Source organism: Mustela nivalis, assembly GCF_964662115.1.
Source record: "Mustela nivalis genome assembly, chromosome: 19".
In the NCBI taxonomy this organism is placed as follows: domain Eukaryota; kingdom Metazoa; phylum Chordata; class Mammalia; order Carnivora; family Mustelidae; genus Mustela; species Mustela nivalis.
This window is the reverse complement of record NC_139038.1, coordinates 6,933,349-7,000,653: the sequence shown is the minus strand read 5'-3', so window position 1 is coordinate 7,000,653 and position 67,305 is coordinate 6,933,349. Positions and strand designations below refer to the sequence as shown.

Genomic DNA, 67,305 nt, shown 5'->3' with positions numbered 1-67,305 from the left:
CAAGGAGGTTGCTGCCTGTGTTCTCATCTAGGATTTTGAGGATTTCCTGTCTCATATTTAGGTCTTTCATCCATTTTGATGAAGGTACCCTTCAGAATGGGAGAAGGTATTTGCAAATTACATATCTGATAAAGGGTTAGTATCCAAAATCTACAAAGAACATATTATGCTAACTGAAATAAGTCAATGAGAGAAAGACAAATACCATTATGATTTCACTCATATGTGGAATTTAAGAAACAAAATAGATGATCAGTGGGGGAAAGATAGAGGCAAACCACAAACTAGACTCTTAACTATAGAGAACAAATTGACAGTTGCTGGAGGGGAGGTGCGCAGGGATGGGTTAAATAAATGGGTGATAGGTATTAAGGGAGGGTACTTGTGATGAGCACTGGGGATTACATGTAAGTGATTCATCACTAAATTCTCCATCTGAAACTAATATTATAGTGTATGCTAACTAACCGGAATTTAAATAAGAATTTGAAAAAGAAAGAAACGTAATTAAAAGACTGGGAGTTTGCTGGGTATGGATTGTTTACTTTTTCCTTCTTCTTGAGTGTATTTAAATGGCTCTTTTTACCTCCTGGTCTGTGAGGAGTCCTTGAGCTCTTAAATGTTTAGAGACTTCATTTCCTGGATTTTAACTGGAGCCTGCAGTGTCTGTCCACCTATGTAAACACAGGGTGGGCAGTAGGAAACCACGCCTCACTTTTCCCTACCCCTGTAGGATCTAAAGCTCCACTAGGTTGCTACAACTCTTGTTCACCTTCTCCTAGTTTGCAGAATTTGTCTCTGAACAATTTACTAAGTAAAAGTCAAGGCTCTGACCAAGATATGTTATACCCTAAAAAAGGCCAAGAAATGTTATACCCTAAAAAAACCAAAATACAGGAGTAAGGATGGTTCATTCTCTCCATATCAACACAGTGACTCTATAGAATTCAGTTGAGACTTCTAGAAAGGGCTGGGACAAGAGAAGAGTGAGACATTCCACTTGACCACAAAATTGCCAAAAATCTCAGTAATTGGGGATGCAGCAATAGCAGTCCTAAGAGGGAAGTATATAGACATACAGACCTAGTTCAAGAATCAAGAAAAATCTCAAATAAACAACCTAAATTCATACTGAAAGGAGCTAGAAAAAGAACAACAAATGAAGCTTCAAGCCAGCAGAAGGAAGGAAACAATAAAGATTAGAGAAGGAATAAATGATATAGAAATGATAAAAGCCAATAGTACAATAGCCAATAGCCAATAGTTTCAGTGAAACCAGGAACTGGTTCTTTGAAAAAATTAATAATATTGATAAACCTCTAGACAGACAGAGATATCAAAAAGAAAAGAGAAAGGACCCAAATAAATAAAATCACAAATGAGAGAGAGGAAATAACAACCAATACCACAGCAACACAAGCAATTACAAGAGAGTATTATAAACATCTGGGCTCTTTCCATATGTGGCTATTGCAGACATTGCTGCTATAAACTTTGGGGCACAGGTGTCTCTTTGGATTACTATGTTTGTATTCTTTGGGTAAATACCTAGTAGTGCCATTGCTGAGTTGTAGGGTAGCTCTACTTTTTGAGGAAACTCCATCGTGTTCCTGATGTCCATCAACAGATGAATGGAGAAAGAAGATGTGGTATATATATACAATGGGATATTACTCAGCCATCGGAAAATGAAATCTCACCATTGGCAATGACATAGATGGAACTCGAGGGTATTATGCCAAGCAGAGTAAGTCAACCAGAGAAAGACAATTTTATGATTTCACTCATATGTGGAATTTAAGAAGCAAAACAGAGGATCATAGGGGAAGGGAGGGAAAAATAAAGTAAGACAAAATCAGAGAGGGAGATAAACCATAAGAGACTCTTAACTATAGGAAACAAATGAGGGTTTCTGGAGGGGAGGTTGGTGGGAGAATGGCATAGGCAGGTGATGGGCATTAAGGAGGGCATTTGACGTAATGAGCACTGGGTGTTATATGCAACTGATGAATCACTAAACTCTACCTCTGTAATGAACAATATGCTATATGTTAATTAATTGAATTTAAAAATGTTTAAAATATTTTATTTATTTATTTGATAGAGAGACACAGAGAGAGGGGGAACACAAGCTGGGGAAGTGGGAGAAGGAGAAGCAGGCTTCCCACTGGGCAGGGAGCCCGATGCGGTACTCAATCCCAGGACCCTGGGATCATGCTTCCCCTCTGCCTACTTCTTCCCCTGCTTATGCTCTCTCGCTGACAAATACATAAATAAAATCTTTAAAAAAAAGTGTAACATCCATTCGTGATAAACACCCTCAACAAGTAGATTTAGAGGGAACATATCTCAACATAATAAAGGCCACAACTACTATAGTCCATGGGGAAAGACTGAGCACTGAAAACTTTACCTCTGCAGTCAGGAATAAGACAGGGATGTCCACTCTCACCAATGTTATTTAACATAGTACTGGAAGTCCTAGCCACAGAAATCAGACAACACAATGAAATAAAAGGCATTCAACTCAGCAAGGAAGAAATCAAACTCTCACTATTTCAGATGATATGAAACTCTATACAGAAAATCCAAAAGACTCCACCAAAGAATGGCTAGAACTGATCAATGAATTCAGCAAAGTCATAGGACACAAAATCAACATCCAGAAATCTGATGCAGTTCTACATACCAATAATGAAGCAGCAGAGAGAGAAATTAAGATATCAATCCCATTTATAATCATACCCCAAATTATAAGATTTCTAAGAACACATCTAATTAAAGAGGTGAAAGACCTGTACTCTGAAAATTATAAAACAGAGATGAAAGAAATTGAAGAGGACACAAAGTAATGGAAAGACCTTCCATTCTCATGGATTGGAAAAATAAATATAGTTAAAAATGTCTCTCTGCCCAAAGCAACGTATACATTTAATGCAAACCCTATCAAAATACCAACTGCATTTTTCACAGAGGTGGAATAGGTAATCCTAAAATCCCAAAAGAACCTGAACAGCCAAAGCAACAGTATCAGTATGGTACTGGCACAAAGCATTATGGTACTGGCACAAAACAGACACATAGATGAATGGAAGGATTACAAAACCCGGAGAGGAACTTATTAACTCTACGGTCAATGAATCTTCAACAAAGTAGGAAAGAATACTGAATGGGAAAAAGACAGTCTCTTCCACAAATGCTGCTGGTTAAATGGAACAGCAACATGCAAAAGTATGAAACTGGACCACTTTCTTATACCATATACAAAAATAAATTTAAAACGGTTTAAAGACCTAAATGTGAGACCTGAAACCATAAAAGTCCTACTGGAGAACATAGGTAGTAACCTCTTTGACATCAGTGGTAACGACTTCTTTCTACATATGTCTCCTGAGGCAAGGGAAACAAAACCAAAACTAAGCTATTGGGACTTTCTCAAAATAAAAAGGTTTTACACAGCAAAAGAAACAAACAACAGAACCAAAAGGCAACTTATGGCATGGGAGAAAAAAGGTATAATGCTAACTGAAATAAGTCAGTCAGAGAAAGACAAATAGCATATGATTTCATTCACATGTTGAATTTAAGAAATAAAACAAACAAGCAAAGGGGGAAAAAAGAGGGAGTTAAAGCAAGAAAGAGACACTTTACTAAAGAGAATAAACTGATGGTTACTAGAGGATATGGGGGTGAGTGAGACAGGTTAAAAAGGTAATATAAGGAGTACACATGTGATGAGTCCCAGTTTTTGTATGGAAGTGTTGAATCACTACATTGCACAGCCAAAACCAAGATTACACTATATGTTAACTAGAGTTTATATAAAAACTTTAAAAAAATCACAGTAACTGGGGTGCCTGGGTGGCTCAGTGGGTTAAGCTTCTGCCTTCGGCTCAGGTCATGATCTCAGGGTCCTGGGATTGAGTTCCACATCGGGCTCTCAGCTCAGCAGGTAGTCTGCTCTGCCCCCCTACCCCACCCCACCTGCTGCTCTGCCACTTGTGATCTCTCTCTCTGTGTCAAATAAATAAATAAAATCTTTAAAAAAAAATAAAACCACAGTAATTACATAAACTATAAATGTTATTTGAACATATTATGTTAAAAATCAGTATTAATGCAAAGAAATCAATAAGGGGTAAAATATTAAAATTTTATATGAAGACATTTTAACTTACATAAATAAATTTATGTAAGCAATTCACTACAAAAATGAGAAGGAAAAAATAAGAAAACTAAAGGATGATTCCAGGAATTCGAATTCCAGAGGATCGAATTCCTCTGACCAACAGCAGTTTCTAAATAAAGAAGAGAACAAATGAAAGAAATAATACAAGAAAATTTCACAGGACTGAAAAGCAACAGTCTCCAGAGTGAAAGGCCCAATACACAGCGCTGTCCATACACAGCTCCTGGACACATGTAGTGAGTTACAGTTACTGGTAATAAACAGATGAAATCAGAAATGCAGTACCTCAGCCACAAGGGCCACATCTCAAGTGTACAATAGCCTCAGGTAGCTGGAGGCAACCACACTGGACAACACAGAGAACACTTCCATCAGTGCAGAAAGGACTGTTGGACAGCTCTGCCTGGAATAACAGATGACAGCAGGTCCACGAAGTACACCATCATGAATTTTCAGAACACCAGGGACAACAGGATCCCAAATGCTTATAGAAAGAGTGAGGAAAGCAAAACACAGATCACGTACAAGGAATCAGAAAACAAAAGGGCACTAATCTTCTCAATAGTGATACTAGAGAAAGTCTCTGTGTCATCCAGTTCACAGGGAAAATTCTAGCCCACCTAGAATTCTATGCTCAGACTAACCACCCAACAAGTATGAGGGTAGAACAGAGATGTCTTTGGACATGGACATTCTTTAAAAAAAATTTACTCTTCTGCATCATTCTTCTGAAAGCTACAAGGAGATGGCCTCTGCCAAAATGACTGAGGAAACCGAGAAAGACAATACCTCTGTATTTGCAAACAGGTAATTCAGTGCAGCAGAGATGTGACCAGAATGCAGATAACAGCCCTGCATAAGCTACAGGGACAAAGAGACTAGGCCAAAGCAAGGAGAGAGTCTCAGGAGGGCTTGACCACATGGAGAGAAGAATTAGCTTCTAGTATAAAATAAAATAAAATAAAATAAATAAAAAATAAATAAAATAACATAACATAACAAAATAAAACAAAATGATGGGAAATAGTAAACTCTAAAATTATAAAAAAGGACTCTTGATTCCAGGGAATATGAAAACTTGTCCAGAAATGGAAGCATAGAAATGTACATGGTTTGGGACGCCTGGGTGGCTCAGTTGGTTAAGCAGCTGCCTTCGGCTCAGGTCATGATCCCAGCGTCCTGGGATCGAGTCCCACATCAGGCTCCTTGCTTGGCAGGGAGCCTGCTTCTCCCTCTGCCTCTGCCTGCCACTCTGTCTGCCTGTGCTTGCTCTCGCTTCTCTCTCTATGACAAATAAATAAAATAAAAAATCTTAAAAAAAAAAGAAATGTACATGGTTCAAGGTGAATAATGAGTAATTAAGTCATTCACCAAATAGGAATCAAATTCCCACCTCTGCTTTGGGAGGGTGAGAAGTGGGTCTGAGGCAAGAGGATATTAGCACCTAAACTCTCAGCTTCCCAGCAATCAAGAAATAACGGTAGGAGCATGTCATTTCATGATACACCAGTAAACAGGAGAAGAAATTAGTGAACTGGTTGAAAGTGGGCTCTGAGAGGAAAATGGAAATGGAGATCAGGTGCAGCAAAATGTCACTAGTTTTCTTATAGCCCCTAAAGTACTGTTCAACCTTATAAAGCATACACATTTATGCTTTTGATTTTTAAAATAAAATAAATTTTTAGAAACCTCTGACCAGGTATCAGCTCCTCCCAACGCCCTTTGTGGACAAGAGGACCTTCTCTGTGTAAAGAAGCCAAGCTGATCTTCCACCATATTGAATCTGTCTATCCATGGGTGACTTTTCCCCATGAATGGGGCACATTTGGATCTGATCCAGAGTGGTGCCCAGGAAATGTTTGTGGATCTAAACAAAAACCAGAGCAAGAGCCTTCCTGCTGACCTTCCAGGCATGTTTGAGGTTCAGATGAACCTCCTCATAACAGGTGTTGGGAAAACCCTAGAGGACAAAACCATGAGTAGTACTGGTAGGGCAGAAACACTATTTTCAAATAGTGTTTCATAAACAACATCTGGATGTTTTTAATGAAGGCCTACTGTGTGCTCAGCAGTGTATTAGGCACTGAGAAGACACCAGTGGGGCCAAAATTGGCCTCAAAGATATCCCTATCCCTTTGGGGGCCCCGGGGGTCCATCTCAACAGTGGGACTAATGAGCTTTTCTGGAAGCAGCTTACCATATGAGTGGGGCCATATGTCAGAGGGCTCCACTGTTCCCACTCTCACCTTGAGCAAGTTGTTAGCTGCTCTATGCCTCAGTTTCTCCCAAGGCCTGTTAGGACGAAATGAGAAACCTATAAAATTAAAGTCTTTGACCTGAACATTGAGACCTTTGCAGCTTTCTGATTCTTCCATTTCATCTTTGTTCATCAGTCAACCGTGTTATGGTTCCAATTGCAGGAATGAGAGACACTGCTTTTGAAAACACACAGATGCTCAAAGAAAATGTAGCTTTTAAAATTTTCATCTTTGACATCATCATCCCCTTGAGACCCTTCCCGGGGTGAGATTGGGCAGGGAGAATTTCACTGAACCCTAAAACGACTTATTTCTTGGTCTGACTTGGGTAAGGAGCTTTTCTAAATTCAGTCTTTCTGATCTTATCTCCCCACACTGCCCCATTATACTTTCCCTGCTCCTCCCAGAAAGAGCTTAGGATGTTTGGAGCTATGACTTCAGGCTGTGATATTGTACCTTAGACCCTCTCTCTGCCCTGGGTTTTTAGAAGTTTTAGGCAGACTGCTCCCTGCCCTGGTTCTACAGAGGGTCCCTGATGGTCTATAGCCTGTGTCCATGGCTCTATAGGGACTGGGAGTTGCCCCTGCTGACCTGGGCCCTTCTCACTGGCCCCCAGAACCCATGTCAGTTAGAAACCCAGACTATTTTTGTGGTATTCTGAAGTATATACATAACACTCTGTTTTAATAAATCAGAGGTTCCTCCTTGAGTCCCATCAGAACATCAAGGGTCATTCAGTTTGGGAGGGCCATCTTTTGAATTTGTGGGTGACTGCATATCAAGTTTAGTTAAAGGTCGTCACTGTGTGCTTTGTTCAAGCCTCTATTTGTACTTTTTTATTAATAGAAGTGACCTCTGGGGAAAATATGGCTAAGGAATAAAACAATCAAGATGTCCTCTTTGTTTGAAGCTAGCCATAACAATCATAACAACATGCTTATTATGAGGAATCACTGGCAAGTGGGAGAAGATTTGTCTGGGAACATGGACAGCCCTAACTGTATCATCTATCCCGTCATAAGGGAAGTGGGGCAATCCATTATCACCACAAGTCCAAAGTTAACCCCATGGAATGGGGTTCACACTGGCTTTTAAGGAAAAATTTTGTCACTCTAGCCACAGAGAACTGGTCAAGGTGCTTGTTGACTTATACAGATGTTGGAGAGCCCATTCCATTTTCCAGCTCTTCAAAAGATCATATTTCCAGGGGTCTTGTTATTATCCCCACAGGATAACAAGCATGAAGAGTATCAATACATGTTCTACTATGGCAATGTTTCAGAACTTTACCTCAAGTTGTCTAGCTTAGGCAAACAACAAATAGTCAAAGACAATCAGAACTAGAATTTAACATCTGCAAAGGTGTGTTACTGAAACATTATTTTTCCCTAAATTCACCCCTATTTCCAGAGATAACCAAATCAAGACTAATTCATTTGCAAACAAGGCCAATTTTAACAAAGTTGACCTAATTATTTACATAAGCTCAGCAAGAATAGTGATTGATCACTAGATCTAAAATCTACTCTGCTGGAACTATTCATAAGGAATCTCAATTGAACTTTCAGTAGCCTCTCCAGGCCAGAATCCAAGGGAACACATGCCATCAGACATGCCTACAATACCTGTAGGTTTATGCAAATTCCTCTTCTGGAGGTCCCCAAATATCCTGAGTTCCCTGCACCTGCCAGGAACTGACATTCTTTACTCACCTGGCAAGGCTGCTGGGAACTCTGGAAGCAAGGTTTTAGAGGAACACTTCCAAGGGGTTTTGTTGACTCCATAAAGTCTGTCTTAGTTCCTTAAAGCTGTCTGGTTATATCCGAGCCTATGCATGTCTCTCGACTATGACCTTCCAGTCAAAGCTTTGCTAAATAACCAATGTTTCCAATGATGTCCCGTTACAAGAAGAACAGATTCTTAGTCAACTTACGCATACAACTACGATTGTCATAAAAGAAGGAGTACTCACTGAAAAATTGTGAATAGAGAGAAAAGTTAAATGCTTCCATTTCTTCACATATGAATACTTTATCACATTACTGTAAGGCACAGACATCTTAAGAGAAAGTTTCCTTAATCTTTAAGACAAACATTAGAGAACCAGCAATGTTTCAAACAAGAGTCACAAAACTATAACCCTCTTCTCCAGTTCATTTAGTTCCATGTTATTAATTTTTACTCCACTTGAATGGAGATTTTTAGTCAGTTCTGGAAATTCTTACCCATTTCAGTTTTCTGATCTTAAAGGTATCAAATACCTATATCTGTCAAAAGCCCATTAAGAAATTCCTTGAAGATGAAACATGTTTTGCAAGAGTATCAGAACAATAAGTGACCAAAAAACTCTGAACTGGACACTATTAATGATCTGAAAAGAGAGTTCATTATAATGTAGCTGATAATGAAATTCAGTTATTTCTGTGACACATATCACATACCACTTTAATAATAATAGTATAGAGTGATGAATTTATACCAGAACACAACATTCCAAATCAACAAGCCTAATTAGTCAAAAAGACTTCATTTACAATTTCAAATCTAGGGGGGATTTGTTAAAAACCTTAGAAAATTTTAAAGCATATGCCCAATAGGATTATCGATAATCAAAGACCAGAAAAAACAAAAACGGGTTTTTCAGGCAGACAGAGAAAACAGCTATGTTTACATTTTCTTATCAAGAGCAGACCAACAATCCAAGAAAACTTTAACAGAAAGAGAATTTCAAACTTATACAGTGTAATTTAAAATCCATTCATTTAATCTTCACCTGTCCTGACCACACGTAAAATTACCTTTCCAAAGATTCCCTTCACAAACCTTCTACAACTTTCTTATGTATTCAGATTTTGTACCAAGCCATTTCTTTTCAAACAACCAGCCTCATTTTGGGGCAAGACTACATTCTTTCTCCTTCAACAAAAATGTATTTCCACTCCTTATATCTTTCTTACAGATCTTTGACTTTATTCCTACATAGAGGTGCTTCCCTTACTTCCATCAGGCTTAGCTGTATTTAGCAGAATTTTAACTCTTAGAAACCTTAAGTCTCCAGGAAAACTCAGTAGTAACCAATCATGAATTGTTACACCAAAATTCTTTAGATGGCAAATTTATCAATCAATTAAACACAAAGCATGTTTACCAACAGATTCAAATACCCTTAGTTTATCTGCAGTAAGAAACAAAAACCACAAACCTATGTTGGGTAATCAATGTTTTAGAATTTTATCTCATTTGGAAAAGACTTAGAGGTCCAATGAACTCAATCCAGTTTGGCTGAACGCAAGCACAACTTCAAAGTTGCAGTTCACCAATGACCTTGAAAGCTATGGTACCAATGGCTCTTGAAAACTTTAAGACAGACAAAATTAATCATCATTTTAAGTCATCTTTTTACAAACAAATTACAACAGCGATAACACGAGGTTATTTTGATGTGGTTTTGGAAATAGGTGAGGTTCTGTGGGGTGAGGTCCAGAGCCCACGACCCAGAAAGAATTCTTGAGAGGCTGTGGTGCAAAATGGTGGTTTTACTAAAGCACGGGGACATGACCCATGGGCAGAAAGAGCTGCTGCCTTGGGTTTGTGAGAGGTGGCTAATTATATACTTGGGAGTTGGGGGAGGTAAGAAAAGGGGAGAGAGACTCCAAAAGGATTTTTGCTTGTTAAAGAAGACTTTAACAGGGCGCCTGGGTGGCTCAGTGGGTTAAGCCGCTGCCTTCGGCTCAGGTCATGATCTCAGGGTCCTGGGATCGAGTCCCGCATCGGGCTCTCTGCTCAGCAGGGAGCCTGCTTCCTCCTCTCTCTCTCTCTGCCTGCCTCTCTGCCTACTTGTGATCTCTGTCTGTCAAATAAATAAATAAAATCTTAAAAAAAAAAAAGAAGACTTTAACAAACTAGATACCAGGATACCAGAGGCCTTGCCGTTGTCAAGTTAAGGTTATTTTTCCTTCTAGGAGGCCTTAACAGTGAGATAGTTGGGAGCTTCCTAGAGGATCATTACCCTTTGCCCACTTCAAGTGTCCGTCAATGGGCTGCAGATTAAAAGGACATTTAATTCTATCTACAATCTCTTCTGGAAGCTAGGTCATTGATACAAATGCTTTGTTCTTGTAAATTACTAAGACTTTCCTAAACTGGGTGGGTGGGGGGCTCCTGTCTTGCAGGTATGGAATCTCTATAAATTAACTATTTGTTTTTCCTCTGGGGCAGCCAGGAGTGCCTGAGGAATGTCACATACACCCCCAGTGGGAGGGCAGGGCGGTGGGGTGTCAGCTTCTGCCCGTTCTCAGCTAGCCTTCTGCTCCCTCATCAATTTGACTTTGAGAAAACCTTGGTAGAATAAAAGTGGCAACCAGTTAAAATACCAAATTACTTCCACTTGGTTCACTTAAAAGTCAACCCTCGGGGCGCTTGAGTGGCTCAGCGGGTTAAGCCTCTGCCTTCGGCTCAGAACCTCACCTATATTCCAAAACCCCATCATGTGGAAGGGTCTTGATTTGGGAGTCTGCACCAAGGCCAGGCTCCATCTCACACCCTGAGATCTTGACCCGGACAGAAACCAAGAGTTGCACGCTCAAAGGACTGAGTCACTCGGGTGTCCCAAATTTCTTCCAGCTTTTTATAAATAGAGCCCAAGGGGAATCTCACAGTGAGAAAGACCCGCCCCGAGGGGGCATCCGGCCAAAGGGACTGAAAGCTCCGGCTGGGGCGGCGGGGGTGGGGGGAGTGGTGTCGGGATTTCACTCAGGGCGACCCGCTGGGGAAAAGGAGCGGGAGGACTCACCGCTCACAGCAGCGGGAATGGCGCAGCCCGCAGATGCACACCGCGGCCCGACGCACGGGGAGAGAGGATGAAGAGCCGAGGCTGAAGAAACCGCGGCGGCGAGTCGCCCGCGTCGGGGCAACACCCCTGCCCCGCCCCCCACCAAGCCACGCCCCGAAGCTCCCGGGTGCGGATTCGCGCGGCGCCAGCCAATCGCGCAGGAAGCTGGAAACACACCTCCCAGGGCTGGGTGAGGAAGCAGAGGGAAGGGGTCCTTCGCTCTCCCAAGTGCCGGCAGTCGGAGCGGGTCGCCCTCGGGCCTTCAGACTACAAGGGAGAGCAGCCCCAGCCGGAGACCTTCGGCTGTCTGAGACCTTCAGCTGTACTCGGGTTAGACTGTGGAAGGGCCGCCAAGAGGCGGGGATCGGGGGGGGGGGGAAGGACCTCCCCGAAGGGCAGACGGGGAAATCCCTCTCCCTTCTGGGCAGGGGCATTTGGGCTGCTTCTCCTTGGGGCTGGGGACCCTCAGCAAGGAGTCACCTCAGCGGTGGTTGTCAGTTCCCTGAGGAGTCCTGGAGTGGGTCCACCGAGGGAAAGTCCCCATAAATTCCTGGAGAATCTGGGGGGAGTCACGGGACTGATAAAGGGATCTTGTGTGGGGCTCCCCCCCCCCGCCAGGGGCCACTAAATGTGGTGTCTGAATGCAGCGTCTGTCCCAATCATGGGCGACCCCAAATGTGGGGCGACGATCTGGTGGAAGCCTGCGCACAGGCTGCGAGAGAATTCACCTGAGGCAGAAGGAAGGAGTCAATGAACAAGAACTTGATTGGATACACTGCAAGAGAGCAGAGGGCCGGGTAGCAAAGCAGAGGCCGTCTGCAAGGAGGCATTGCCTGGAGGTTGTTTTTAAAGGGGGAACGTGAGGAAGTAAGGCCACATATGGCATTTAACCCTTTTTTGGTAAGTGGGCCATCGGTCAGTTAGGGCATGTGGCTATATTGAGGTGGGTCCCCAATGGGCCTGTCTGTATTCAGGCAGGGGGACAGGGTGGGCCCTTTCAACATTCCATCCCGCAAACCTGTTTGCCTAAAAATGGCCTCTACAGTTTTGCTTCTATCAGGATAGAAGGGGAAGCTGGGAAGGCTGTTACAAACGGGAGTCCACTAGAGTAATCCAGGATTTAGAGGTGTGGAGTCTTCTCATTGCCTGAGCCCTTGTGAGGCAGAAGGGGTGGTGGGTTGTGGTGACAAGGAGAGCCCTTCTTCCTCCAGCTGGGATAGTAAGGTAGAGCAAGGTCCAAGTCCCTGTGAGGCCAAGTCCATCTCTTCCTGTTGGGTCTGTGTGGTGGGGCCTGGAGGTGCCCCTCCAACCCAGTGAGCCTCACATTATTCTCTTTCGACAAAGGCACTTCCAGAAGGGGGATGTTTATATTGTTCTTTGGAAATTCCTGAAGAAATCAGCCGAGACATCAATACCTTCATAGTTAAACCTCCATGAAAGATGTCTGCAATTATTTTCTCGAATGGCAGATTGAAGCTGCACTTGCCTAGGCTGGAGCTCAAATGTCCAAACCAACTTGGCCTCCTGAGGACCGAGCATAACAATGCTATGAAAGTAATAGCTGACATTGATTATGAGCTCGCTGCATGTTCCGTGTTTTGTGTCCTAAATGCCTCACACACATTAGCTGGTTCTATCATCAGGTCAGATAGGCATTGGCATTATCCCTATATTTTAACTGTCTGAGGCACCAAGTCCTGTGGAGTGAGGTATTAGGTGACTTGTTCAAGGTCGCATGTCTGTAGTGGAGGGTAGCCCAAGTCCTGTGGGCCCAGTTATGCCAGGGGAGCACCTTTTCCTCATTTATCCAAAGCCACTGACTGGTCTAGACTCCGCTCTGGACCGAGCTGGCATTCAAACTTTAGGATATCCAGCTTCCAAGCTCCCCATTTCTCAGTCACTGTGTGGTGCTGCGTCATTGTATTAAATTATGCAAGTTAGACTAAGACAAGGGATGGGGAGAGCTGTGTAGGCCCAAGGTGTTTTTGTAACCCACTTCTCCCAGAAATAATCACAAGCTTCCAGAAGAGTCTCTTTCAAGAATTATGTTCCTGATCCATCTCAGAGTAAATTGCTAACCTGATATTTCATAATCCCCTGTAATTCCTACAAAAACATTCTCCATCTCCACTGACACATTACTGCCATGTAATCATCAGAGCTGGTTTCTCTGTCATCCCCAGAATGTCCTTTATAGCAGAAGGACTCCGCTCGGACACTCATTTTACATGTCACCCCTCCCTAGTAACTTTACTTCAGTCTGGAACACTTCCTTAGTTTGTCTCTGGCTTTTATTAAAAAATAGAATTCTAGAAAGTCACTTATAAGCCAAGTTGAAGATCTAACTGAGTTTATTAAGTGATTCATGAATCAGCACCATCTAGCAAGTAGACAGAAGCTTCCAGGAGGTGTAGAAAAATGCAGGGTTTTATAGGAAGGATGGTGGGGCAAGAAGTGCACAGAGGGAAAAGAAAGGATTGTTTCTGGTCAATACACCTTCCTTCTGGGGAATGGACTTGCAGGGTTTCTATCCTGAAGATGACTCACTAGTGACCATCAGGAAATTTCAGATGGACTGTTAGAAGTTCATGTTTCTGGGATAGGTTGAAGCTCATTAGTCTTGGTTTGCTGTGAGGTGGAGCTGAGGGGGTGGGCAAGTGCCTCCAATCTGGGCTCGTTTTTTCTTTTCTTATCACTTTCAAGACCTTGATTTTATCGAAGATAACACACCCGTTACAGATTAAGAGTAGATATTCCTTTATTTGGTTTTGCCTGACTTTTTTTTAGGATTTCTTGCAGGTTTGCCTCCCTGGAAAGAATATGCCAGAGGTAGGTGATGTTGAGGTCTTCTTACCCTATCTCATTGGGTGATGGGCCATCACTTTTTCCTGTCCTGATTAGCTTCACTCCTTTGCCAAGTCTCTGCTCTGTGAGCTGCTCTTTCTTCAGTAACTCATGGGTGTTTGAGTAGTAGTACTATGAAACTGTGTGAGTATCCTTATTGATTGGAATATATCCCTGTATTTATCTACACCTGTGTATACTTGTGTATTTCTATTTTACTCAATGAGTCATATTCCTTCATATTGTCAGTTATGAAATTGTGCCTGATGTGTCAGTGAAGCCCTGCAGGCTGGCTCTGAGTCTCGTGGATGTGTCCCCATCACTGTGGAGCACAAGATGCTCCAGGCTCATTGTGTGCTCTTCCAGCCTGGAGTCAGCCATTTCTCTGAAAAGCCCTAGTTCCTTTGAGAGGAAAATGACACTTATAAGCCAAGATATGGTCACAAGTTATGCTCATTGCTCTGACAATGTCACTGTTTTTAAGAACTGTCTGTAGAGAGAGATAGAGAAAATGTTTTGGATTTTTTGTTGTTGGTGGTGGTTTTTTGTTTGTTTGTTTGTTTTACACACATAGAGACAAACACACACATTTCAATTGCTCTCTATCAATTCATCATCTATCTGTAGAAAAGCATGACTTTACATTGACAAACTTCCAGTCTCTGAATACACAGGCTTCATTTGGCTTTTTCACTTTTCAAATCAGTGACTCCCTTCTCCAACAGTGAGAAACTCCTGACACCATTTAGTGGTAATAGATTTACTTATTTGGTCAATCCCCCATTATGTAACTAATCAATCCATCCCTTAACACTCATGTATGCCCCCACCATGCTACTTGGGTCCTCCACACTATTGTTAGGCTCTGGGGGCTGTCAGCAGACCAACCCTCGTGTGGGCACCCTTCTCACCTAGCTTGGGCTGCCACACCCAAGGCTGCTGCTCCATGTCGACACCTTCCCCACCCTACTCAGTCTCCCACTTGTAGTCACTCTGACTCCCTTCTCTGGCCCTGATCCCCAATGTGGGGATTCCCATCTGGCTGTGTCCCACCTACTGGCTCTAGGACTAAATTATCCGGGAAGGAAAGGCAAAGGAAGAGGCAAGGAGAGGAGATAGAAGGGGCTGGGGCGGGGCAGGGCAGGGAGGGAGCGGGGAGGAGAGAAATAGGAAGAATCCTATGCAGCTTCTGATACCAGCTGAAATGGACAAATGCTTTTAGCTGTTCTGTCCAATGAACTGGCCAATCAACCATCTCTGATTTGATGTTCATTCTTTCAGGACAGTTGGGCACTGAGGCTGAAACACAAAGAGAAAGCATGTTCCCTGCCTATGAGAACATCAGGGCAGATGAGATGAAAACATTAAATGAAACCCAACTTTTGTATCAATATGGACGGGATTGGAAGAGATTATGCTGAGTGAAATAAGTCAAGCAGAGAGAGTCAATTATCATATGGTTTCACTTATTTGTGGAGCATAAGAGATAACACGGAGGACATGGGGAGATGGAGAGGAGAAGGGCGTTGGGGGAAATTGGAGGGGGAGATGAACCATGAGAGACTAAGGACTCTGAAAAACAATCTGAGGGTTCTGAAGGGGTAGGGGGGCGGGAGGTTGGGTGAGCCTGGTGGTGGGTATTACGGAGGGCACATATTGCATGGAGTACTGGGTGTGGTGTATAAACAAAGAATTCTGGTACAATGAAAAGAATTTTTAAAAATTAAAAATTAAAAAAAATGAATCATGTAATACTACGTGCCTCACTCAAGGGTTATTAAAAAAACAAAACAAAACAAAACCTGTGCTCTAAAACCTGTAGAATTAAGACATCCAGATGGCCAAAAGACACATGAAAAAGTGTTCAACATCCCTCAGTGTCAGGGGAATAAAAATCAAAACCATAATGCGATACCACCTCACACCAGTCAGAACGGCTAAAATTAACAAGTCAGGAAATGACAGATGCTGGCCAGGACACGGAGAAAGGGGAACCCTCCTACACTGTTGGTGGGAATGCAAGCTGGTACAGCCATTCTGGAAAACAGCATGGAGGTTCCTCAAAAAGTTGAAAATAGAGCTACCCTGTGACCCAGCAATCTCACTACTGGATATTTACCCTAAAGATACAAATGTAGTGATCTGAAGAGGCATGTGCACCCGAATGTTTATAGCAGCAATGTCCACTATAGCCAAACTATGGAAAGAACCTAGATGCCCATCAACAGATGAATGGATAAAGAATATGTGGTCTATATATACAATGTAATACTATGCAGCCATCAAAAGAAATGACATCTTGCCATTTGCAAGGATGTGGATGGAACTAGAGGGTATTATGCTGAGCAAAATAAGTCAATCAGAGAAAGACAATTATCATATGATCTCCCTGATATAAGGAATTTGAGAGGCAAAGTGAGGGGTTTGGGGAGTAGGGTAGGAAAAAAAAATGAAACAAGGTGGGATTTGGAGGGAGACAAACCATAAGAGACTCTTAATCTCACAAAACAAATGAGGGTTGCTGGGGGGAGGGGGTTATGGAGAGGGTGGTTGGGTTATGGACACTGGGGAGGGTATATGCTATGGTGAGTGCCGTGAAGTGTGTAAAACTGATGATACACAGACCTGTACCCCTAGGGCAAATAATACATTATATGTTAATTTTTAAAAGCCTTTTTTAAACAAAACAAAAAATAGAACTTGTAGAATTAAACTATGAACGTACTTACTGAGCCATGGGCAAAGTCACAGTGGATTAAATCTCACCTACCCCTAAGATATCACTTTGGAAATCTGAACAAGCCCCATCTACCCAGTGACTGTGATGGTCAAAAATATTTAGTCACTGGCTCTCACTCATCCATTTCTCAGATTATCCATTAGTGCACACAAAGGCATCGGTTAGCATTTTTGTAAAGAGATGTTGATTGACAGGTTCAGTATAATATTTAATGTGGAGTATTCAGAATAAGATGTGATATAAGTGTCTCTACCACATTCACCAGAATAATTCTTGTTTCCATTAAAGTAGGTTGATAAAATTGTAGAGAACGTTTTATTCTTTTTTTTTTTTTTTTAAAGATTTTATTTATTTATCAGAGAGAGAAAGGGGGGAGAGAGTGAGCACAGGCAGACAGAGGCAGAGGGAGAAGCAGGCTCCCCGCCAAGCAAGGAGCCCGATGTGGGACTCGATCCCAGGACACTGGGATCACGACCTGAGCCGAAGGCAGCTGCTTAACCAACTGAGCCACCCAGGCGTCCCGAGAACGTTTTATTCTTGATCAGGGGAACAGATGGTACTAACTGGGGGTAGTCTGTGAATCAGACAGGCTGAGTCTACATCTCTGGTATTTATTGGTCACCTCCTTTACTCTCTGCAATAAAGAATGCTCCACACCGACACCAAAAAAAGCTAAGTGAATGTATGGAAGCCCTAGTTATCTGTCACGGGCAGTAGATGCAGGCCATCTTCATTTCTGGGTTTTACTCACGAAGGAAATTGAGGTCTCTGGTGATCTGGGATACAGCTTCTTGAAGAACAAAGGAGAGGTCCTTAGGAAAGTCAGGCTCCACTCACACCCCATCTCTTGGCTCAATCTTGAGAACAATGGGTTTTTCTGGTCGAATTAACCCATAAGAACTTAATTTCAGGGGGATCTGCAACAGTTAAACAAGGATTTGAGAACCAGGAATGAAGCCCTGGCAATGACAAATTCAAAGCAGGGAAGACACATGAAGGACAATAATGTATGCTATTTAGCATCACCTATCTCTGATTCTTCAAAATCACCCTGTAAGCTCTCAAGACTGGAGCATGGAAGCATTCATGAATGCTTCCAAGCCATTCAACAGATTAGCTACTGAATATTTACTGTGTACCAGGCTGGGGACAAACTCATGTTGGCTTGTGTTCTGTTTTGATTTAAATTTTAAGTACATAAGGAATAGCATGGAGGACATTAAGAGAAGGGAAAATGGGGGTGCCTGGGTGGCTCAGTGGGTTAATCCTCTGCCTTCGGCTCAAGTCATGATCTCAGGGTCCTGTGATCGAGCCCCACATTGGGCTCTCTGCTCGGCAGGGGGCCTGCTTCCTCCTCTCTGCCTGTGTCTCTGCCTACTTCTGATCTCTGTCTGTCAAGTAAATAAATAAAATCTTTAAAAAAAAAAGAGAGAAGGGAAAATGAAGGCGGAGGGGGGCGGGAATCGGAGGGCTAGATGAACCATGAGAGAGTATGGACTCTGAGAAACAAACTGAGGGCTTTAGAGGGGTGGGGGTGGGGGGATGGGTTAGTCTGGTGATGGGTATTAAGGAGGGGCAGGTATTGCATGGAGCACAGAGTGTTATATGCAAACACTGAATCATGGAACACTACATCAAAAACTAATGAAGTACTGAATGGTAACTAATATAACATAATAAAAAAATAAATAAATAGGGGCGCCTGGGTGACTCAGTCGTTAGGCGTCTGCCTTCAGCTCAGGTCATGATCCCAGGGTGCTGGGATAGAGCCCTGCGTTGGGCTCCCTGCTCAGCGGGAAGCCTGCTTCTCCTTCTCCCAACTCCCCCAGCTTCTGTTCCCTCTCTTGCTGTGTCTCTTTCTATCAAATAAATGAATAAAATCTTAAAAAAATAAAAATAAATTTTAAGTAAAAAGGATGAGTGTTTAACATTTAAAAGGTTTCTTAGCCATTATGGCAAACAATTTTGAAAAGTGATAGAGTTAAATTGTGTATGTTGAAGTTTGCAAGGTCATCCTGAGTGGGTATTATGTATTTTATTCTATGGCCATCTCCCCTTCTAAAGATAATTTCACCTCTCCTGGTGGAACCATTCATTCATGATTGCAGATTGGGATAGAAAAGAAGAATAGCTAGACAGGAGCCAGGCTTGCAGAAGGTGGGGCCACGTACCCAGGATGGCCTGGACCCTGGGACCCTTCACATCTGGCAGACATGCTTTACACCGCTGATTCTCAACATTGTTTGCACTTTTAAAACCACACTCTGTGTGAATTATGTTAGAATTTCTGATACGGGGGCACCTGGGTGACTCAATCTGTTAAGCCTCTGCCTTGGGCTCAGGTCATGGTCTTAGAGTCCTGGGATGGAACCATGTCTCGGGCTGCTGGCTCAGTGGGGAGTCTACTTCTCTCTCTACCCTTCTCCAGCTGCTTGTGCTCTCTCTCTCTTTATTTCAAATAAATAAATAAAATCTTAAAAAAAAGAATTTCTGAGATGACTTGGGCCTCAGGATTTTGAACAAATCCATTGATTCCAGTGTATAACCAGGGGTTGAGAACCATAGTCTGAGAGTATCTGTAAGCTGTGGTGAAGAAGAGCATCATTCAAAAGTTATGTTGCAGTAATCACTGCACACCATGATTGTATACATGTTTCCTTCCTTTCTGTGGACTTGAAAGAAATTAAATACTTTGCTGAAGTTCATAGATCCATGCATAATGATGTCACATGAACTGCATGGACTAGATGACCCTTACGGCTGGGTGGTCATAAACCATAGACATGACAATCAGGAGCTGAAGGACCCTTAGAAGTTCACAAGTGCTCCAAATAGATTCTTCAGGAAATAGGACAAATTATTAAGGATGAATGATCCCTCTCTCTCATAGACACAGACACACACACCCATACCCATCTTTTGGTTTAAGAAACACAATAAACACTAGTTAAGCTGAAAGTCATCTCTCTGACCTGTGTTTCTTTACAAGGTTTGAAGGAGAAGTTCTGCAGGACTCTGACAAGGGCAAGTTTCATGTTCATGATCGCAAACCTCATCCCAATGCAGTTTCGGGGTCCAGTTCCAAAAGGCAGGTATGTGTAAGGATTTATGCTGTCCTTGTTCTTCTTGCTGAACCTGGTTAGGATACATAAAAACCACAAGAGCTACGTATTGGGGGTTCTCAACCAGGAGTATATAAGAAACTTTGATGGGCTGGTTACTATAATCCAGCTATGCTTATTTTGCTGTGACAATTATAAGCTACAGGTCGTTGGAAACCCCATCCCCTATGGGAGCATTCAGGCTTGTGGAGGAGATGAGACAAATGTTGTTGAAACAAGCTTTATCTTAAACACTGGGATTATATTCAGGGTAGTGAGTAGTTCATACTCTGAAAGGTGAGCAGGATACGAGTCTGACTGAAGGAAAGGTAGGATCCTGCATCCACTGTCTTACATTGGTTACATACCCATGGACAAAGAAAGTAGGAGAGATGCTTCCCATGATTTGCATTGTTAATTTTCCCTTTACTTCCCTGCCCTTTCCACTGGCACTCCCCAACCACTTGCACAGAACAGCATGTTAGATGATTTACATGAGCACACACACACACACACTATATCCATACTCATGGTTATGTATAACCAGTACAATCACTGAATTCTTCTCTATCTGTTCCATGAGGTTATAAATTCCTTGAAGGTTAGACTTACATTTTATTGAAGTCTCATTCCTCAATATTTATATTAAGAAAATATGTGGATTTGGGGAAAGTAATAATGGCATTCTCAGTAGGCATTTTTAAAAACTCCATATATTGTGAAGAACATACTGGAATGTTTACAGATCATGAGTCTTAAAATTACATGCGAATCAGACAAGGAATTGCAATGGTGTGTGGATGGGGCAGCTGACATGGGTTAGTGGTTGTTGGGCAGGTTATGGGCACATTTGGATGCATTAGAAGTATTTCTTAGCATATGATTGTGCATGTGTTAAAAATTCTCCATAATAGGCATTTTTAACATGTGGATCTTGCACTGCCTGGCAGGGTCCCTAACACACATACATAAGCACTTCCTTTCATAACTGAATGAATCATGACAAAGAACTGTCCAGAAGAAGTGGTCTCTGGTTTCTGTTCAAGAAAGTATAGGACCAGGGATTACTGAGCTTGTGAGAACCACCAGGGCTTCTGGTCCAGAAAACAGATGACTTGGTCAATTCTGACTTCTTTCAGCAAGTACTATGTATAGATGTGATTTTAGCACTAAGGACACCATGCAACAGGACAAGAGCTCTGCCATCAGGGAGCTTAGAGTCAGGGGCTAAAAGTCTAGATCCCTAAAAGCTTCACTCCAAATTTTGTCATCAATAAAATAAACCAACTTTTGTAGAATTCAGACTGTGCCTAAAGCCAGACTCTGCTCTGAAATCCCAGAAGAGAAATCTCAAGATGTGTTCAAGGAGGATGTTTCAGACAGCTAGAGAGCAGACTTTTCAGATGACTTTGCTTTGGACGAGCCCCAGATACCAACAAAGGTGGGAGCTGGCATAGGACTGCAGCCACTGACAGCACAGGACTTGTGTGCACCTATATCCTCATGAGGCTGCTCCTCCTGTGGATGAGAACTCTCAGGTCCATAGTCTTTTCTCTCCCACTATGGCTAGCAGATGAGCAGCCAAGGTTCACAAACATGGAATGGGGGATGTAAGGGTGAATTCAAAGAGCTAAAGGGGACCAAAAAACTTAAAGGAAAAGAAAAGACCTATTTCCTTCAATAAGATGGTGGCTAAATAAATTATGACATATGCATATAATCACAAGCACAAATATAGTATGTTGTTATAGTTTAATGTAACATTAAGTAAGTCATTCAAAAAATGTAATGCCAATATAATTTTTAGTAGTCAATATACACTAAGAAAAATGCCCACAAGGACATATATATCATTATTAATAACCTTGATATATTGGGATTGAGGATGATTTTAATATTATTTTTAGGGTCCACAGTTTATAAAATTTTGACAATAATGATCATTTTGCAATAAGAAAATTACTTCTAAAAATAAAAAGATGTACAAGTAAATAATTATACAACCACACAATTGTCATCTATACTAAGAAAATATCACAATATCCTTCAATATGAGGGTAGGTTCCCTGTACCTTTCAGGACGGAACTCCTCAGGCTCTGGCCAGAGATCCTGGTCTCGGTGAAGAGAAAAGGTTGGCACTATCACCAACATCCCCTTGGGAATGAAGACACCACTGATTTCCACATCTTTCTTACAGGCCCTCTCAAGTCTCCCAGCGATTGGGTATAATCTGAGACTTTCACTCAATACCATGTCCAGATACTCCATCTGTACAAGGGCATCGTAAGTGGGCAGTGTCTGGAAGGAAAGAAACAGATTTTCACAAATTAACATTTGGGATCCATTTCAACTCAGGCAGTGCACTACTACTGAAGTGTTAGAAAATAACATTTAAAAATGATTTGTTTTGGTAACAGCCATTTATGGGCATTTTAATGTCTACCATGTCCTTTGACTTGCTCAATGGCCCACTGACTTATATGCAGCAGTAACAATTAGAAGAGATTGCTAGGACAATCCTCTAAACAGGGCCTGACATCCTTTCCATTACCAAGTAGTGGCATTTCTTCCTCATATGATCAAAAGTGACTAATACACTATGACACTTAATCTTTTATTAAAATTAAATTTATTTATTTTCAGCATAACAGTATTCATTATTTTTTCACCACACCCAGTGCTCCATGCAATCCGTGCCCTCTCTAATACCCACCACCTGGTACCTCAACCTCCCACCCCACTTGCCACTTCAAACCCCTCAGATTGTTTTTCAGAGTCCATAGTCTCTTATGATTCACCTCCCCTTCCAATTTACCCCAACTCCCTTCTCCTCTCTAACTCCCCTTGTCCTCCATGCTATTTGTTATGCTCCACAAATAAGTGAAACCATATATAATTGACTCTCTCTGCTTGACTTATTTCACTCAGCATAATCTCTTCCAGTCCCATCCATGTTGCTACAAGAGTTGGGTATTCATCCTTTCTGATGGAGGCATAATACTCCATAGTGTATATGGACCACATCTTCCTTATCCATTCGTATGACACATAATCTTAAGTGAAATATGTTGAAGTCACTGTTTCCTTTTAAAACAGGGGCCTCACATCTCTGGAACCTCTTTACCCTTTATACCCAAGCAACTGTGTAAAACAGAGACTCACTCCTATCCTCTACTATACCCATGTTGGACATGCACATGTGGGTTAGAAGTAAACTTTTGCTATGAAAACCAACGAGATTTGAGGGTTAATCTTACTGGTTACTGAGACATAACTGAGCCTATTTTTTTTTTTAAGATTTTATTTATTTATTTGTTTGTTTGTTTATTTTATTTTTTATTTATTTTTGGCATAACAGTATTCATTATTTTTTCACCACACCCAGTGCTCCATGCAATCTGTGCCCTCTATAATACCCACCACCTGGTACCCCGACCTCCCATCCCCCACCCCTTCAAAACCCTCAGATTGTTTTTCAGAGTCCACAGTCTCTCATGGTTCACCTCCCCTTCCAATTTCCCCCAACTCCCTTCTCCTCTCTATCTCCCCATGTCCTCCATGCTATTTGTTATGCTCCACAAATAAGTGAAACCATATGATAATTGACTCTCTCTGCTTGACTTATTTCACTCAGCATAATCTCTTCGAGTCCCGTCCATGTTGCTACAAAAGTTGGGTATTTGTCCTTTCTGATGGAGGCATAATACTCCATAGTGTATATGGGCCACATCTTCCTTATCCATTCGTCCGTTGAAGGGCATCTTGGTTCTTTCCACAGTTTGGCGACCATGGCCGTTGCTGCTATAACTGAGCCTATCTTGACTCCATCTTACAGCAGGACCCCCTTACCTTATTGGGGAAAGTAGCATCAATCTCCTTCTGCAGTTTCTGTTGAACATCAGGATGAGTGGCCAATTCATAGATAAGGAGGGAAAGAGAAGTACTAGTGGTCTCGTAGCCAGCAAAAATAAAGATAATAGACTGGGCCACAAGCTCCAGATCAGAAAGAGCTAAAAGGAGGGGAAAGATATTTTAGCTAAAACAGGTGAATATGAAACATCACAGATTGGATGATGACAAATGCATTTGAAACCCCCAAATCCCTGGTGGAATATGTAAAAGCAATTCAGAATCAAATTGGGAGTGGTTTCACTCTAATATCTATCTTGTAGAGCCAGAAAGAGGCAAAGGTTGTCTTGATCTGGTTATTCCAAAGGTTTGTAATATTCTTAGACATCTGTTACTGGTTATGCCACCCTCCCTACAAACAATTGTGAGTAAATTTCAGGAGATGGTATTTCTGTCTAACATACACAGAGTTATCAGTGTTGTCTTTTAGAGAATTGTAAAAGTACTTCTGCCCTAAGTAACATGGGCTAACATCCTCCCCCAGGAAAAATATAATTTCTTCCAGCTAAAATACAGCTTAATTCTTTTGAGAGTATGCAATGCTAAGGCTAATTATCAGGAAAAATGAATGATCTTTCATCTAAACATTATTTGCAGGAATTTAAGTGGACAATATTGGGTTATAGATAAACTCTTGCTATCCAAGTGTGGTCCATGACTAGCAGCATCTGCAGCACCTGAGATCTTATTAGAAATGCAGAATCTCAAACCTTACCCTAGAACTATGGAATAAAAATCTGAGCTTCCTGAGATGTGATTTGTGTGTCCAACCTAGCTTGAGAAGCATGGATTATACCTTTGAGAGGTTTCAGGTAAGAGAAGCCCTGGGGCACATTCTTCACATCGATGATCTCAAATATGTATAGAAACTATGACACAGACAAAATGCTAGAAGATTGGTGAATGATGTTAGTCTAATCAACTGCATAAGATAGCAAAAAACCAATGATAAATAGGAGGACATGGGCAGGCATGAATTATAGACAAACAGAATCTAGTGAGTGGAATTAACAATGCCTATTCAATCATGGCCTGAAGGTCACCTTCCTTAGTAAATGGCCCCACCTTGAGTACAAGTTGGCCTCCCCTTTGACTTTCTTGTGGTAGAAACTAAGCATGGTCATGCTCTAATCTATTTGATCAGAAAAGGATTAGATAATACGTAAGGCACTGAAATTAACATGGTACTTGTCACAGATATGAACTAAAAATAATAAAAATGAGTGTAAGAAAAGTCTACAGAATTCTGATTCCCCAGTCATACTTTCTGTGATGCTGCTGTGGATAAATTCATCTATCAAAGTCTTTCCCCCAAATGCCATGAACCTCATGATAATCACATTTTGTAGCTCCTTCTGTCTGATATGGTAGCTACTTACAAGATGTATCTATTTATATTTAAATATTAATTAATTACTTTAAAAACAATATACGGGTGGCTCAGTGGGTTAAGCCGCTGCCTTCGGCTCAGGTCATGATCTCAGGGTCCTGGGATCGAGTCCCGCATCAGGCTCTCTGCTCAGCAGGGAGCCTGCTTCCTCCTCTCTCTCTGCCTCTCTACTTGTGATCTCTGTCTGTCAAATAAATAAAATCTTTAAAAAAAAAACAATATACAATTTAGTTATCCAGTGACACTAGCCACATGTCAAGTGTTCAATTAACTACATGTGTGTAGTGGTTCTGTATTGAACTGGGCATATATAGAATAGTTTCTGTATCACAGAAAATCTATCTATAGATAGATAGATGATGATGATAGATAGATAGATGATAGATAGATAATAGATAAAAGTAGATGTATACATATGTATGTATATATTTTACTGGTGTGATAGAGTAAACCCATCCTTATTCTCTAGAATCAATTGTTAAATATTCAAGAATTTTGGGAGATGGCTGTCAAATCATATTTAGCCTGAAATTAACCATGATGGGAATATTTCTGTCATAGAAGAAAACTATAAATCAAGGCTCTTTTTTTCTTTCAGACTCAGAGGCCATAATCACATCACTGGTGATGGATAGATATAGAAATGTTTACGTTTATCAGTGCTGTGTAAATATATTTGATATTCTTAACTTGGCCCACTGAGAGGAAATAGAAGCAAAAAAACTTTACAGCAGTGAGCACTCCTAGATCCCAGATTTTGGTTCCTAAATACCATTTCTCACTGAAAGGAAACAAAGCTTCTGGAGAAGGGGCTGATTCCAGGACTCATCAAGGGAAAGAGAAGAGAAACCAGGAATGTCTTACCCTAGAATGAAAGCAAATGTTTGGGAAATAATATGGGAAAATAAATAGAATACTCTGTCCTATAATGGTGGATAGACCATTATACCTTTGGCAAAACTCACAGAATGTATAACACCAAGGGTGAACTGTAATGTAAACTATGGATTTTGAGTGGTAATAATGTGTCATTGTAGGAACATTGATTGTAATAAATGTATGACATGGTGAAGATTTTGACAGTGGGGGGATGCTGTGTGTAGGTAGGGCAGGGGGGATATGAGATGTCTCTGTGTCTTTCACTAACTTTTGCAGTGAACCTAAAATGGCTATAAAAAATAAAGTCTAAAAAAAAGGTCTATTGAAAATATTTTTAAAAAGGAAGAAAAAAATAACAGGAAGCCCACTTGAAAGGGCTTCCAAAAGACAAATCTGAGACAATTGAGGATCTAAAAAAGGAATGATGTAAGAGACTAAGCTAGTAATATATGAAATCATATTGACATTAATTAATTAATTACAGAGAGTGAATGAAAAGCTCCCTCACAATGGACAATCACTTATCAAAGTGGGAGAATTGATGGGATTAGAAAGTCACCATTTTGGAGCCATCATAGTAATAATTGTTTCAAATTCCATCCGTGAACAGTAAAAGCAGTAGGTGAAAGCTTGAAGAGAAACAGCATTTACACAGTTGAAAAGGCATCTTGCACCAGTTCTTAATTACAAAATGGCACCACTTCTTAATTACAAAATGGAAAGTAAAACTTTACAATACATTAAGCCAGTTAATACAATTTTAACCAAATGTTCCAGGTCACCACCAACACTGGGGTCATGTGTCTTCTGAGATGATGAAGCCTTGATGTGAATTTCCAGTTTCAAATTCACTGGTCTGATTTAAGCCAGATGATTGACATGGAAAATAAGCTCCCCAGAGGTTCTGATGCAGGTGATCCATGAACCACTGACTTCCTTGTCTATGGTTGCCCTTAAGGTTTTGAACAAACTTATTGCTGGGTGCTTCTGGAAGCTGCTTCTACTACCATTTGTACCTGATCTTGTGTCTTTCTTCAATTTGCAGAAATTCCATCTGCTAAAAATCTTCCTCCACATCTCAGAACCCTGCATCAGAAACTCTCCATCACTGGCTATCTGAAGCTCTCATTACTTACCTTTGTGGTTATTCACTTCTTTAGAATTCTGGGAGTTAATCATCAGTTGGAGTAAATCCACTCGGTGCTACAAGCAGAAAGAATAGTTTCAACAACAAAACATCACTCATAAAAGTCAGAAATAAATTAGGGATGCAGGACTTAGCTTTTTTCCTGAGAATATGGTTCCTTTAAATCCAGAAGACTGACTTGCCGGTGGCAAAAACATCCAGCTACAAATCTTGCAGCAGGATGTTTTCCCGACAGGAATCCAGCTATTGTGTCCCACTGCTTTTTGGTTCTTTCTCCTTTGATCCTGAGTTTCTCTGGATTTTGAACACAACTTTCTGACCAAAGTGTTGCATACTCCCTCTCCTGTCATGCTTGCTAACTCAGGGGAAAATCCCTGATTTGGGTCCTTTTTTTCCCTCCAGCCTTAATTCTTAATGAATGGCTACATAGACAAATTTCCTGATCTCTGCAGAATCCATGGGCAGCTTCTGTGTCAACATCTTCCAATGCCCCACCCTCCCAGAGTTCTGCCCAATTTTCAGTGACATTCTGGGCGTACCCCAGCCCTGTCTTGCTGGGAGACACACATCTTTGTGCTGGCTGCCAGGCCTCAGGAAGGTGAAGCTGGCTCAACTTGCAGCTTCAGTGCCCAGAGAAGACTCCTGCCCACTCCAGACTATGACAGTCTCAAATTTAACACAGACTATCTTCCAGCAGATGCCTCATAGGACATTCCTCTGGGGAACGTGTAAAATAAGAGGCTTTGAATTAAAGGGATTCTTTGCCAATATAACATCTGGAGATGTTATACTATCATAAAAATGATTTTTACACAGTAATTTTTACCTTTTGATAATTTATTGAAGAGAAATCTCATGCAGGGACACACTATGTTCCACCTTTATTATTAAATCTTAAACATTGAATCTTAGACTCATTTTCTTATCTCCTTACCTGAATTCCACCTTCTTCATTCTCTCTAAAATGTTAGAAGTCTCCTGCTCTAAACCCTACAGTTCTCTACAGTAAAAAAAATACATAGAAGAGTACACATGATATGTATACAACTAAATAAGAGATCGAAAGTAAACACATACATGTAATCACCACCATAGTTACCTCTTGCTTATCTTTTAGGCGACTTTCCTTCATTCTTTTTATAGATTTTGTGAAAAAATCAGTAACTTTTTTGGGAAATAGCCAGATATTTAATATTTCATAAACTGGGGTCAGGAATGGAAAGAGTACTGTAAGGAAAAAAGAACATTGGAAATCACAGTGAAAATGCAAAATTTACCCAGAGCAATTATAATTTGGACTATAACAGAAAAGTAAAAGACACCAGGAGTCATTAAAGCTGGGAGTCATTCCCTCTATCAACTTTACTTGAAATTTCAAGCCAGTGGCTGAGCCAGGGAAAGTCACAAGTAGGTGCCACCACTAGAGCAGTGAGATCAGTGTCTCCAACCACATCTTTGGGTAACCAAAGAAGCAGGATTACATTCCCAGATCTCTTAGCCTTTTAATTTTGGACTAGAGTCTCTTTGGATATACCAGACCATAAGATGTTACTTTAATTATCATGCTATTTAAGAAGGTGTTGTCAGAATGCAAATAATACATAGCATGCCCTTCAACCACAATGGAATAAAATTAGAAATTGAGAATACAAACAACATTGGATTTTGTAAATATGTGGAAATTAAACATTACAGTCCCGTAATGTGGCCAAAGAAGAAATCAAAAGGGCACTTAGGAATTACTTAGAGATTACAAAAATGAAGAAACTATATACAAAACTCATGGGATGAGAAAAAGCAGTGACTAGGAAGAAATTTCTCATTATATATGTCTACATTTTAAAAATTATTTATTTAGTTCATTAGTCACCATACAGTACTTCATCAGTTTTTCATGTAGTGTTCCACGGTTCACTGTTTGCATATAACACCCAGTGTTCCATGCAATACCTGCCCTCCTTAATACCCATCACCAGGCTAACCCATCCTTCAACCCCCACCCCAATTTACCTCAGATTGTTTCCCAGAGTCCATAGTCTTTCACGGTTCATCTCCCCATCTGATTTCCCACCTGCTTCATTTTTCCCTTCCTTCTCCTAATGTCCTCCATGTTATTCCTTATGTTCCACAAGTAAGTGAAACCACATGATAATTGTCTTTCTCTGTTTAACTTATTTCACTTAGCATAATCTCCTCCAGTACCATCTATGTTGATGGAAATGGGGTATTCATCCTTTCTGATGGCTGAGTAATATTCCATTGTATATATGGACTACATCTTCTTTATCTACTCATCTGTCGAAGGGCATCTCAGCTCCTTCCACAGTTTGGCTACTGTGGGCATTGCTGCTATGAACACCAGGGTGCATGTGCCCCTTCTTTTCACTACATCCGTATCTTTGGGGTAAATACCCAGTAGTGCAATTACTGGATCATAAGGTAGATCTATTTTTAATTTTTTGAGGAACCTGTATACCCTTTTCAAAGTGGCTGTACCAACTTGTGGATATATATATATATATATATATATATGTATATACATATATATATATACATATATACATATATACATATCTACATTTAAAAGAACTAAGATCTTGGGACATTTATCTGGCTCAGTTGGTAGAATGTGCCATTCTTGACCTTGGAGATGTGAGTTCAAGCTCCCTGTTGGGTGTAGAGATGACTTAAAAACTAAAATCTAAAAATAATAATAATAATGGCCAAGATCTCAAATCAATGACCCAATTTTTTGGTTATAAACAAGCTGGAAAAACAATAGGAAACAAAACCCAAAGCAAGAAGGAGGAAACACACAATAGAGACAAGAGCAGAAGCATAAGGATAGACAATATAGATCAAAGGAATTGAATTTAGGGTCCAAAATGTTACCCAACTGTTCATGGTCAACTGATTTTGCTAAGGTTTCTAAGACCATTCAATGAAGAAAAAATAGTCTTTTTAATCAATGGTGCTGGGACAAGAGGACAGTCCCATGCAAAAAAAGAAAAAAAAAAGTGAAGTTGGACTCTTACCTAATACAACATATAAAAATAAATTCAAAGTGGATTAAAGACCCAAATCTAAAAGCAAAACTTTATAATCCTTAGGAGAAAACCAAGGGATAAATTTTGATGATCTCAGATTTCTCAGTGAATTCTGACACTGAAAGCACAGAAATAAAAGGAAAAATACATACATTGTACATCATCAATATTAAAATTTTTTTTGATGAACACTGAGACCATCAAAATTGAATTCTACATTTTAAGGGGGGGGTACTTATATGTTATATGGAGATATATCTCAGTACAATTGTTGTAGAAAAGTCAAAGGTTTGGGACACCTGGGTGGCTCAGTCTGTTTAAGCACCTGCCTTCAGCTCAGGTCATGATTCCAGGGTCCTGGGATCAAGTCCAGCATTGGGCTCCTTGCTCAAGGTGGGGGGAGCCTGCTTCTCCCTCTGCCTGCTCTGCCTGCTTCTCCCCCTCCTTGTGCTCTCTCTCTGATAAATAAATAAAATCTTTACAAAAAGTAAATTTGGAAAAAAAAGAAAAGAAAAGTGGAAGGGAGGAAGTGAGAGAAAAAGGAAACAAGGGAAGAAAAAGGGAGGAGGAGAAAAGAAGAAACACTAGTGTACATACCTATGGAGAGTAAAAATGGATCAGGGATATCAAATTTTAAGATCTTCTTGGCATTTTCCACAAAGGGATCTTGTGGGTTGTTGAGAGAATCAATGTTCACTCCAAATGATGTGCTGGTAATCACATCCATGCTGTAGGCCCCAAAGATGCTGTGAGAGAAACAAAGACATGGATAATTAAGATCAGCACCTCTTTAATATCCTTATACAACACAAGAAGTGCATGTAGATCCCATGCTCAGGCAAGACAAGAACCACACTTTCAGAACCACCATCTGGGTCATCTGAAGAGTCTATATACTATCACATTCACTCATGTGGTGCTCATGAGGTGCCAGTGATACAGCTGGCCTTGTCCTGGAGTAATGGGGACATTAGGGCAAGTTAGACACACCTCTGAGTTCTAAGAGCTCAGTCATGGAGGGATAGAGACACAAAGCCTGACAAATTACAGTAATAAATTTTGAGTATGCGCAATAGAAGGTGGATAAGCACTGTGTCTGAGCAGGACAAATGGTGGAATAATGAACCCTTTCTCAGGGAATCAAGAAAGATGAAACTGGTCTGGATATTCTCTCACTACAGTAACTATGCTCAGAGGTTATTCCTCGACAGTACATTACAGAGCACCAACACCATATTCTGTACTGCCAGAAACATCATCCCTTCTTCTCTAAACCCCAACTAAGGCTTCTTCATGAAAGACCCACTCTTTCTCAACAACAGAGATCTAGCTTGCCCTGAAGGCATACTCATTTCTGGAAAATGTAAGAACAAAGAATGTTCCTAGTTAAAACATATATATTAAATCAATCCAAAATTGAAATGGGGGTGCCATATCTAAGTGGTCATATGGCCTAGTTTTCCCAGGACAGTTGCAATGTACATCTGTTCAGCCTGCGTAATTAAAATATATCTAACTTAGACAAAAAAAAAAATCTATCATCTATCTATCTATCATCATTACCCTACCTATCCCATGTGCAGGGCCTTCCCCCTTTTGAGATTAAAAGATGGACAAATGGTTATAAAAGGTGTGGTGCAAAAATAATGAATACTGTTATGCTTAAAATAAATAAAAAATAAATTTAAAAAAGTTAATATTTAGTATTCATTAATATCCTGACGAGATCGGGCGCATTCAGGGTGGTATGGCCGTAGACAGTATTCATTAATATCCTTAACAAAATCAGGGAAGGGTTTAAGTTGTTCCAAGTTCCATAGGGTAACTTTTTTGCCCCACCCAGTGCCCAGGAATATGTACCAAGTACGTTCCCCTCCCACCATTCCATACTCTCTAAGCTCATATTTCTTCTTTTCAAACAATGTATTTTTGTCTTCTAAAATGTCCAAGGTGATGATTAAGCAAGTAAATAAATCCCAACTCATGCACACAAAAGAAGACTGTTTTTCTCTGGACTTCCTTGCATTTTGAGGTGAGCTACCTCTTCTTGGCTGGCCCGCTGGAGTTGTAACACCATACACCTACATCAGCTTGTTCACTGGAGTAACTCAACAATGGGAATTGACCCTATGGCAACAGCTGGAAAGTGTCACAACAGAGTTAGAATCCCAGCAACTGGACTCCTACTTACTCTTTCAAGTTGATAGGTTTGCCTTTCTCTGCCTCCTTCCTCAGGTTCCTCACCAACACATCTCCATACTGGCCAATGATGGGGAACATCTACAAACAAAATACATGACCACCTGAAGTTAAATATGAGAATCAAGTCCTAGGATGACATAGCTTTCACAAGCATGGAGCAGTAAGGGCATTTAATAACAAGTTTTATCATGTCTCTTCCAGAACATGAAGATAAAGGACCATTTGGGGGAAGCCCAAATACAGTAGAGTACCACTTAGGGATGGACTATGACCTTATTTTCTATCTCTCCCCAGGAATATTCCTTAACTTCCTAATTAAAAGTCCTATTCTTTTCTTACCTCCTTGAGTTTTCCGCTGGTGAAAGTTGGAGACAGCAATGTTCGTATTCTCTTCCATTGTTCATCCTCAGACATAGAAATGGCATTTTTCATAAATCCCAGAGGACCAAAAGACTAGAGTCAAAGCAAAACACATTATGCCCTACATAAGTTTTGTAGGTCTTCACAATTTGGAAAATTTGTTAAATGGGCATAAATTACTCATCAATTTTTTATTATTATATTTATTATTATATTATATTTATATGTTATATGTTATAATATATATTATATAATTTGTTATATTTATTAATATTTATTATATATTTATAATATTTATATTATTTGTTTTTATTTTGTTTTATTTATTATTATTATTTTATTACTATTTATTCATTTCCTTATTTGAGAGAGAGAAAGAGAGCATGAACAAGGGAATAGGCAGAGGCAGACTCCCTGCTGAGCAGGGAGCCAGAATCAGGGCTCACTCCAGGGACTCTGGAATTATGACCTGAGTGAAGGCAGATGCTTAACTGACTGGGCCACACTTACTCACCAGATACTTAGTGGCTGTCTACTTAGTAGCAGTCCCTATGCTAGATGCTCAATAGATATTTATCCTAAATGCCTAGCATCCTGCAAGGCTGACGGAGGTGTCAAGCCACCTGATGTGCTTTCCAGCCTTTATATTCCAATCTCCTTTTTGATGTAAATGTGGTATGGAAAATTTGGTGGGGAAACTACTCCTCCAGGGGAATTGGTAGAACTGGATTGGTGGAAGATAGCCAGATAGCCTGGCAAACTGTATGTTGCCTCAGACCACTTGTCTTCATATATATGTACAGCATGAGCATCTGTAAAACATGTCTTGATATGGTGATTTTTTTTTAATTTTTAATTTTTTATAAACATATATTTTTATCCCCAGGGGTACAGGTCTGTGAATCACCAGGTTTACACACTTCACAGCACTCACCAAAGCACATACCCTCCCCAATGTCCATAATCCCACCCCCTTCTGATATGGTGATTTTTAAATTAACATATAATGCATGATTTGTTTCAGGACTCAGGCCTGTGATTCACTAGTCTTACACAATTCACAGCACTCACCACAGCACGTACCCTCCCCAATGTCCATCACCCAGACACCCCATTCCTCCCTCTTCCAATCCAGCAACCCTCAGTTGGTTTCTTGAGATTAAGAGTCTCTTATGGTTTTTCTCTCTCTTCGGTTTTGTCTTGTTTCATTTTTCCCTCCCTTCCCCCTAAGATCTTATGTCTTGTTTCTCAAATTCCTCATACATTGAGATCATATGAGAATTGTCTATCTCTGATTGACTTATTTCACTTAGCATAATACCCTCTAGTTCCATCCACATTGTTGCAAATCGCAAGATTTCATTTTTTTGATAGCTGAGTAGTATTCCATTGTATTTTTATATCCCACATCTTCTTTATTCATTCTGTTGATAGACATCTAGACTCTTTCCATAGTTGGGCTATTGTGGACATTGCTGCTATAAATATTGGGATGCACGTACCCCTTCAGATCACTACATTTGTATGTTTGGGGTAAATACCCAGTAGTCCAATTACTGGGTTGTAGGGTAGCTCTATTTTCAATTTTTTGAGGAAGCTCCTTACTGCTTTCCAGAGTGGATGCACCAGCTTGCAATCCCACCAACAGTGTAGGAGGGTTCCCCTTTTTCTGCAACCTCCCCAACATCTGTCATTTCCTGACTTGTTACTTTTAGTTATTCTGACTGGTGTGTGGTGCTATCTCAGTGTTGCTTTTTATTTGTATTTCCCTGATGCTGAGGGATGTTGAACACTTTTTCATGTGTCTGTTGGCCATTTGTATGTCTTCATTAGAAAAATGTCTGTTCATGTATTCTGTCAATTTCTTGATTAGATTATTTATTCTTTGGTGTTGAGTTTGATAAATTCTTTATAGATTTTGGATACTAGCCCTTTATCTGATGTCTTTTGCAAATATATTCTCCCATTCTGTCAGTTGTCTTTTGGTTTTGTTGGCTGTTTCCTTTGCTGTGAAAAAGTTTTTTTTTATCTTGATGAAGTCCCAATTATTCATTTTGCCCCTGCTTTCCTTGCCTTTGGCAATATTTCAAGGAAGAAGTTGCTGCGGTTGAGATCAAAGCAATTGCTGTCTGTGTTATTCTCAAGGATTTTGATGGGTTCCTGTCTCACACTGAGGTCGTTCATCCATTTTAAGTCTATTTTTGTGCATGGTGTAAGAAATGGCCCAGTTTTATTCTTCTGTGTCCAATTTTCACAACACCATTTGTTGAAGAGACTGTCTTTTTTCTATTGGACATTTTTTCCTGCTTTGTTGAATATTAGTTGACCATAGAGTTGAGGGTCCATTTCTGGGCTCTCTAGTTTGTTCCACTGATCTATGTGTCTGTTTTTGTGCTAGTACCATACTGTCTTGATGATTACAGCTTTGTAATAGAGCTTGAAGTCTGGAATTGTGATGCCACCAACTTTGGTTTTCTTTTTCAATATTCCTCTGGCTATTTGGAGTCTTTTTTTGTTCCATATAAATTTCTAGATAATTTGTTTCATTTCTTTGCTGAGTGAAATAAGTCAAGCAGAGAGTCAGTTATCATATGGTTTTACTTATTTGTGGAGCATAACAAATAGCATGGAGGAAAAGGGGAGATGGAGAGGAGAAGGGAGTTGAGGGAAATTGGAAGGGGAGGGGAACCATGAGAGACTGTGGACTCTGAAAAACAATCTGAGGGTTTTGAAGGGGCGAGGGGTGGGAGGTTGAGGGAACCAGGTGGTGGGTATTACAGAAGACACAGATTGCATGGAGCACTGGGTGTGGTGCAAAAACAATGAATACTGTTACGCAGAAAAGAAATAAAAAATTTTAAAAAAGTTGATGGCATCTTGATAGGGATTGCATTAAATGTATAGATTGCTCTAGGTAGCATAGACCTTTTCACAATATTTTTTCTTCCAATCCATGAGCGGAACATTTTTAGATTTCTTTGTGTCTACCTCAATTTCTTTTGTGAGTATTCTATAGTTTTCTGAGTACAGATCCTTTGCTTCTTTGGTTGGATTTATTCCTAGGTATCTTATAGGTTTGGGTGCAATTGTAAATGGGACCGACTACTTAATTTCTCTTTCTTCTCTTTCGTTGTTGGTGTATAGAAATGCAACTGATTTCTGTGTATTGATTTTATATCCTGACACTTTACTGAATTCCTGTATAAGTTCTAGCAGTTTTGGGGTGGTACCTTTTTGGTTTGTTTGCATAAAGTATCATATCATCTGCAAAGAGTTTGAGTTTGACTTCTTTGCTGATTCAAATGCCTTTTATTTCTTTTTTTTTAAAAGATTTTATTTATTTATTTGACAGAGAGAGATAACAAGTAGGCGGCAGAGGGATAGAGAGAGGGAAGCAGGCTTCCCACTGAGCAGAGAGCCTGATGCGGGACTTGATCCCAGGACCCTGAGATCATGACCAGAGCGGCAGTGGTTTAACCCACTGAGCCACCCAGGCACCCCCTTTTATTTCTTTTTGTTGTCTGATTGCTAAGGCTAGGACTTCTAGTACTAAGCTGAGTGACAGTGGTGATAGTGGACATCCCTGCTGTGTTCCTGACCTTAGGGAGAAAGCTCTCAGTTTTTCCCCATTCAGAATGATATTCACTGTGGGTTTTTCAAAGGTGGTTTTTATGATATTGAGGTATGTACCCTTGATCCATGATTTTTGATCACTGCTTCAATTTCCTTACAGGTTATGGGTCTGTTCAGGTTTTCTATTTCTTCCTGGTTCAGTTTTGGTAGTTTGCACATCTCTAGAAATGCATCCATTTCTTCCAGATTGTTTCAGTTGCTGGCATATAGTTGCTTATATTATGTTCTTATAATTGTTGGTATTTATTTGGTGTTGGTTGTGGTCTCTCCTCTTTCATTCATATTTTATTAATTTGGGTCCTTTCTCTTTTCTTTCTTATAAGTCTGGCTAGGAATTTATCAACCTTATTAACACTTTCAAAGAACCAGCTCCTAGTTTCCTTGATCTGTTCTACTGTCCTTCTGATTTCTATTTCATTGATTTCTGCTCTCATCTTTATTATTTCTCTTCTACTAGGTTTAGGCTTTATTTGATGTTCTTTACACAGCTCCTTAGGTGTAAGGTTAGGCTGTGTATTTGAGACCTTTCTTGTTTCTTGAGAAAGGCTTGTATTTCTATAGACTTTCCTCTTAGGACTGCCTTTGCTGTGTCCCAAAGATTTTGAACAGTTGTGTTTTCATTTTCTTTGGTTCCCATGAATTTTTAAAAAATTCTTCTTTAATTTCCTGGTTTACCCATTCATTCTTTAGTGGGATGCTCTTTTGCCTCCATGATTTTGAGTTCTTTCCAACTTTCTTCTTGTGGCTGAGCTCTAGTTTCAAAGCATTGTGGTCTGAAAATATGAAGGGAATGATCCCAATCTTTTGGTACCAGTTGACACCTGATTTGTGACCCAGGATGTGATCTCTTTTGGAGAATGTTCCATGGGCACTAGAGAAGAATATGTATTCTGTTGCTTTGGGATGGAATATTCTGAATAAATATCTGTGAAGTCCATCTGGTCCAGTGTGTCATTTAAAGTCTTTATTTCCTTGTTGATCTTTTGCTTAGATGATCTGTCCATTTCAGTGAGGGGAGTGTTAAAGTCTCCTACTATTATTGTATTATTGTTGATGTGTTTCTTTGATTTTGTAATTAATTGGCTTATATAATTGGCTGCTCCCATGTTAGGGGCAAAGATATTTTAAATTGTTAGATCTTCTTGTTGGATAGGCCCTTTGTGTATGATATAGTGTCCTTCCTCATTTTTTATTATAGTGTTTGGTTTAAAATGTAATTTGTTTGATATAAGGATTGCCACCCCAGCTTTCCTTTGATGTCTATTAGCATTGTAAATTTTTTCCACTTCCTCAATTTAAATCTGGAGGTGTCTTTGAGTCTAAAATGAGTCACTTGCAGACCACATATCAATAGGTCTTTTTTTTTTTAATTCCAATCTGATACCCTGTGTCTTTTGATCAGAGCATTTGGCCCATTTACATTCAGGGTAACCATTAAAATATATGAATTTAGTGCCATTGCATTGCCTGTAAGGTGACTGTTACTGTATATTGTCTCTGTTCCTTTCTGGTCTATATTACTTTTAGGGTCTCTCTTTGCTCAGAGCACCCCTTTCGATATTTCCTGTAGGGCTGGTTTGGTGTTCACAAATGCTTTTAGTTTTTGTTTGTCCTGGAAGATTTAATCTGTCTTTCTATTTTCAATGACACCCTACCTGACTATAGTATTCTTGGCTGCATATTTTCTCATTTAGTTCTCTGAATATATCATGCCAGTCCTTTCTGACCTGCCAGGTCTCTGTGGATAGATCTACTGCCAATCTAATGTTTCTATCATTGTAGGTTACAGAACTCTTGTCCCAAGTTGCTTTCAGGATTTTTCTCTTTGTCTCTGAGACTTACAAGTTTTACTATTAGATGACGGGGTGTTGACCTATTTTTATTTATTTTGAGAGGGATTCTCTGTGCCTCCTGGATTTTGATGCCTGTCTCCTTCTCCAAATTAGGGAAGTTCTCCACCATAATTTCTCCACTATGCCTTCTGCCCCTCTCTCTTTCTTCTTCTTCTGGAATCCCAATTATCCTAATATTGTTTCATTTTATGCTATCACTTATCTCTTGAATTCTCCCCTTGTGATCCAGTAGTTGTTTATCTCTCCTCTTCTCAGCTTCTTTATTCTCCAACATTTGGTCTTCTATATCACGAATTCTCTCTTCTGCCTCATTTATCCTACCAGTTAGAACCTCCATTTTTTGTTGCATCTCATTAATAGCTTTTTTTATTTTGACTTGGTTAGATTTTAGTTCCTTTCTTTCTGCAGAAAGGGATTCTCTAGGATATTCTATGCTTTTTTCAAGCCCAGCTAGTATCTTTATAATTATTATTCTGAACTGTAGTTCTGACATCTTACTAATGTCTGTATTTATTGATTAGGTCCCTAGCAGTACTGCCTCTTGTTCAGTTTTTTTTGTTTGGTTTTTTGAGGTAAGCTTTTCCATTTTGTCATTTTGTCCAGAGAATAGATAAATGAGAGAACAAAATGCTAAAAATGTAACAACAACTCCAGAAAAATATACATTAAACAAATCAGAAAAGACCTGAAACCAGGGAGAAAAGAAAAAAAAAAATGATCAGGCTGGTGACTAGAACAGAGCCACATACTAGATTTTGGATGTATTTTGGTCTGTTAGGAGAAACTGCCTCCCAAAATTTTTAAAGACAGAAAAACTTATATATATATATACACAAAAATAAGGGTAAATACAAGGAAGATGGAATATGACTGTAAAGATGAAAATGTAAAAATATTTTAAAAAAGAAATTGATAAGAAGTTAATTGAAAAAAATAAAGAAAAAAATTTTAAATGAAAAAAAAGAGAGAAAATATAATCAGGCAGCAGACTAAAACAAAGCCATACACTAGATTTAGGGTATATTTTGGTCTGTTAGAAGAAACTGTATCACAAAATTTTAATGAAAGAAAAACTTAGATTTAGAAGAGATAGGGTGGGGGGATAGGTGAGTCTGGTGATGGGTATTAAGGAGGATATGGATTGCATGGAGCACTGAGTGTTATACACAAACAATAAACCATGGAACACTACATCAAAAACTAATGATGTACTGTATGGTGACTAACATAACACAATAAAAAAAGAGGAAAAAAGAAAGGAAAAAAAATATATGCGAAATAAGGTTAAATACAATAAAGGGATAGAATGACTATAAAAATGGAAAATAAAAAAAAATATTTTAAAAATGGAATTGGTGAGAGCGCCGAATCCTAACCACTAGACCACCAGGAATACCCAACTTTTGTAGCAACATGGACGGGACTGGAAGAGATTATGCTGAGTGAAATAAGTCAAGCAGAGAGAGTCAATTATCATATGGTTTCACTTATTTGTGGAGCCTAACAAATATCATGGAGGACAAGGGGTGTTAGAGAGGAGAAGGGAGTTGGGGGAAATTGGAAGGGGAGGTGAATCACGAGAGACTATGGACTCTGAAAAACAATCTGAGGGGTTTGAAGTGGCGGGTGGGGTGGGAGGTTGGGGTACCAGATGGTGGGTATTATAGAGGGCACGGATTGCATGGAGCACTGGGTGTGGTGAAAAAATAATGAATACTGTTTTTCTGAAAATAAATAAATTGAAAAAATTTTAAAAAATGGAATTGGTAAGATAAGATGTTGGTTGAAAAAGGAAAGAAGAAAAATTTTTAAAAAACAGAAAAAGAAATATATAAAGAAAAATTTAAAAATTAACTTTGAAAGACTACAGAATTGTGGGGAAGAACCATGAGTTCTATGTGCTGAATGCCCCTAGCACTGGAGTTTTGCTGCTCTCATTGATAGGTAAACTTATTCTTGGCTGGATGGTCTTGCTGATCTTTTGGGGGAGGTGCCTGTTGCAGTGATTCTTAAATGTCTTTGACTGAGGTGGAGTTGTACCACCCTTCCCAGGAGCCAGGCTAAGTAATCTGGTCAGGTTTGCTCTTGGTAGCTTTCATCCCCTGGAAGTTTTCCATATGGCTTTGGAGGATGAGAGTGAACATGGTGGCCTCCTAGTCTCTGGCCCCAGAGGAACTGGGAGCTTGGGGCCCCACTCCTCAGTGAGTCCTCAGAGAAAAGCAGTCAATCACTCCTGTATCTCTGGTCTCTGACCACACTTTATGTTCACCCAGCCTCTGACTGCACATTTCTATCTCTGGCACACAACTCCATTTAAAGTTTCCAAACCCAGCAGATTCTTGTGGTATGCTCCCATGCCACTCCTCCTGGGGGAGGAAGGGGAGTCTTCCTGGATATGCCACTTGTTGGGTCCCTGCTCAAAGAGCAGTGGGCTGACTGTGCCACGGATCATGGTTTATGGCAACCCCAAGTTGAGAGCCCACTCCTTGGATCCACCTTTGCAGCCAGCTACCCCACTACCCCACTCTGATACTTGGGGGCTCTGCCACACTCAGGCACCCCTGGTCTTTCTGTGACCCTGAGGGTCCTAAGACCACACCATCCCTGTGAGGGTTCCACTCCCTGCTTAGCCACTGGAGTGACATCCCTCAGTGGAACAGACTTCTAAAAGTTCTGAATTTTGTGCTCCACTGCTCTATCACCTGCTGGTTAGTGATGGAAGCTCCCTACACCCCGGGTCTATCTTTGCAAATTTAGCCTTCTGTGCATGTCCTACCTTCCAGAAAGTGGTCACTTTTCTGTTCATAGAATTGCTGCTATTCTTTTCTTTGATCTCCTGTTGAGTTTGTAGGTGTTCAGAATGGTTTGATAACTATCTAGCTGAATTCCTGGGACCAGACAAAATTTAGATCTCCTACTCCTCTGCCATCTTACTCCTCTCCATATAGTGATTAAAAAAAAAAAGTAGTAGTTAGCACTAAAAAGATTGATAATCTATTTGCATAATATAATAAAAAACCTATTGGTTTAAAATAACAACAGCAAATAATCTATTTTCTATTCTCAAGAAATGATGCAGTTACATGAAAATCTCTTCCCCTGTATTTTCTCCAGGGATGAAAGGAAAAAGAGGGAGATAATTCTGTTTCTCAGAAGTGAGACTGGCCTATCAAATCAACAATGTTGAATCTTTTTTCCATCTTCCAAAACTATATTTTGTTTTAAAATGGATATCTCCAATATGCATTCATGGTAAAAAAAACTCACAAACTAGGAAGAGAAGATAACTTCTTCAACTTAATAAAGAGCAGCTAAAAACCCTACACCTAATATCACCTCAATGAGGAAATACTGATGTGATATCACCAGGATGATGGGACAGGACACTCCAGCTTCTGTTACCCCACAAAGAACAACAGTTAGTTATCCACAAATAAAAATAGGTCTAAGAGCTTGGGAGTCCATTTAAGAAGATTCAGCAACACAGTAGAGTTAAAGTCCTAAGAATAATGGCATTAAAAAGATAGGGAGAATAGCTTCATTTTGCCTGCATCACACCAGGAGCCAGGCCAGCAATGAGAGGACACTCTGTGACCTCAGAGAATTCTCCTATTGGGAAAAGGACAGAAGAGTAAGAGGCCATTAGACCAGCCTTCAGGGAATGGCACAAATTACCTGTTTTGGTTTCAAACCTTCCAGAGACTGGCATGGCTGACACATCTAAACACAGGTAGGAACAAAGAAGGGAAGGACTACCAGCACATCAAGTGGCAGGAGTGACTATGCTTCTCTGTGTCCTCATCTGCAGAATACTCTAGCAACCTTAGCTGCTGAGGAACAAATGGCTGGCCCAGCACTGTGTATCCTCTAAGATTTTGCTATTGATGGTCCCAAAGGTTCACATTTGCAGACTTCAGCTGCCAGAGTCCTGCTGTATCCTATCTGCACTCACTGGAGTTGCCTCAGTCAGTGGCACCACCTACACCCTGATCACTGGAATCTGTATACCTTTGTGACTGGGCTTAGGTACAACACCAGCTCAGATCCCAGCACATTTCAGATATAAGGCCATCCCTGACTCCTGTCACTGGATTGCACTGCCACATGAGACCACAGCTAAACCTGCCAGCCTGAACTCCAGTAACAAGCACCCACTGCTGTGCATGCAGTAATGACTATCCCTGAAGCCACATAAGTGCACACAGGCAGCCCAGACACTCAAGCCTGTGTGTTCACAGTTGGCCACGGTACCTCTGCTGGACCCAGGCTTGTTTGGGGCATATGATTGCTTTCAGCCTCCACAGATGAGTGTGTGTATAGGACCAACTCTAACTACCACTCTGCTTGGTGTAGTTGCAGTCTCCTGGTGCTGGATCTGGTGCTGCTGCTGAAGACCTCAATAGCTACGGCAGCCACAAAGAACCCTCCACTGCTTTACTACAAGGATCATACAATTGCTGAAGGTGTGGGCCCCAACTGCCTGAACCAATGGTGCTCTCTAGATTATGCAGTCAAATATAATGGGGAAAAACTGGGGAGAAACACCTCCAAGATTTATAGGACACCATCAAATGAAACAATATTCACACTATGGAAGTCACAGCAGGAGAAGAGAGAAGTGGGCAGAATACTTAGTAAAGAAACAATAGCTGAAAAATTCCCCAAATTGGGAAATATATGAAAATCTTGGGATGTGAAGCTTAAAGTCCCCTGTAAGACTTAATCCAAAAAAGACTTCACTAAGACACAGGATAATAAAATTGTCAAAATTTAAAGACAAAGGAAAAAAATAAGAGACAAAGAAAATTCTTGAAAGGATCCAGGGACAAGGAACTCATCCCAAAGAAGGGAACACCCATAAGGCTGTCAGTGTATTCCTCAGCAGAAATCTGGAAATCCAGAAGACAGTGGATGATTTATTCAAACTATGAAAATTAACACCAACCAAGAATACTCTACCCAGAATAGAAGGCCTTCAGAAATAAGAGAGAGATAAAGACATTTCTGGACAATCAAAAAGTGGAAAGAATTCACCACTGAACCTGCCTTACAAGAAATACTAAAGGGAATTCTACAGGCTAAAATAAAAGGACACTTACTAAGAACATGAAATCACATGAAAGTACAAATCTTAATGGTAAATATAAATATATAATCAAATTCAGAACACAGTGATATTATAGTAATTACTTGCTAATCACACATAACTGTAGTGAAAAGTTAAAAGAAAATTAAAATAACATATATAAAATAATTTTCAAACACACAATATGAAAATATGTGAATTTTGACATCAAAAACATAAAACTGGTGGTAGAGGAGTAAAAGCATTGTTTTGAATACAAACAAAGTTAAGTTCTCATCAGCTTAAAATAGACTTCTACATGTATAAGTTATTCTATGTAAGCCTCCTAGTAACTGCAAAGCAAAAACCTAGAGTATATTCAGAAAAGATAAAGAGGAAAAAATCAAAGCATACCACTATAACAAAAACCATGAAATTACAAAGGAAGACAAGAAGAAGGAAAGACTGATCTATGAAACACTTGGATTACTGACCTAATCATGCCAAATCTTTACCTATCAATGATTACTTTAAATGTCAATGTAACAGAATAGGAAATCCAGAAGTGGACCCACAACTATATGATCAGTTAATCTTCAACAAATCAGGAAGCAATATCCAATAGAAAGAAGACAGTGTCTTCAACAAATGGTGCTAGGAAAACTGGACAGCCACATGCAGAAGAATAAAACTGGATCACTTTTTCACACCATATACAAAAATTAGTTCAAAATGGATAAAAGATCCAAATATGAGACAGGAAACCATCAAAATTCCAGAGGAGAACATAGGCAGAAACCTCTTTGACCTCAGCCATAGCAACTTTTTACTAGACACATTGCTGGATACAAGGGAAACAAAAGCCAAAATGAACTATTGGGACTTCATCAAGATGAAAATCTTCTGCATAGTGAAGGAAACAATTGACAAAACTAAAAGGCAGTCTATGGAATGGGAGAAGATATTTGCAAATAACATATATGATAAAGGGCTAGTATCCAAAAACCATAAAGAACTTATTAAACTCAACACCCAAAAAAACAAATGATCTGGTTAAGAAATAGGCAGAAGATATGAATAGACAAATCAAATCCATTATGAGACATCACTTCACACTTCTCAGAATGTCTAAAAGTAACAACTCTGTAAAGAAAAGATGCTGGTGAGGATGTAGAGAAAGGGGAATTTGCACTGTTGGTGGAAATGTAAACTGGTGCCATCACACTGGAAAACAGTATGGAGGTTCCTAAAGAGTTAAAAATACAACTACCCTATGACCTGACAATTATACTACTAGGTATTTACCCATAAGATACAAAAATACATATTCAAAAAAATACATGCATCCCAATGTTTATAGCAGCATTATCAACATTAGGCAAACTATGGATTGAGCACAAATATATCCATAGACTGATGAATGGATAAAGAAGACATGAGATCTATATCTATCTATATCTATATCTATATCTATATCTATATCTATCTATATCTATGTGTGTGTCTATATATACATATATATGTATGTGTATATACACACAAACACACACGTATATATATTCCACTATATATAATGGAATACTATTCAGCCACCAAAAAGAAAGAAATCTTGCTATTTGCAACAATGTGAATGAAGCAAAAAGAGTGTTCTGCTAAGTGAAACAAGTCAGTCAGAGAAAGACTAATACCATATGATTTCACTCTATATGGAATTTAAGAAAGAAAACAGAAGAAAATTTAAGAAGGGGGTAAAAAGGGGGTTTCAAGAAAGAAACAAACCACAAGAGACTCTTAACGATAGAGAATAAACTTAGGGGTGATGGAGGGAGGTGGGTGGGGAATGGGCTAGATGGGTGATAATCATTAAGGAGGGCACCTGTGATGAGCACTGGGTATTGTATGTAAGTGATGAATCACTAAATTGTACTCCTAAAGCCAATATTGCATTGTATGTTAACTAACTGGAATTTAAAGATAGATAGATAAATAAATAAATATATGTAAATGGAGGGATAAATAGAGAATATGGAATGTTGCTCAGTCTTAAAAAGGAAGGAAATCTTGTCATTTCCAAGCATGGATGAACTTAGATAACATAGACAACAGGCTAGGAGCACTACACCAGACACAGAAGGACAGGTGTCTCATGATTTCATTTATAAGTGGAATCTAGAAAAATAAAGTCAAGCTTAGTAACAGAGGGAAAATTGTAGCTATCAGAGGCTGAAGAAGAGGGCAAAAGGCAGATGGTAATAAAATGCTACAAACTTTCCATTTTAAGATGAGTAAGTTCTGGAGACAACATACTACTCAGTGATTATAATTATTAATACTGTACGGTGTAAGTAGATCTTACACATTCTTAATATACATGCACACCCACATACAAAGTAACTGGATGGTGATAGATATGTTACTATGTTTCATTTGTCATAATCACTCTATAAGTGAAAACATCACATTTAAATATACAGTTTTCATTGTAAAAATGTATACATAAATTGATAAATGGCAAAAGATTGAATATTTTGCCTTAACATCAGGAAGAAAGCAAAAATGTTCACTCTCACTACTCTTAGTCGACATCATAATAGATCTCCTAGCTAATGCAATAAGACAAAGCAAAGAAATGAAGGCATACAGATTGGAAAGATAAAATAGGAGTGTCCCTATTTCAGATGATATAATTGTCAATGTAGAAAATCTTGAGGAATATAAAAAGAACACTTCTGCATCTAATAAATGAGCTAAGCTAGGTTATAGGAAATACCAACACCAAAACTCAACCATATTTCTACATAATGAATATGTGAAAACATATTAAGAACACAGTAACAATTATAATCACACAAAGAAGGTGAAACATTTGAGATGTGTGTTGAACAAAACATGTGTTCCTACACTGAGAACTTAATGTTGGTGAAAAAATTTAAAGAAAACCTAAATAAACACATATTGTGTTCATGCATTAAAATACATGACTTAGTAAAGATAGAAATTTTTCACAAATGATTGATAAGTTTAAATCATGTCTTTAAAAAAATCCCAGCTAGGGTGGGATTTAACCCACTGGGTGGCTCAGTGGGTTAAAGCCTCTGCCTTCAGTTCAGGCCATGATCCCAGGGTCCTGGGATCGAGCCCAGCATCAGGCTCTCTGCTCAGCAGGGAGCCTGCTTCCCCCTCGCTCTCTCTGTGCTGCTCTCCCTACTTGTGATCTCTCTCTCTCTGTCAAAGAAATAAATAAAAACTTTAAAAAAAAAAAGTCCCAGTGAGGGTGTGGCACAAAAACAATGAATACTGTTATGCTGAAAAGAATTTTAAAAAAATAAATAAAAGAAAATCCCAGCGAATATTATGTAAACATAGATTAGCTAATTATAAATTTGTATGGAAAGGCAAAGGAGCTAAAATACCTAAAACAATTCCAATGAAAAATAAAATGGGAGGAATTACTGCTTGTGATGCTGAGACTTACTATATGGCTGCAGTGATCAAGAGAGTCTGGTATTGGTGGAGGGAGAGATACAGAGATCAATGAACAGAACAAAGTATGAGAAATAGACACACACATATGCCCAACTCAATTTTTTCCCTGGTACAAAAGCGATTCAATGGAGGAAGTATAGCCTTTTCACAAATGGTGCTGGAACAATTAGACATCCATTGGCCAAAAACAAGGATCTTTGAATTAAATTTCACACCTCCCAATGAACACTAAAAATTGACTCAAAATGGATCACAGACTTAAATGTGAAACATAAAATTAAATAAGATTTATATTATAGATGTAAAACATAAAACAATATAAAAATATATACTTAAATGTAAAACATAAAATGAACTACTTTGAGAAAATCCTGGGAATGTAGGGCTAAATAAAGATTTTTCAAAATTGAGGCCAAACTCATAACCCATAAAAGGAAAAAAAAAGTTAAATTGGCCTTACCAAAATAAAATATGTTTGCTCTCAACTTCATAAAATCTATATATGAAAAGCCCACAGTGAATATCATTCTCAATGGGGAAAAGCTGACAGACTTCTCTTTGAGATAAGGAACATGACAAGGATGTCCAGTCTTGCCACTGTTGTTCAACATAGTACTGGAAATCCTAGCAACAGCAATCAGAAAACAAAAAGAAATATAAGGTATTCAAATATGCAAAGAAGAAGTCAAACTTTCTCTCTTCACAGATGACATGATACTCTATATAGAAAGCCCCAAAATTCCACCCCCAAACTACAAGACCTCATACAGCAATTTAGTAATGTGGCAGGATACAAAGTTAATGTTCAGAAATCAGTTGCTTTCTTATACACTAATAATGAAAACACAGAAAGGGAAATTAGAGAATCAATTCCATTTACTATAGCACCAAAAACCATAAGATACCTGGGAATAAACCTAACCAAAGAGGTAAAGGATCTGTACTTGAGAGGCTATAGAACACTCATGAAAGAAATTGAAGAAGACAAAAAAGATGGAAAAGCATTCCATGCTCATGGATTGGAAGAATAAACATTGTTAAAATGTCTATACTGCCTAGAGCAATCTATACTTTCAATGCCATCATCCTGATCAAAATTCCACAGACATTTTTCAAAATGTTGAAACAAACAATCTTTTTTTTAATTAATTTTTTATTTTTTATAAACATATATTTTTATCCCCAGGGGTACAGGTCTGTGAATCACCAGGTTTACACACTTCACAGCACTCACCAAAGCACATACCCTCCCCAATGTCCATAATCCCACCCCCTTCTCCCAAACCCTCTCCCCCCAGCAACCAGCAGTTTGTTTTGTGAGATTAAGAGTCACTTATGGTTTGTCTCCCTCCCAATCCCATCTTGTTTCATTTATTCTTCTCCTACCCACTTAAGCCCCCATGTTGCATCACCGTAGTGATCCAAAGGGGCACATGCACCCGAATGTTTATAGCAGCAATGTCCACAATAGCCAAACTATGGAAAGAACCTAGATGTCCATCAACAGATGAATGGATCAAGAAGATGTGGTATATATACACAATGGAATACTATGCAGCCATCAAAAGAAATGAAATCTTGGAACAAACAATCTTAAAATTTGTATAGAACCAGAAAAGACCCCGAATTGTTAAGGAAATGTTGAAAAAGAAAAATAAAACTGGCGGCATCACATTGCCTGATTTCAAGCTTTACTACAAAGCTGTGATCACCAAGACATCATGGTACTGGCACAAAAACAGACACATAGACCAGTGGAGCAGAGTAGAGTCCAGATATCGACCACAAGCCTATGGTCAAATAATCTTTGACAAAGCAGGAAAAAATATTTAGTGGATAAAAGACAGTCTCTTCAATAACTGGTGCTGGAAAAATTAGACACCTATGTATAGAAGAATGAAACCTGACCATTCTCTTACATCATATACAAAGATAAACTCAACATGGATAAAAGACCTCAACGTGAGGCAGAAATCTATCAAAATCCTAGAGGAGAACATAGGCAGTAAACTCTTCAACATCAGCCACAGCAACTTCTTTAAAGACATGTCTCCAAAGACAAATGAAACAAAAGCAAAAATGAACTTTTGGGACTTCATCAAGATAAAATGCTTCTGCACAGCAAAGAAACAGCCAACAAAACAAAGAGGCAATCCATGGAATGGGAGAAGGTATTCATTCACAAATGACACTGCAGACAAAGGGCTGATATCTAAGACCTATAAAGACCTCCTCAAACTCAACACTCAAAAAAACAGATAATCATATCAAAAAATGGGCAGAAGACATGAACAGACACTTCTCCAATGAAGACATGCAAATGGCTATCAGACACATGAAAATATGTTCATCATCACTAGTCATCAGGGAGATTCAAATTAAAATCACATTGAGATACCACCTTCCACCAGTTAGAATGGCCAAAATTAGCAAGACAAGAAACAACATGTGTTGGAGGGGATGTGGAGAAAGGGGAACCCTCTTACACTGTTGGTGGGAATGCAAGTTGGTGCAGTCTCTTTGGAGAACAGTGTGGAGATTCCTCAAGAAATTAAAAATAGAACTTCCTTATGACCCTGCCATTGCTCTCCTGGGTATTCACCCCAAAGATACAGATGTAGTGGAAAGAAGGGCCATATGCATCCCAATGTTTATAGCAGCAATGGCCACGGTGGCCCAACTGTGGAAAGAACCAAGATGCCCTTCAACAGATGAATGGATAAGGAAGATGTGGCCCATATACACTATGGAGTATTATGCCTCCATCAGAAAGGATGAATACCCAACTTTTGTAGCAACATGGATGGGACTGGAAGAGATTATGCTGAATGAAATCAGTCAAGCAGAGAGAATCAATTATCATATGGTTTCACTTATTTGTGGAGCATAACGAATAGCATGGAGGACATGGGGAGTTAGAGAGGAGAAGGGAGTTGGGGGAAATTGGAAGGGGAGGTGAACCATGAGAGACTATGGACTCTGAAAAACAATCTGAGGGGTTTGAAGTGGCAGGGGGGTGGGAGGTTGGGGGAACTAGGTGATGGATATTAAGGAGGGCATGTATTGCATGGAGCACTGGGTGTGGCACAAAACCAATGAATACTGTTATGCTGAAAATAAATAAAAAATAAATTTTAAAAAACCAGATAATCATGTCAAAAAATGGGTAGAAGACATGAACAGACACTTCTCCAAAGAAGATATACAAATGGGTAACAGATACATGCCCATCATCATTAACCATTAGGGAGATTCAAATCAAATCACTAGGTGTGGGGCATAAACAATGAATCTTGGAACACTGAAAAAATAAATTAAATTAAAAAAATTAAACCAGGGAAAAAAATTTTTGTTCTGCTGAAGACCCTGACACAACAAAAAGACAAGCCATACACCGTGCCTACAAAAGAATAGTAAGTGGGAGACTTTTGTTGATGGAACAACTCTGTAATGTGATTGGGGTGGTGGGTGCACAAATCCACATGAAAGATAAATGCTCAGAAAGCAACACACACACACACACACACACACACACACATACACACACAAATGAGTGCACATAAAAACATTGAAACCTGAATAAGTTCTGTGGCTGGAACCAAAGTCAATTTCCAATTCCATACTATATATAGCTTTGCAGGATATTAGGGGGAAAAGCTTGAAGACCATACAACATGGGAACTCCTGTGACGACTTCCTGTGAATCTATAATTGTGTCAAAATGAAAGTTTTATAAATAAGTAAGTAGATAAATAAACAAACAAACAAATAAATAAATAAATATGAATTTAAAATAACTCCATGCCTACCCGCCGGTTTGTGAAGACAGAATAACATTCTTTCACCAGTACTGTTTTGATCATGTCTGGATCCATGATAGCCAACACAGGCTGTTGCCCATCGTAAAACCTGTTTTAGGAAAACAGAAGTGATTACATTTACCATGTCAGATTCTGTAGCTGCAGCTATGCCTGGAAGCCCAAACTTTCATCCTGATGTTATATAATCTAAAATCTGTCATCATGATTAGAAATAACATAGGGGGAAAAAAGGAATAACATTAGAACATTTATCAGCTCTAGGTAATGTGTACATGTATACTTCCTGGACCATTTTCCATAATTTTTTGCATGTTTAGAGTATTTCAAGTATTTTTATGTGTCCAGATATTTCAAGTAATTTTTATATATTATCAAGAAGAAACTTAGGTTAGTGAATACCTGAAGGCAAGCAAATTATCAAGAAACAAAAAAATAAGGAGAGACCATCCACTTAGTTATGAAAAATTATAATTTTAAAGAAATTCCTGTTTCAGTCTCGGAAGTTTATGTTTCCGGGAATGCATCCATTTCTTCCAGATTGCTTAACTTATTGGCTTATAACTGTTGATAATAATTTCTGGTGAGTGTTTCTATTTCCTTGGTGTTTGTCATGATCTCTCCCCTTTCATTCATAATTTTACTAATTTGGTCTTCTCTCTTCTCTTCTGCATTAGTTTGGCCAGTGGTTTATTGATCTTATTGATTCTTTCAAAGAACCATCTTCTAGTTTCATTGATGTGTTCTGCTTATCTCTAGTTTCTAACTCTTTGATCTCTGCTCTAATTTTTTTTTTTAAGATTTTATTTATTGGGGCGCCTGGGTGGCTCAGTGGGTTAAAGCCTCTGCCTTCGGCTGGGGTTATGATCCCAGGGTCCTGGGATCGAGCCCCGCATGGGGCTCTCTGCTTGGCGGGGAGCTTGCTTCCTCCTCTCTCTCTGCCTGCCTCTCCTGCCTACTTGTGATCGCTTTCTGTCAAATAAATAAATAAAATCTCTTTTAAAAAAGATAAAGATTTTATTTATTTATTTGACAGAGATCACAAGTAGGCAGAGAGTCAGGCAGAGAGAGGGGGGGAAGCAGGCTCCCTGCTGAGCAGAGAGCCCGATGCGGGGCTCCATCTCAGGACCCTGGGATCATGACCCGAGCTGAAGGCAGAGGCTTTAACCCACTGAGCCACCCAGGTGCCCTTCTAATATTTTTTAAAATTTTTTTATTTCTTTTTTTTGATAGTTTTTAAAATTTTTTAAAAATTTTTCAAAATTTATTTTCAGCATAACAGAATTCATTGTTTTTTATTCTAGGTATATAAATAGATATCAACTTTAATGTAATTATTACAAATATATATTTTAAATAATTCAGAAGATTTGTACATCTTGGACTGAATTACATTCTATTTTTTTTAATTTTTTATTTTTTCAGTGTAACAGTATTCATTATTTTTACACCGCACCCAGTGCTTCATGCAATCCGTGCCCTCTCCAATACCCACCACCTGGTTCCCCCAACCTCCCACACCCGTCCCTTCAAAACCGTCAGATTGTTTTTCAGAGTCCATAGTCTCTCATGGTTCACCTCCCCTTCCAATTACCCTCAACTCCCTTCTTTTTTTAAAAAATTAATTAATTTATTTATTTTCAGTGTAACAGTATTATTTTTGCACCACACCCAGTGCTCCATGCAATCCATGCCCTCTCCAATACCCACCACCTGGTTCCCCCAACCTCCCACACCTGCCCCTTCAAAACCATCAAATTGTTTCCCAGAGTCCATAGTCTCTCATGGTTCACCTCCCCTTGCAATTTCCCTCAACTCCCTTCTCTCCATCTCCCCTTGTCCTCCATGCTATTTGTTATGCCCCACAAATAAGTGAAACCATATGATAATTGATTCTCTCTGCTTGACTTATTTCACTCAGCATAATCTCTTCCAGTCCCGTCCATGTTGCTACAAAAGTTGGGTATTCATCCTTTCTGATGGAGGCATAATACTCCATAGTGTATATGGACCACATCTTCCTTATCCATTCATCTGTTGAAGGGCATCTTGGTTCTTTCCACAGTTGGGCCACCGTGGCCATTGCTGCTATAAACATTGGGATGTATATGGCCCTTCTTCCCACTACATCTGTATCTTTGGGGTGAATACCCAGGAGAGCAATGGCAGGGTCATAAGGAAGTTCTATTTTTAATTTCTTGAGGAATCTCCACACTGTTCTCCAAAGTGGCTGCACCAACTTGCATTCCCACCAACAGTGTAAGAGGGTTCCCCTTTCTCCACATCCTCTCCAACACATGTTGTTTCCTGTATTGCTAATTTTGGCCATTCTAACTGGTGTAAGGTGATATCTTAATGTGGTTTTAATTTGAATCTCCCTGTGGCTAGTGATGATGAACATTTTTTTTTAAAAGATTTTATTTATTTATTTGACAGAGAGAAATCACAAGTAGTCGGAGAGGCAGGCAGAGAGAGAGAGACGGAAGCAGGCTCCCTGCTGAGCAGAGAGCCTGATGCGGGACTCAATCCCAGGACCCTGAGATCATGACCCGAGCCGAAGGCAGCGGCTTGACCCACTGAGCCACCCAGGCGCCCCAATGATAATGAACATTTTTTCATGTGTCTGATAGCCATTTGCATGTCTTCATTGGAGAAGTGTCTGTTCATATCTTTTGCCCATTTTTTTTATGATTGTCTGTTTTCTGCGTGTTGAGTTTCAGGAGTTCTTTATAGATACTGGATATCAACCTTTTGTCTGTACTGTCATTTGCAAATATCTTCTCCCATTCCGTGGGTTGCCTCTTTTGTTTTCTTGACTATTTCCTTTGCTGTGCAGAAGCTTTTGATCTTGATGAAGTCCCAAAAGTTCATTTTCGCGTTTGTTTCCTTTGCCTTTGGAGACATATCTTGAAAGAAGTTGCTGTGGCTGATATCAAAGAGGTTACTGCCTATGTTCTCCTCTATGATTCTGATGGATTCCTGTCTCACGTTGAGGTCACGTTATTTTTTGTTTTTTCAACATTTCCTTAGTGATTCGGGGTCTCTTCTGATTCCATACAAATTTTTGGATTATTTGCTCCAGCTCTTTGAAAAATACTGGTGGAATTTTGATCAGAATGGCTTTAAAAGTATAGATTGCTCTAGGCAGTATAGACATTTTAACAATGTTTATTTTTCTGATCCAAGAGCATGGAATGGTCTTCCATATTTTTGTGTCTTCTTCAATTTCTTTCATGAGTGTTCTGTAGTTCCTCAAGTACAGTTCCTTTACCTCTTTGGTTAGGTTTATTCCCAGGTATCTTATGCTCTAATCTTGATTATTTCCCTTCTTGTGCATGGGGTTGGCTTACTTTGTTGTTGATTTTCCAGTTCTTTCATGTGTAAAGAGAGCTAGTGTATTCAGGATTTTTCAAATTTTTTGAGGGAGGCTTGGAAGGCTATGTATTTCCCCCTTAAGGCCATCTTTGCCATATCCCATAGGTTTTGGAATGATGTGTCTTCATTCTCATTGGTTTCCATGAACTGTTTAAGTTCTTCTTTGATTTCCTGATTGATCCATTCTTGAGCTGGATGGTCTTTAGCTTCCAAACTTTTTCTTGTGGTTGAGTTTCAGTTTCAAAGCATTGTGGTCTGAGAATATGCAGGGAATAATATCAGTCTTTTGGTATTAGTGGAGCCCTGATTTGTAACCCAGTATATGGTCCATCCTGGAGAAAGTTCAATGTGCACTCGAGAAGAATGAGTATTCTGTTGTTTTAGGGTGGAATGTTCTGTATATATCTGTGAGGTCCACCTGGTGTAATATATCATTCAAAGATCTTGTTTCTTTATTGACTTTCTGTTGGATGACCTGTTTATTACTGAGAATGGCATGTTAAGATCCCCTAAAATCAATATATTCATATCAGTGTGACTCTTTATTTTGATTAATAGTTGGCTTATGTAGTTGGCTGCTCCCATATTGGGGGGATAAATATTTACAGTTGTTAGATCTTCTTGGTGGATAGATCCTTTAAGAATGTGTAGTGTCCTTCTGTATCTCTGACTACCCTATGACCCTGAAATTTCACTATTGGGTATTTACCCCAAAGATACAGTGAAAAGTAGGGCCATATATACCCCAATGTTCATAGCAACAATGGCCACCACCACCAAAGTGTGGAAAGAGCCAAAATGCCCTTCAGCAGATGAATGGATAAAGAAGATGCAGTCCATATACAAAATTGAATATACACCTCCATCAGAAAGGATAAATACCCAACTTATGTATCAGCATGGACAGAACTGGAGGATATTATGCTGAGTGAAACAGGTCAAACAGAGAGAGTCAATTATCATATGGTTTCACTTACTTGTGGAGCATAAGGAATAACATGGAGAACATCAGGAGAAGGGAAGGAAAAGTGAATTGGGGAAAATCAGAGGGGGAGATGAAGCATGAGAGACTGTGGACCCTGAGAAACTAACTGAGGGTTTTGAAAGTGAGGGAAATGGGGGAATGGGTGAGCCTGGTGGTAGGTATTAAGGAGGGCATGTATTGCATGGAGCACTGGGTGTGGTGCATAAACAATGAATCTTGGAACACTGAAAAGATGAAATTAAATTAAAAAAAAAAGAAATTCCAAGCACCCAAAATGCATAAGAGAGAATATTAGATGAAAATTTTAGACACACTGATCACAAATATGTAAGCTGTCTGCAAATAAAAAAGTCTTGAAATGCTCAAAAAGTAATGGTAGGATCATGAATAATTTCTTTGCCTTATTTTCTTTTTTTTTTAAATTTTATTTATTTATTTGACAGAGAGAGAGAGAGATCAAAAGTAGGCAGAGAGGCAGGAAGGGAAGCAGGCTCCCTGCTGAGCAGATAGCCCGATGCAGGGCTTAATACCAGGACCCTGGGATCATGACCTGAGCCAAAGGCAGAGGCTTTAACCCACTGAGCCACCCAGGTGCCCCTGCCTTATTTCCTAAAATCTCTTTCCTAGAACCATTTTTTTGAAGATCTTATTTATTTGTTTTTTTGACATAGAAAGAGAGAGAGAAAGCCTACAAGCAGGGGGAGAGAGAGAGGGGGAGAGGAAGAAGCAGGCTCCCCGCAGGACCCCAAGGTCATGACCAACTTATATATAACCAACTGATCCACTCAGATGCCCACTTTCCTAATTACATTTTATTTATTTATTTATTTTAAAAATTATTTTTTATTTATTTTCGGCATAACAGTATTCATTATTTTTTCACCACACCCAGTGCTCCATGCAATCCGTGCCCTCTATAATACCCAACACCTCGTACCCCAACCTCTCACCCACCCGCCAATTCAAACCCCTCAGATTGTTTTTTAGAGTCCATAGTCTCTCATGGTTCACCTCCCCTTCCAATTTCCCCCAACTCCCTTCTCTTCTCTAACTCCCCTAGTCCTCTATGCTATTTGTTATGCTCCACAAATAAGTGAAACCATATGATAATTGATTCTCTCTGCTTGACTTATTTCACTCAGCATAATCTCTTCCAGTCCCGTCCATGTTGCTACAAAAGTTGGGTATTCATCCTTTCTGATGGAGGCATAATACTCCATAGTGTATATGGACCACATCTTCCTTATCCATTCGTCTGTTGAAGGGCATCTTGGTTCTTTCCACAGTTGGGCCACCATGGCCATTGCTGCTATAAACATTGGGGTACAGATGGCCCTTCTTTTCACTACATCTGTATCTTTGGGGTAAATACCCAGTAGTGCAATTTCAGGGTCATAGAGAAGTTCTTTTTTTTAATTTCTTGAGAAATCTCCACACTGTTCTCCAAAGAGGCTGCACCAACTTGTATTCCACCAACAGTGTAAGAGGGTTCCCCTTTCTCCACATCCCCTCCAACACATTCCTAATTACATTTTAAAGGAAATATTATCTTAACTATTAAAGAGAGGTTCTTGGTAACATAAAGGTTAGAAAAATTTGAAACAGGAGGGCAAAGAGAATAAATACAAAGGAGCATGTATAATTCATTTTAGACATATTTCCTTTTCATTACTTGTATTTATTCTAATATGTGGGTCTCAAGTGTGAGTTTCTTGGCTTCGTGTAGGTGACATCCTGGAGCAACAGGGCATGCCCACTTTTGCACATCTCACATACAAAGTTGACTCTTTATATTTGATCCATTCCTATCTCGTGTGACCTCCTGATTGTCAATATGGCACATTAATGGGAATTGGTTGCCAGCACGAGGTTAACTTTAATCACATTGTCCTCTAACATTGTATTTTCCTCTATAACTCATTTGCATTTACTAGAACAAAATGAAAAATTTTCCACAAGTCTCCTATTCTTTCTTTGACATCACAGAGGAATTTCATAGTTTTGTTATCACATCTAAAAATGAATTGTTATGCTGAGTGAAATAAGTCAAGCAGAGAGAGTCAATTATCATAGGGTTTCACTTATTTGTGGAGCATAACAAATATCATGGAGGACAAGGGGTGTTAGAGAGGAGAAGGGAGTTGGGGTAAATTGAAAGGGGAGGTGAATCATGAGAGACTATGGACTCTGAAAAACAATCTGAGGAGTTTGAAGTGGCAGAGGGTGGGAGGTTGGGGTACGAGGTGTTGGGTATTATAGAGGGCATGGATTGCATGGAGCACTGGGTGTGGTGAAAAAATAATGAATACTGTTTTTCTGAAAATAAATTAATTTAATAAAAAAAATTAAAAAAAAATAAAAATGAATTGTTGAACACTACACCAAAAACTAATGATGTACTATATGTTGGCTAGTTGAACCGAATATAAATAAATAAATAAATAGATAAATAAATAAATAAATACATAGGAGAATCAATGAACTAAATGCTATGCATCCCTAAAATGTATTCTAAAACTCAGAAGGTTTCAGTGGGAGTCATGTTCCTTTACTGTTGTAGCAGTGATAGAACTTAGTGAGGTGTCACATAGGACAACTCTCCCATCAGCCCGATCATATTTTCCCTGTCCCTTCATATTTGTTCAAAAACACCTGGATGGGGTGCCTGGGTGGCTCAGTGGGTTGAAGTCTCTGCCTTCAGCCTAGGTCATGATCTCAGGGTCCTGGGATGGAGCCTTGCATCAGGCTCTCTGCTTGGTGGGAAGCCTGCTTCCCTTCCTCTCTCTGCCTGCTTGTGATCTCTGTCTGTCAAATAAATAAATTAAATCTTTTTAAAAAACACCTGGATGGACAATGGACAGTGGTTTGGGGTAACCCTTTAGATTCATGATCCCACACAACAATAACATAGCTTCCTCTATCAGTTAATTTGAGATTCTTAGGACCCACCCCATATCCTCCAGATTTGGTGTTGCTGGAGCATGGAGCCCAAGAAGCTGCTGCATTTTTAACAAGCTCTCCCAGGTGGTTCTTATCCACAGTCAATCATGAGAACCATGTACTAAAGACAGAACTGGGCCCCACAGTGTAAATCTGGCTCCATCCAGAGCTAACCAGCACCGAATGTAGGGAGTGGTAGTGGAGCTGAACCAGTGGTGATCCAGAGATCTGGGTTCTTTCATCATGTTGCTTATGGGCCATGCAACTCAGAGTCCTATGGTTTCTGAGGACTTGACCAGAGAAGATAGAGAGGTGCAAAGAGGTACACTACTGGCTGTGAGCATCCCAGCACCATACTGTACCTCTTCCTCTACCTCACCAAACCCCTGGCAAAACTGAGCAGGACCATCTAATAAAAGCAGCCAAGACCATACTACAAAATCACCAAGTCCATCACCCCACCAGGAAACACTGGGGCTTAAAATTTTCCTACATCTTTTCAAGTCCATAGAATAAAGAAACATTTGAATATTGAATACTTCTATTGAAAGAAAAATCTTGGCCTGATTTTTTTTTCACCATAATTAAGTAGGATTAATTCTTGGGTTGCAATTGTGGTTTAACCCATCACCTGGTTACCCCATCCTCCCACCTCTTTCCTTCTGTAATCTTCAGTTTGTTTCCTGGAGTCCAGAGTCTCTCATGGTTTGTCTCCCTCTCTGATTTCTTCCCATTTAGCTTTCCCTCCCTTCTCCTGTGGTCCTCTACTCTATTCCTTATGCTCCACATACAAGTGAAACCATATGATAATTGCCTTTCTCAGAAAATAAACTCCACCCTTATAGTGAAAGTAAGAAAAGGTGAGTAGAATTGATTTTCCATTGTGTTTACCCCAACTCTTCTTTCAAAAGGACATATTTAATCCAAAATATAAATAAAGAATACCCTCCAGGCCCAATCTGCATTTGGACCTGCGTACCTGGTAACACAGGGGGTCCCAGAAAGCAGAGGCTGAAGCTTTACTACAGTGGGTTGCATCCCAAGGGTTCTTGACTGAGACAATCCACACCATAGCGTCCTCATCATAACAAGTCTATCTACCGGAAATGTCCAGAATACTCACCCCCACATTCTTCCATACTTTCTAAAACATTTCTCATCAAAATCGCAAAAACCCTGCAAGAAGAAACAGAATGTATTACTAATCTAAATGTACAAAGCCCTACATCTAATGAGGACCAAAATGACTTAGATCACATGAAATGTGGTTTACTGTCTCTGACTGGCAGTTAGAGAGAAGCTCTTATTCACAAGTGACTTACCCAAAATAAAAGAAAACAGAGGAAATACTGAAACAGAATTTCAAGTCCATCTTGAATTATGTCCAAGTATTATAGATACTGAACAACTTACCCTATCTGTGAAGACTATATAACCTCTCTCTGTCTGATGTGTTTTTCTTATGCATGTGCTGTGTCTAAATCTCAGAACCCTGTGAATTATTACCTTCGGGGCCACATGGAAAGACTGAAGCCACTTGGGCACCTCAAGTTACATTAATTTCTTAATAATTTTGTCAAAGTATCTCTTTTCTAGTGACATTATAAGGGCAGTTCTTCCTTTGTATGAAGAACAAAATACACACACCAACTCATTTGAAGCTTAAAATCTGAAATCAATACACACACACACCATCTCACCTCAGTTATAGTCCCTCACACCATCTCACCTCAGTTATAGTCCCTCCTTGTTCAACTCACTCATAGTGTGCCTCCTCTGAAGGTTGAGAAGTAAAGCTGAGAGCTCCCCCTTCAACCTCTCAAATCCCAAGAGATTTCACCATTAGCAAAGGGAGAATTAGAGCCATGAAAATAACTGCAATTATTGGCCAGTTCTTGAAAGAATTCAAGTATGTGCAAATTCCCCAAAAGTGAATCTCGGGCGGGGGGGGGGGGGGGAAAGACTATCCATAGCTTGTGCTATGAACAAAAAAGTCTGACTATAGCATACACAGCTTAATGGACAAGTAACAGGGACACCTTTGCTGCTCTTCTCCTAATACCAAGTATAATTATGCCTTGTATGTGGGAATCTGCACCTGCCAGAAACAAAAGCCTCTTCATGAGGCTCATAAGCTAAAACATCAAGTCCTTTGCTGAATTAGCCAGAGAGCTGGGCTCCCCACTGGGGCAAACCCTGAGGCTCCTAACAACAGACAATAGAGGCCTGGGGTAGACTTGGCCAAGTGCTGGGTGGGACCTATTACATCATTTCCGGAAAGTCAGGAAACCTAAGAATTACCTCCTGAGGGAGAATATTTTTACTATGGAACTAATGTGGGATTTGCAACCTTAAGAAGCAAAAGAGGCAACTCAAGCAACACTCACATTTTGGTAGGCCAGAGTAGTTCCCAGAAAAGGGAGAGGTTTTGGCCCAGGAATTCCCAGCTTCTTAAAAAGTCCATGTGTGGAGGTCCCATATCTATAAAGTGAAAGAGAAGGCCAGGTCACAGGGATGGTGTAATTAGTGCTAGGGCTGGCCAGTCACTGATGCAGAACTGCAACAAGCAAGGGAGGGAAATAACATGTAGGTGAGAAATAATAGCAGCAATTCCAACAGCAATAATTACATTCACTCATCATTTGCTTTACCACCTTCACTGCGAGACCCATAAAAAGTAAGGACGATTAGCTAAGAGTAGCTGAAAACATCACGGTCTCAATCCTGCAATGAAACTTGAGAATGAAATGCTGGAGAAATACTTCAGAAATACTTGAGAATACTTGAGAAACACTTGAGAACTCCTCAAAGGCTAATGCTGACTTCCCCCAGGAAATTCACTCATCCCTATTTAGTAAATGACTCTTCCATGATTTTGGAGATTCTCATTCTAGGTGGAAAGAGGAAAAATTATTTCTCTTCTCCAATGATGAGATTTTGCTTAATTGCACCTACTCAAGTAGGCTGGAGCCCATCAGCCTACTTATGAACTGAGGCTTACTGAGAGTCTACCATGAAAATGCTCATACAGTTGCTCAGAGACCTTTGTGCTTTTCCTTCCTTGTTGGCTCTGTAATGGTTGTGGATCTGGAGCTTCTTAAATCTATATTTGTAGAGAGGCCTGGAGCAACAACAGTCTTATTTCTATACAATTAAAACTATGTTCAAGGCTCTACTGACCTTACTGAAAAGTGAGATGCTTTCAGCTCCACCCAAGTCTATTGTCAGGCAGTCTGGTTCTCTTGTAGCACAGAGAAGGGGGACTGACCTGTGTGTGCCCTTAATGATACCATATGAAAGAATCAGTAAGAAACAATCTATTTCCAAGCCATTCTTCCCCTCATGGCATCTGGTCCTTCAACCTGACACACTCACTGGCTCAGCACACTGTCAGGTATACTCATTTTTGGCAAGATGGTCACTCACAAAGAGTTAGTTTACCAACTCTGTGCATCAACTATCTCAAAAACCCACTACAGATGGTGCTTCCAATGGCAGGGCTACCTGCCATCATCTCTCATGTGTCCCACAATTGAGGGTTCTAGATTCTTGCAGTCCTTCCTCTTAGGCGTCGCTGGGAGATGGCAGAGTGGTGGAAGAAGAGAGGTGGGGGAAGAGGCTGCCAGAAACCATTTTAACCATGAGCCTGCTAAGCCTACAAGGTTAACCCCATAGAGGCAAATAAGGAAAGTATGTTAGGTAGAAACGGCTCAGCAAGCCCTGAGGTGTTTTCAGCTAACTGATAGGGGGCCTTCCAAAATCCAGGTACCTCCAGTTGACAGCAGAATATGTATTATGCAACATAAAATGAGTAATGGTAAAATGTTCCAGAGATTGGGATTAAGGCCATGTCTCCTCTTCTTTGGAAGCTAGCCTTTAATGGAGTACAGCTTCTGAATGTTCTGTTCAAATCCAGAAAATATTATAGAAGAAACCCACAAAGTTGCATGAAAGGACATGTGCTTTAGGGACCCAGCAGAGACACCACAGGTCCACCTGGGTATTTGGATCCTTCCTCTACTACAGCTGGATGCATCAGTACCAATTGCAGAAGCCAGGGTGGCCTTGGTTAGTCCCACCTCCATTCCTTCTTTACCATCCCAACCACAACAAATCAGTTCCCGTTTCTGAACATTCAACATGCTACATGAAGCCAAGCAAGTGAGTGAATGTGTCAGCAACACCGGACCCAAGGAAAGATCTGATCTAGTGTCTAAACTCACATGGATCCATAAGAAGGCAGAGGGTGGACTGGATGAATTTTTCTGATTCTTTCCAGCTTTCCTCTTCTTGGTAGAGTCATGCTGGTGTTGGCACAAATGAAGGGGCTAAAAATAAAGCCACTCATTTTTATTGCTATTACATCGCATTCCATGCAGAGGGCATGGTCTAGAGCTACTGACTTTTGGCCACACCAGTGTCTTCTAAGTCTACAGGGTGGTTTGTCTGGTGGTGACAGGATCCAGTGACAGCTCCACTGCCAGACAGACAACACATAATGTGGCTTACATGGTGGTCTTGTCTACTGGATTCAAGCAGATGAGATGCTAATCCTGTGGTCCCGTGATGACCTTCTGTAGGACCAGGATCAAGGAGTATCCCCAGAAGTATCTGAGGGAGGAATATTCTCCCTCTTCATCCCCAGTTATATTTGGATGCTTCTCACATCAGTACTGAATCACAGTCTCACTACTTACCTGTGCTGAAAGGTTAAAATTGTTGCTGGGTACATGTATTAAAAATACATGGTATTCCATCAGAAGATTATCTCCAGAAGCAAATAATGTCACTTAAATCCTCCTAGCTACAGAAATTGTAGTTGAGGTCTGGGTGGGGGGCACTCCTCAGGAGATCTGGTAAGGGTAATTATGACCCCTTAAGTGTGCCTAGCATTTCTGAAGTACCCAACACTATAGCAACTTCCCCATTGTTAACTCTTGATCCTCAAAACAGACAAGGAAAAGGGGGTGGATGCTGATTAGCAATCCAACTCAAAGGTTCTGGAGGCAATGAATCTGGACAGTTACTCACAGATAGAACAGAACCAGGATGGTAGCCACAAGAAGCCAGGTTTCCATGGAAAAGCTTGGAATCAGGTCCATGGCCACTTTTCCTCTGTGAATTCTCTCTGCTTCCGTTCAGCAGTGTGTGCTAGTCTTTGCCGGCCTGTGTGTGCAGAGCTTCCCTTCCCACCAGCGGTGATTCAGTGAGGTTGGACTATATATACTGAAAAGGGGGTGGGGCTGGACTGTAGTTACTAGCACGCCCCCACCCCCCAACCAGCCATGAGTGTTGGCAAAGCTTTGTGGACACTCCCAGATTGACCTTTGAGTTCATATTCTGTCCAAAATCAGTAAACAACTCAGTCAGTGTTATTGGTAATTTCAAAGGTTACAGAAATTCAGGTAGTCACTGTCCTTAAATCTCTAACTTGCTCTTGTCACATGGCTGCCTCTACCTTTAAATACATGAAATCATTCAAATAAGCTTGGTCTGCATGTCTTTACCCATGAGGGTTCCTCTGCCTGGAAATGCCACCGTGGCCCTTAGAAGGAACAATTCATCCTTCAAACCCAGCTCTGACAGGATCCCCTGTGTTAGGGTCTTTCCTCACATGCTTCCTTTAACACATATAACCAACCTCCTCCTCCTCTGGGAAATTTCTACACCCCCAGCCCTAGTTCTATTATTATTGTCCTCTCCACCCTCTAGCCCCATTGTTGGGCTCCACACCTATTAGCCATAGATAGAGAGCTTCTCAAAGGTGAGTCTGAGTATTTGTCAACATTATGTCCCTAGTACCCTACACACCACTATATGCTCAGAGGGGCATTCAGAAAGGTGGTTGGAGTTGAGTTGGTAGGGGTGAAATTTCTGGGCTTCCTGTGTGTCCTTTCTGGATGGATTGTTGGTGACCAGACCACAAACCTGCTGGGAGAGATCTGAGAATATAGCATCTGGAAATTACACTGGCTTATTATCATCACTCTGACTATGATGATGTTCTGTGCCTGCATGGCCTGAGAAACTGTGGATTATGTGGCATACCTCAGGAATCACTGGAAAAATGGAGCCCTACAAAGAAAGAAGTGACTCCAACTTGAATATTTACAATGGATAGGCATGGGAAGGAGGAAGATGACCTTCAGATAAAGTAGAAGAGAAAGTTCTAGGAATTCTGAAATATTTCTGCTCCCTTTGGTGCCTTCACTGGGCACCATTTAATAGGGTCTTGCAATTATCCTTGTTTACAGAAGTAGAGACTGAGAATCAGTGACTGCAATGGGCTTTTCAACAGTCACTGATCACAAGAACAAATTGTAAATAAGTAAACATGAAGAGAGACTGAAAAATCTTCTGAATTATGCAACACTGGTAATCAACATTTGCCCTTTCCTGATGAGGGTCATCAGAAAACTGAGACCCAAGACAACAAAAGCAAATTGGTTAAACTTCTGTTATACCTCCATGGTGACCTGAACAACGGCTTTCTTATGTGTCTTCCTGAATGACAGACTATGCCTCACCTCAGCAGGGAAGACCGATACTAGTCCAGATGACAGTAAGGGTATTGTTGAGAGGGAACTGTCTTCCTGTGTTCCCGAGTACACAGAATACATGCAAACAAGGAAAGAATCAAGTCATATGATAATCTGGACAACTTAATTCTCTCACTTGAACACAAGCCTTTCTCATTTTACTTAGAAACCAAGCCTCTGTGGAATCTAAAGGATTTTCATCTTCCTCCAAAATTCATGCTTGGCTATGATGATTTCATAACGAGTCCTAATACAAGCAACTGCCTGCCTTTGTCACCTCAGGGTTTCCTCCAGCTTGTTGGAATTTATCCCAGTCATTGCTGAGGACTAAAATGCAGCCAACACTGACCCAATGCAAATGGCCTTGTCTGCAAGGGGGAAATAATAGAGGTATGAGGTAGGCACCTCATCCTTCCCCAGAAGGGAATACCTGACATGAGGAAACTTGCATCCTCAGAGTTGTACAGAAGGTGTGAAGGAAGACACCGTGTGTCAGCAGAACACCCACAAACCCCGTGGCTCTCATCTACTCTGTCCTGCACTATGCGCATCATGTACTTTCCATTCTCTGCTCTAATGCATGGGGTAGAAATATAACTAAGACTCAGACATGATTCTGGGTGAAGATAGAAGAATCTAACAGATAGTTCTGGTACAGTCTATCTGTAGAAAAGAAACCATGAGTCCTCCTCAACAGTAAAAGATTCATCTTCTTTCTCAGTCTTCCTAGATATTGGTCAAAATTGAATCTCAACTACCATTCAGGGAAGACGTAGGCTCAGATATCAGTATAGATGGACAGGTTGTCAGAACGTCAGTGATGCGACAAGCCCTGGCTGTCTAATAGTCCCATCTCTTTGTATTGTGAGCCCATATGGTGCCTCTTCCCAGAAGCTGGGCCTGATTTCTACTGACCAAGAAAACTGCTCATGGTAGGGGAGCCAGTGTTGTTCTGGAATGATTTGTGCATTACATTCAAATTTCACAGGCCACAATCTCAAGTGTACACAAATGAAAGCAAGATTATGTGTCTGTTCCTAAGCTGTCAAGCTCCCATTCTTTTCAGTAAGGCCAAACTTGATCTTGCCAATTCTGGATAACCAGTGGTATCTAAGTGTTGGTGGCTGGGCCTTGTGGTTGGTGTGGCAGTGGTGAGCTAAGTGACAAGTCCGTGGACATTCCTGCCATTGGAGGAGGTGGGCCCCCTCCCACTGTCATTCAGGATTGCTTGGCTTTTATATCTGCTGCATTCAGTCCACAGCCAAACACTAAATATTAAAAAGTCAAAATCCTCTCATCTTTCCAATTGGAGGGGGAGGTGAACCATGAGAGACTCTGGACTCTGAAAAACAATCTGAGGGTTTTGAAGGGGCAGTGGGGGTGGGAGGTTGTGGGAATCAGGTGGTGGGTATTAGAGAGGGCACGGACTACATGGAGCACTGGGTGTGGTGCAAAAACAATGAATATTGCTACGCTGGAAAAAAAATAAATTTAAAAAATAAATTCCAATTAGTTAAAAAAAAAGTCAAAATCCTTGCCTTATGAACTTGACACTCTAAAGGGATGAGAGACACTAAACAAATAACCACACAACTATCAAGCTATAAATCAAAACCTGCTATAAAGTAATGGTATTTGGTTTATCTGTTGACTTTGCCCAGCCAGATACCTAATCCTCACAGGCCCTTTAGAAACGTTCACTGAATGTGAACTCAGAAACAGTTCAACTTTTATAAATTTCAAGTTTATCTTTGTGTACAGTGTAAGAGAATGGTCGAGTTTCTATCTTCTACATACAGCTGTCCAATTTTCCCAGCACCATTTATTGAAGAGACTGTCTTTTTTCCACTGTATATTTTTTCCTGCTTTGTTGAAGATTATTTTACCATAGAGTTGAGGGTCCATATCTGGGCTCTCTACTCTGTTCCACTGGTCTATGTGTCTGTTTTTATGCCAGTACCATGCTGTCTTGGTGATCACAGCTTTGTAGTAAAGCTTGAAATCAGGTAGCGTGATGCCCCCAGTTTTATTTTTGCTTTTCAACATTTCCTTAGCAATTCAGGGTCTCTTCTGATTCCATACAAATTTTAGGATTATTTGCTCCAGCTCTTTGAAAAATACTGGTGGAATTTTAATCAGAATGGCATTGAAAGTATAGATTGCTCTAGGCAGTATAGACATTTTAACAATGTTTATTCTACCAATTCAAGAGCATGGAATGGTCTTCCATCTTTTTGTGTCTTCTTCAATTTCTTTCATGAGTGCTTTGTAGTTCCTTGAGTACAGATCCTTTACCTCTTTGGTTAGGTTTATTCCCAATCTTGCCATTTGCAACAACATGGATGGAACTAGAGCGTATCATGCTTAGCGAAATAAGTCAAGCAGAGAAAGACAACTATCATATGATCTCCCTGATATGAGGAAGTGGTGATGCAACATGGAGGCTTAAGTGGGTAGGAGAAGAATAAATGAAAGAAGATGGGATTGGGAGGGAGACAAACCATAAGTGACTCTTAATCTCACAAAACAAACTGAGGGTTGCTGGGGGGAGGGGGTTTGGGAGAAGGGGGTGGGATTATGGACATTGGGGAGGGTATGTGCTTTGGTGAGTGCTGTGAAGTGTGTAAACCTGGTGATTCACAGACCTGTACCCCTGGGGATAAAAATATATGTTTATAAAAAATAAAAAATTTAAAAAAAAAGGTTTATTCCC

General features: G+C 40.0%; 2 protein-coding genes across 8 annotated transcripts in view; both read right to left on the bottom strand.

Moving 5' to 3' along the window:
- The window catches only part of LOC309854055 (cytochrome P450 3A12-like), a 68,233-nt gene extending 56,305 nt beyond the window's left edge, over nucleotides 1-11,928 (bottom strand). For 3 of the 6 annotated variants that reach the window (XM_082712727.1, XM_082712728.1, XM_082712732.1), the window contains exon 1: nucleotides 11,240-11,928. In XM_082712727.1, coding sequence (XP_082568853.1) covers nucleotides 11,240-11,712 — 473 coding nt within the window. In that variant the 5' untranslated portion in view covers nucleotides 11,713-11,928. Of the gene's footprint in view, nucleotides 1-6,386; nucleotides 11,135-11,239 lie in introns of those variants that run through there. The other 3 variants (XM_082712729.1, XM_082712730.1, XM_082712731.1) reach the window with 2 other exon arrangements.
- A 5,456-nt stretch (nucleotides 11,929-17,384) lies between these two features.
- LOC309854059 (cytochrome P450 3A12-like) lies at nucleotides 17,385-63,274 on the bottom strand. Of its 2 annotated transcripts, XM_082712752.1 has the most exons (14): nucleotides 63,085-63,274; nucleotides 62,277-62,381; nucleotides 60,441-60,534; nucleotides 59,177-59,229; nucleotides 50,745-50,844; nucleotides 32,878-32,991; nucleotides 32,528-32,616; nucleotides 30,934-31,082; nucleotides 28,389-28,516; nucleotides 27,279-27,345; nucleotides 23,814-23,974; nucleotides 22,036-22,262; nucleotides 19,835-19,997; nucleotides 17,385-17,779 (listed from the first exon to the last, which is right to left on the bottom strand). In XM_082712752.1, the coding sequence occupies exons 1-14, from the start codon at nucleotides 63,153-63,155 to the stop codon at nucleotides 17,696-17,698; spliced, it is 1,605 nt and encodes a 534-aa protein (XP_082568878.1). In that variant the 5' UTR covers nucleotides 63,156-63,274; the 3' UTR covers nucleotides 17,385-17,695. The 2 variants fall into 2 exon arrangements, with proteins under 2 accessions (XP_082568878.1, XP_082568879.1); XM_082712753.1 differs by lacking the exon at nucleotides 62,277-62,381 and having other exon boundaries at nucleotides 63,085-63,272.
- Between the last annotated feature and the right edge of the window lie 4,031 nt (nucleotides 63,275-67,305).

Excerpts from the sequence above, each read along its gene's own strand:
- LOC309854059 (XM_082712752.1), bottom strand. The coding sequence starts at position 63,155 with ATGGACCTGATTCCAAGCTTTTCCATGGAAACCTGGCTTCTTGTGGCT. Across the intron at positions 59,230-60,440 it reads CTACTCTGGCCTACCAAAAT|GGTTTTTGCGATTTTGATGA; the intron begins GTGAGTGTTGCT and ends TTCTTCTTGCAG. Across the intron at positions 19,998-22,035 it reads GAGGAGTTCCGTCCTGAAAG|GTTCAGCAAGAAGAACAAGG; the intron begins GTACAGGGAACC and ends TATCCTAACCAG.